This window comes from Urocitellus parryii, chromosome 8, assembly GCF_045843805.1.
Source record: "Urocitellus parryii isolate mUroPar1 chromosome 8, mUroPar1.hap1, whole genome shotgun sequence".
Taxonomy (NCBI): domain Eukaryota; kingdom Metazoa; phylum Chordata; class Mammalia; order Rodentia; family Sciuridae; genus Urocitellus; species Urocitellus parryii.
In genome coordinates this window covers 126,208,004-126,280,092 of record NC_135538.1, presented here as the reverse complement: position 1 = coordinate 126,280,092, position 72,089 = coordinate 126,208,004, and the positions used below count along the sequence as shown (strand labels likewise).

Here is a 72,089-nt window from a genome sequence, read left to right as displayed (position 1 = left end):
CTGGCCATCCTCCCTGTGTCCTTCCCTCTACAGTGAAGAATTCTGAGCACTGTCAAACAAAGGGGGCCAGTGCTGCAGAGAGTTATTTGCTCAGAGCCCCTCCCTGCCCTCTGGGTCCTCATACCAGCTGCCCAGGACTCTGCACCTAGCTCTTCTCTCCCTGGTATTCCCAGGGTCACTCTGAGCTAGTTCCTGGACAAGGGTCCAGCCAACTGCTTCTACTGTTCCCTCCCAGTGGTAGGTTCTTTTTTCTCCTCAGTCCACTGTCATCCCCAGCCAGTTCAACCCTTCATCCCCTGTGGGGAGTAGGCAAGACTTCCCAGGTCTTTCCTTGGGAGCTCACAAACTCTTAGTCATGCTTCAAAACCCAAGTCCCAATTCCTCCAGGCTGCCTTTGCTTTCCTTAACAGGTACTCATCATGCCAGCTCCACATTAGTTCCTCAACCCAAACATAGAGGCTGGTGAAACAACACAATAAATGCTCAACGCTTTCACGGCACACACAGTGTTTTTCTCCCTCTGTCTCACAAATTGGGCCACACACAAAGTTGTAGCAAATCCTAACCACATCCCTCTCCTGTGCGCACATACACACATGCACAAGAGACACCAAAACAAAACAAAACAAAACAAAACAAAAAAAAAACAAAAAAAAACCCCACAGGGATTTGCTCTCTTCTTGATTATAAAAGAGACACAAAGTCTCTTTCCACCACACCCTCGTGCATACACAACATAATGCAAATGTACAAATTACACATCATAAATACATACAGAGAGGCATGTTTTCTGTTTTATTTTTCCTGCTTCACCCGCACCTCCATAATATACATGTAGAGACAGTTTCTCTGCTGAATCTACCAATGCACACGCCTGGAGAGCCCGCGCTCCTCTCTGCTTCCCTCCCACACCCACTCGCCCCCCCCCCCTCTCTCTCTCTCTCACACACACACACACACACACACACACACACACACACGTGCAGTAACAATCCCCAAATATAGCCGTCTGACTTTCCTTCACACATAAACACACAGGCATGCAGAATCCATCCCTTCTCCCTTCTCTCTCTCTCTCTCTCTCTCTCTCTCTCTCTCTCTCACACACACACACACACACACACACACACACACACGCAGCGGCAGAGCCCCGGGTCATACTCCAGTGCAGGCGCCAGGCAGGGGACAAAGGTCGCCAAGACTCTCGCGCCCCGCACCGGACACCACACAGCCTCTCCCCGACTCCTCCTGCCCTCAAAGCCAGTCTCGGCGGGTTTGGACTCTGCACCCCGAAGCCCGAGGCTGGAGCCCGCGCCTGTGCCTCCGAGGTCCCCAGGCAGCCCTGGCCTCGAGCTCCCGGCACGCCAAGGGTTAAGGGGCTCGCGGGGGGGGGGGGCGGGAGGGGCAGTCCGGCCTCCGAGTGTGATTGGCTGCTCCGCCCGGGCCCGGGCTCCCGCGCCCCGCCATTGGCCCGCGGCGGGCCCCGCCTTCCCGGGAGTGGGCGCGGGAGCCGCGTGCTCGCCCCCGGGGAGCCAGGCGCCCGGCCTGGGCCAGCCAGCCGCGCCGTCTGAGCTGCGCAGCGCGGTGGGAGCCAGAGCCGGAGCCGGAGTCAGAGCCGGAGCCGCAAGCCGGAGCCTCCAGCTGGAAGCCGCGAGCCGGGAGCCCGAGCCAGGAGCCCGAGCCCGGCCGGAGCCGAGCACGCGCGCTATGGTGAGTGCGGTTCCAGCCTGCGCACTGTTCCGGTCCAGCCTCGACGGTCTCCCCCAGCCGCCGCGGATGGCACCCGGGCCCGCCCGACTCGCGGAGGCTGGGCGCCCCCTGCAGTGCAGCCCCCACTCGGCCCTCAGGAGCGTGGAGCCGGGTCCCCACGCCCCGCTTTGGCTTCATGGCCTGAGGCCGGTCTCGCGGAGCTTGGTCCTGGCAGCTGGCCCGGGCTGGGTGGGGAGGACTCGCGGTGGCCGGTTCGGCTTGGGGACCTTTGGTGCGGTCTGATTTGGGGCATCCGGAAGTCCTTTCACCCTGCTTGGCGTGCAGATTTCACCCTGCTTGGCGTGCAGACCCTTGGCAGCGCGCTGGGTCGGGTTTGAGGGTGGTGGTGATTCCGAGGCTCTGAATCCACCTGGACCTGAGTGTCCGGAAAGCTGGGGGCGTTCTGGGGCTCCATTGGGAAGTGGTGTGTGGCTGCACCGTGAGCATTCTCAGGGCTAGACTGGGACACTCCGAGACTGCTGATCCCGCTGTGGCATAAGGGTTGGTGATTGTGGAGGTTTTTGGATCCTCTAAGTATAGAATCATGTTATTGGCAAATAATGATAGTTTGAGTTCTTCTTTTCCCATTTGCATCCCTTTAATTTCCAATTAGATAGGAAAAAGAAATTCAAGGGATCTATTTACTTCTTTTCAACTCAGTTTTGTTTGAAGTCAAGACGGGAAATTCTTCACTGAGAGTCTGTGACTGTGGAGGGGCCTGAAAATTTAGAGATAGAAGAGATCGGCTCTGCTCTCAGAATGCTGAATAAGGAGTAGGGAATACCAGAAACCACTCTGATTTAGTGTGTGACAAGAAGAGGGCGCACATGGGGCTTGGGGAAGAGAGAGGAGAGTACCTGCTCTGAGGGATGTGAGGTGTGAAAGAGGGCAGAAGGGAATGGAACCAAGAAGACCTCTGGGAGGCGGAGAGCCAAGATGCAATAAGGAGTGATTTTGGCAGACCTGGGGGGCCCGGAGCACATGTGCAAAGCCAGAAATTTGAGACACCTTGGTACATTTTCAGAGCTGCCAGGTAATCCCATGTGGATCAAGGGTGGGGTTGGAGAAGGGAGCCTGGCAGGGAGAGGAGGAGAAACAGCTCTGAGTGCCAGGGGAGGTAAGCACCAGGCAGGTCTAGAAGGGCTGCTTGGGCCAGAGGGACTTGGACATGAAGGTGACAGGGGTTTGTCTATGAGTTTACAAAATTCCTTCCACCTGAGGGATTGGAAATTGGAAGAAAACCCAGATGCACAGAGAGTCTTCAACCTCAGTTGGTCAAAATTGTTTAGTTAGAGGAACCAAGGTCCCCTGTTTCCATAAGAAACATAGATACACTTGGCTGGATTCAAGAGGACATTAATGATGGACTGGGATTCCAAGTCACGCTTGCTGAGTATGCATGGTCGGAAGGTAGATGTTTCTCCACTCCTTCTTTGGGGTGGATTCTTGGAAGGGTTAACAAAATGGAAAAAGAAGCAGAGCTTTGGCTGTGTGGTATGTGAAAAGATCTTGTGAAAGAAAGCAGCCAGAAACTTGCAGGCAGAGAGCAGAGGGAGAAAAAAATATGCAGAGTAACAATGGATTATAGCAAAAATGAGAACCCAAGTTAGAGAGGATGTGTATGACTCACTCTTGAACCAGGAACGAAGCAGAGGGGAGCTTTGTGGCTGCCTACTGGCAAGAAAGGTGCAGGGTAATGTCAAAAATCTGCATTCCATTCATTTCAGAGCATTTATGGATCTATGCTAAATGTGGAGGTCAATGCAAATAATTTGACCACAGAAGAGAATAAACTTGGAAGTGTCAGTTCTTACCATTAATAGTGATTCAAGTGGAAGTATAGCTTATGGTACAAAGAGGAGGTTAAGAAGTTATATCTTTGATGGTGCTGTCTTGGGATACAAAAGGTGTCAGAATTTAGTCCTTAGGACTGACATTGGTTAAGTACTCAGAATATGATGTGCACACTTCTTCAGCTTTACCTGCCACACCTTTCACCCTCACAGTAGCCCCAAGAGGGAGGTCCTCTGAACATTTCCATTTCACAGATGAAAAAAGCCAAGACATAAGAGCTTATGTAACTTGCCTAAGGTTCATGGGGGAAGAGCAAGGATTCAAATCCAGGTGGGCTGGCTGCAGAGACCTTTCTTAACTATCATCCTCTGTCTTCTCTCCAAATGGTTTAATGAAGCAAGATCAACCAGTTAGATATCTGGAAATGGAGGTGCATGCTGGTCACGGTTGTTCATGGGTAGCATTTGAAAATTTTTTGTGCCTTCAGAACAACACAATAGTAAGAAAAAATGAGAAACCCCAAACAAGTAGTATCAGTGCAAAAACACAGCACAGTGCATGCAGCCTTGCTGGATGCAGGAAGACCGGGCATTTTGGTGAGGACATGTGGGAAGGAGAGGCTGGGGGAGAGGTCAACATGACCTGTAAGTGAGAAGAGAACCTTCCAGGGAGAGCATTACTGGCCTAGCAGGGAGTCACGTAATAAGGAATGCACAGGGCCCTTGCCATGGTGTCCCCAAAGCTCCATCTCCATGACTCTGGCAACCAGAGGCTCACTGGGGTCAGGACTGCCATGGTCCTGATCAGGGAGAGAATGGCAAGCATGGTCCCAGAGCCATCCCACTATCTCCATTTCTTTAAAGGCTTGAGCTTCAGGATGGTTCTCTTTGTTCATAGCCTCATCGACAGAACTGGAAAGAAATTTCGACCTCTGTTAGTGCATCTCCCACCCTTGACAGACTGTAGAAGGGCCTCAGATGAGGGGGGCTTGCCAGGGCCATCCAGTCCACGGGCAGCAGGGCTGGGAGTAGGTCTCAGTTGTCCTGAATACCGCCCAGCACCTTTTAATGAGCTCATTTTCCTGAAGGCCTCCATTTATAAAGTGCTCTATTCAGCTAACGAATTAAGTGGTTAGTTATTGATTCAGAATCAGTGACTTCCTGTATTAAAAAATTCTTTTTTTTTGCTTTGTTTTCTAGATTTTTTTTGCCCTCCTTCCCTCTCCCCAACCACCCCACTCTATGTCTGACTTCTCCCTTGTTGGGCCTGTTTGTTCTCAAATTCTTTATGGTCTCTCCTGGGTTATGGTTCTGTTTCTTTTTCTCCTTCTCGTGGTCCTCCTTCCTCTCTCTCTCCTTTGCCTGTTCCCCCTCCTCAGCCTCTCTTCCTCTTTCCCTCTTCCTCTCCCTAGTTCTCACACACACATAGGCAGACACCCTCTCACTCATGCTGGCTCACATTCTCTCTAGATTTAGAGAGAGACAGAGACAGACTGGCTCCATCCTCTCCCCCTCAGGAGTGCTAAAAACCAGTCCATCTGTTGTAGATCTGCTTATTATTTGATATTTTGCTTTATGGAGAAAGAGGGAAGCTAGGATTACTGTATTCTCTCACTCTTCTCTTTAAACACAGGGAAGTGACTACTTCTCACCTAATCAGTGCATTAATAAACACTTGGCAGGACCAAAAAAGCCATATTGACATTCTCCCTTTAGGGGAATTGGTATAGCTCTTTTTTTGCAGAAGGGCACTTCATGAATTTTTAATGACTGAAGTGGTGCAGGCTAGTTGGGGCTTCAGCATAGCTCACTCACTCTCCCTGGATATCTGGTTTCCTTCTTAGCACTGTTGGCCCATATTGGACATAGAAATTGTGTCAATAGGAAGTTTGAGGCTTTTGAGCAATCAATCTTTTTTTTATTGGTTGTTAAAAACATTACAAAGCTCTTGACATATCATACATTTGTTTCAAGTGGGTTATGAACTCCCATTTTTACCCCGTATACAGATTGCAGAATCACATCGGTTACACATCCACGTTTTTACATACTGCCATCCTAGTGTCTGTGGTATTCTGCTGAGCAATCAATCTTAACCGTAAGGCTGGTTTTGGTCTTAGGGAGGTTCGGGACTGGAGCCCCGTGTTGCTGAGGCTGGTGGTGCCCAGGAATATGGGAGGAGGAGCTTCCACCTTTGAGCTCCTCCCAAGGATTCATTCTTTCCTAGTGCTACTAGAATGGAACTCTGCCAGCAAGGCCTCCTTCTACCTTCCCACCTTCTCTTCCGCAATCATCAGGGATGACTGAATGCGATTCTTCCTCATGAAGAGCTGATGTTACCCAGGAGCCTCCACTTCTCCCCAGAAGCCCCCTCCACCAAACTCACTGAGCCTGGTCTTTGTCACCAGCAGGTACCTAGCTATCTCTCCTTCTCAAGTATGACTTTGCATGCAGAGCTACTCTTAAGGTAGCACTATATAAGGGATGGCCCTCAGCAATCCAGCTTTCTCCCTATCCCCTCTAGTCTGTCCCTGGGCAGACCATAAGTTTAGGGGAAATTCCATCTTTGATCAATGTGATTTACAAAGTCTCTCCACCTTGCCCTCCCATGTCCCTTGCTGCTCTTCTTCAGAATCATGATGAGCATGATACCAGGTCTCACAAGATGAAGTACCTGGTAGGACGCTTGACAAGTGCTATGTCATCTTTAAGAAGAAGCCAAGTCGAGCCCTTCTCCTTCACAACAAGGCTCCATTTTGGAAATGCAAATGAGATCATTTTAGAAGGGACAGAATGCTCCAGGAAGGAAGTAAATTTTTAGTCCCTGTCTTATAGGTCTTTGAGTTAGTCTTCCTTTTTGTACGGTTGGGTTGATGAGTAATGTGCCACATCCACCCACCTTGGGAGCCAAACCCTATATTTTGTTGACTGGTGTTAGCAATGTCATTCATTGGATGCTAGAGAGTCAAAGTCTTCTTTCCACATGGATTAAGTGCCAACTATAGACCTCATTACCCCACTTGCTCTAACTTCCTGAGATAACCTGCCTGCATTGGCATCTTAGTGTATTTGGGCCACTTTAATAAAGTATCAAAGACGAGCAGCTTATACCAAACAGGAATTCATATTCCACAGTTCTAGAGGCTGGAAGTTCAAGATCGGGGGCCAGCATGGCCAGGTCTTGGTACGTGTGCACTTCCTAGGTCACAGATGGCTATCTTCTCACTGTGTTCTCACATGGAGGAAGGGACAAGAGAGCTCTCTGGGGTCTCTTTTATAATGGCACTAATCCCATTTATGAGGACTCTGCTCTTATACCTAATAACCTCCAAAGCCCTTACCTCTGAACATCATCACCCTGGGGATTATATTTCAACCTATGAATTTGGGGGAACATGAATTCCATCTACAACAATTATTTGGGCAAAAAATTTCCCAGGAGCCCTGTAAAGGTACCCTTCCTTTTCATGAGGGAGGGGCCAGGGAGTTGTGGAGAAACGTGGCTCTCCCTCCCAAATGTCTCTGCCATTTCTGGATGAAAGCTTTACCCAGGGTAGACCTGCTCTCCAAGGGGCAACTGGAAATGGGCGGAAAGGTGTTCACTGTGACATCGATGCCAGCAGCCAGGAAGGCCAAACGCTCTGCCATGCTGCCTACAGCCTGCACTACCCAAAGCAGAAACACAGCTGGGAAGTCACTAAAACCCAGTGACACGGAGATGGAAGTCCCCTAGAGGCCAGGATTTGTTGTCCTCATTTTACAGAGGAGAAAATCTTGGCCAGAAAGGGAAAGTGGGTTGCTTAAGGTCACACAGCTAGCTAGTGGCAGAGCTGGAGTGGAGCCCAGCCTGGGGTTCACCTTCCAGCCAGGACACTTTCTGCAGTGCTGATGCCGCAGAGGACTGGGGAGGCGTTGGGCAGCAAGAGTGCCTTGCTGAGCGTGGACTGCAGGCTCAGGACAGGCAGGGCCACTGGGAAACTGCTGACTGTATCTGAAATTCTGGAGGTGAGCCAGCATGTGGTCCCCTGAGCCTGCAAGGTTGGGCCTGCTCTTTTCCTTTGGATTGACTTATTTTGCTCAGATCTTCCTTCTCTTTCCAAAAGACACCCCCAGATGCCCCCTTCATTCAGGAGTAACATTAGTTAGTTTAATGAAATGGAGTCATTTCCCTTGGGGTAGAAGTTGGTCTTTCTAAGGGAGGGCCCTATGTAGTGTACCTTCAATGAAGGATAGAGGAGAGGCTGTGGGTGGGTGGGTGGCAGGAGGCCAGAGGCCTATTCTTAGCTCTGTTGCTATGTGTTGTGGTGCAGGCCATTGAGGCTTCTTGTTCTTCTTGGCCCAATCAGCTCTCAGCATTCTGCATCCTGTGCTGGACCTTGGAGATCACCAGCCATGTGTCTCTTTCAAGCCTTGGCTGGGTGGGGATGGGGAGGGAATCCTGGAATAGCTACATGTTTCAGCCAGTGTCCAGCAGGAAATAAAGAGTGTATGCCAATGAGGCAACTCAGGTGAGTTTAATAGAAGAACTGTTTTCTGAGGCAGGATCAGGTGTGGGGTAGCTAATGGTCTCAGAGTCCCTCTATCTCCCCCTGTAGACTTTCTTATCCCTTATAGAGAGGACACTTGGTGGCTGGGTGTCTTCCTCTTTTTTTCCTCTAAATCCATTTTTCAGGCTTCTTTGCCTGCTCTGGAACCTCAAGTTCTGCTATCCCTTTCTTCTCTCATCTGTTTTGGACTAAGGATATGGGGAACAAACCCCCTTTCTCTCCTAAGCACTCAGTCTAGAGGGGGAATATATTGGTTGATTTTCTGTTACTCTAACAAAATACTTCAGGCAGGGAACTTTATAAAGGAAAGTTTATTTAGCTCACCGTTCTGTAGATTCAGGAGCATGGTGCCAGCATCTTGGTCTTGAAGTGAGCTTCACAGTTAGATCACAACATGACTGACAGCATCGTTGTAGGAACATGAGCAAGAGGGAGAAGTGTCAGGGGAGACAGGAAGCCAGAGCAATGCAGGGATCATTCTCTTTCTTTATGGTGACCTGATCACAATGAAATAATGGGGACATGAGAATTACAGTGCCAACCCCAATGACAAAACCACCTTCTACTAGGCTTCCCCTACAGTCTCCCACATGGCCACCTGAAGACCAAACTTCTAGCATATGAACCTTTACACTTAAACCAGATCAGGGAGGTATCTGTAACCACCAGGGATTACTGCACAGTGTGACCTCACAGTGCTTTGGGAATACCACATTGTGACCTCCTAGCTGTCTGTGGAGACAGCATGGACAGAAGGCTTCTCAGAGGCGAGGACACTTGACCTGAGCCCTGGCCAGATCTGGTGGACAAGGACCCAAACTATGGGCACCAGGAATAGCTCATGCAAAAGCACCACTGAAAATGGAAAAGACAAGTGCTTTCAAAAACCATTCATTTATTTTCATTACAAATAATAGAAAATAAACCCAAAATAGTTAAAGAGAAAGAAAAAAAAACATTTTAAATATGTTACTTATAGTCTCTAAAGTTCAGGGGTTACAAGCATGACTGGCTCCAGGTGGCCAGATACAATTACCAGGCATCTTTCTCTGTCTGTTTCAGACCTGCTGTCTTCTAGGTTAGCCCACTGAGGCAGGATTTCTCCACTGTGGGTCATGGGATGGGGAAACAGTTCTTAAAGTATTCTGTCCATGTGTTCCATTGACCTTGGGGATCTAGGTAAAGATCGACACCTCTCTTGCAGCCTCCAGATAGCAAGTATTGGGATGAGATACTTTCACCCAGGTCACCAGGCCTCCCAGTTGAGGGGAAGGGAAGGAGAGACTTTGGCAGGTCCTGATCCCTGGCCTCTCCTTGGGCAAATACAGACAAGGAACAGTGCTCCTGGGCCATAGAGGTTCCCACTAGGAAAGAGTAGTTGAATTACCGGAAGAAGAGATGTATTGTCAGTTCGTCATTACTATAACAAAATCCCTGACACAATTAACTGATAAAGAGAAGAACGCTTATTTTGGCCCAGGGTTTTGGAGGTTCCAATCCATAATTAATGACCAGAGCACATGGCCACGCAGACTGCTTATCTTATATGCCAGGAAAGCAAAGAGAGAGAAAGAGGAAGGAGAGGGGTGCAGGTCCTACAATCCCCTTCAAGGACACACCTCCAGTGACCTAAAGACCCTCCACAGGGCCCCACTTCACAAAGGTTCACAGCACCTTCCAACAGTGCCCCCCTGTGGACACTCACCTAAAGCACAGCAAGAGGGGGAAGGCAGAGCATTCTGGGAACTCCAAAAATATTGCTACTGTAGCCCATTTCACTGGGTATAGCTAGAGAGCAGGGTCCAGGTGGTGACAGCCTCCCCCATTGCAATGGAACACTCCTGAAGGATTGTAAACGAAGAAAAGACTTAGACTTGAAAACTTGAGATTTAATCTGAAAACTAAAGCAACTCTCCAAACAACAACAACAACAACAACAACAACAACAATAATAATAATGAAAAGCCATACAATACCTTCTAAGCCAAAAAACAACATGTTTGTAATTATCTGCTATTTAAATCTCCTTGTTCCATTCCTTTCCCCCAAATCTTCTCAGGAGACAGGCTGCATCACCTAAGGTCAGTGTGTATTTTCAGATTGCATTAGAATTTTTACTTGTGCAGGGACCAGAACCTTTTAGTTCAGGGCTGGAAAGACTGGGCTAATGTGCCTGATTGCTGGGCTGGGCTCAAGTTCAGCCATCTCAACGGAGCCAGAAGCATTTGCAGGCAGCGCCTGGCTGGGACATTGACAGGCAGCCTCCTGTGCTGCTGCTCTCAGTAACCCCCACCCCCCTGTGCGCCTGTGAGTCACACCAGGGCCCTGTCAAACTTAGAGCAGACACTAAGCCACACGCTCTCCCCACTCCCCCCACAGCAGCAATTGCTCCTGACAGTGTCTAATTGCACAATCCCTTTCCATTTGTCAAGACCCACCAGTCTCCGTGCAAAATAGAGACTGACAGTCTGGTGGGGGTGGACATGTACCACAGCGGAGGAAGCAGAGACATCTTGCTAAGAGTGTCGAGGGTGCATTGGGAAACAGAAGCTTCTAGTAGGTATGATAAGAAGCGTGTGGCTCAGGGCCTGGGCCTTGGAATTGAAAGGCCTGGGCTAGACTTCAGATGCTGCTCCTTCCTAACAGGGGATCTTGGGCAAGTTGCTTAATTTCCCCAGCCTTTAATTTTTCTCATCTATAAGATGTGAGATTAGAGCACACAGATGAAATGGGATGATTATAAATCACTGTGAGCAGTGCCTGGGTCAATAACTGTCAGCTCTCTCAGTGTTCCATGTCTCCTGCCTTTTGGTTACCATATCCATTTCTGATTAGATCTCTCCAGGTTGCTGGGTGTTATTTCATTCTGGTGCTGGGTTGTCAGTGGGTGGTGGGGTTGGGTGGGTAACACCGGGTGAGAGAAATCAAGAAGCTTTTATGGTGGCCTTGATCCCTAGGCCTTCTCAGATAGGACTTCCTTCTGTCTGACAATTTCCAGCCCGTCTGGAAGGAGTGAAGGTAATTACAGAGCTGGAAGAGATGTGGGATTGATTTCGTTTGCAGAAATTCCAAGTGTGCAAATATTTTCACAGGTTCCTTACTTATGAATTCGGGCTACAGGTTGAGAACTCCCATGTTATAACTCATCAGTAGTGTTGTAGCTTTCGGGGAACTTCTAAATGATCTTTCCTTTCCAGTTTGGAGTAATTGAGAAGTAGGAGCTCACAGCTGCAGGACTGGAGATTTGACCTGTGGTCCTGATGAGGCTGTCTGCTCCTCCCATTCTAGACTGACCTTTGCAGGTGGTCCCAGGTGGAGCTGGACAGCCCAGGCCCCTCCCCAGGGAAGGAAGAAGCAAGGTATCTGAGTCCTCAGTTGCCACCAAACACCTAGGGCCAAACCTGCCGCTTCCCAGGTCCTAAACCCCAGGGCCCCTAAGTGGCCTAACAGTGGCACCTATTCAGGCAGAGGCCCTTGAACACTCTCACCACCCGGTCTCTCTCACTTTCCTTCCAGCTGGACGTGAAGTTTCATTGAATACCTTCCAACAAATCCTAGCTCACTTCCAATCATACTCAAGCCCTCCACCACATTGGCGATTCCAGCCATCCTCATTTCCCTATGGATAACCTGAACACCTTCCCTTCTGCTTTCTTTGCTGCTTTCTCGCTACCAAAATTTCTCCACCCAGCAGCCAGAGTGATGTTTTAAAAGTATGAGATTCCTCATGGTTTCTTATTAGAAGAAATCTCCAAGCTTTCTATCTCTGCCTCGCAGGCTGTCCATGATGTTCCCGCCCAGTGCTCACCTCCTTCCACCCCCACCCACCCCCTCACCCTTGCTCACACAGCTATTGGGCCCTTCCTGGGGTTACTTGAGCATTGTGCTCGCTCTGGCCTCAGGACCGTTGTACATGCTGTCCCCTCTCTGGCACTATTCAGGTCACTGCTCAGCTGCTGTCTCCTTGGAGAGGCCTCCCCAGCCATTGTCTGAAGGAGCTGCTCTCTCTGTCACTGTCTTCTACTTTATCTCATTTTTTGAATGTTGCTTTTTACTATTTGACACGATAGTATGCCTTTCTAGAAGCTTATTTGTTTGGATCTGTGTCTGTTCTATTTGGTGCTGGTTCCCCAGAGCCTCACATGGGGCCTGACAAAGAGTAGGAGCTCATCAGTCCTATAGCTGGGCTGATCTGAAAGGGAAAACCAGGAAGGGACCAGCTCACACTGTGCAGGACCTTCTCCCAGGCTCACTGATTGGTTCAGCCATTCCACCCTTGTAGTTCGAAGTCAGAAGGAACCTCTTCTCCATCCAGAGAGGCTCATAAGCATAGTGAGTATTGCTATTGGGGAACTGAGGGCTCAGATACTTTTCTTCTTCCTTTCCTGGGGAGGGGCCCGGGCTGTCCAGCTCCACCTGGGACCACCTGCAAAGGTCAGTCTAGAATGGGAGGAGCACAGCCTCATCAGGACCACGGGTCAAATCTCCAGTCCTTACAGACACGAACACTGAGTCTTGATGAAACACCTTGCTGGAGGTCCTGTGGCTGGCACGTGGCACAGCCCCACTGCAGTGCACGTCTCTGGGCTCTTAGTCTCTGCTCTATCATGGTTCTGCTTGGGTGTTTCTCATAGCTTTCTCTTTTACACTTTATGAGGTGTTTCGTTATAGCTGGGAAAGCTCCTGTTTGGGGTCCTAGTGACTTCCTAGCATCACACAGCTAGAAGTGGCAGAGTTGAATTTGCATTCCAGACACGGACTCAAAGCCTTAGCTTTCCATCCCTGCTGCACCCTGTGGCCTTGCGCTTGACCAGACACTGTGATGAGGTGAAGGACACCTGGTGCCTCCATCCTGAGGATTGGTAGGGTGCAGAGCAGGGTGCTCTAGAAAGGTCATAAAGAGCCATGTAGAAGAAGAGAATGAATTACAGCAGCATTTGGTTTTATCTTGGCTTTGATAGTTTCTCTGGGTGAGGTCTGAGCAGGATGGGTTGTGTCTTTCAAGTTTGTTTTATTTAACTGTTCACTAGCAGGGTTATGTGGATGGACGAATGAATGATCACAAATCCCTTGGACATACATGTCTTAATCTTTAGTGTGACAGGCCACTGCCTCTTCCCCCTGATTGAATTGAACCACCTAAAAGATTGATTTTCTTTCTTTCTTCCTTCTTTCCTTACCTTGACCCTTTTTTTGGGGGGGGGTACCAGGGATTGAACCCAGGGGCACTCGGCCGCTGAGCCACATCCCCACCCTATTTTGTATTTTATTTAGAGACAGGGTCTCACTGAGTTGTTTAGCACCTTACTTTTGCTGAGGCTGTCTTTGAACTTGGGATCCTCCTATCTCAGCCTCCCAAGCTGCTGGGGTTACTGGTGTGTGCCACCATGCCTGGCAATCTTTCTTTTTTTACGGATATGCTATAAAATATAAAAATTTAGAGCAAAGCAATCCCCCAAACTTAGTTAATTTATTTACTTCCTCTACTGAGCAAGAGTGGACTTTTCTCCAAATGTTAGTCATAAAATGCCTACTGGGAAAGTATAGTGGGCCGTGGCTAATGCATGACCTCACAGGGGGGACTCCTTCTCCTTTTGCACTGCTGAAGGAAAAACTAAGATGTAAATATATTCAGTCATCCACAATATCCAAGAGAGACTGGTATCTGGGACCCTCATCAGATGCCCAAATCCTTGATGATCAAGTTGCTCATGTGACATGGCCTAGCAACTGTATACAATGCATGTACACCATCCATGCATGTTAAATCATCTCTAGATTACTTCTAATAGCTACTACAATGCAAATGTTATATAGATAGTAGCTGCACTATATTGTTTATGGACTAGTGATAAGAAAAAGTCTGGAGATGGGGATGTGGCTCAAGCGGTAGCATGCTCACCTGGCACGTACGGGGCACTGGGTTCGATCCTTAGCACCACATAAAAATGAAATAAAGATGTTGTGTCCACCGAAAACTAAAAAATAAATATTAAAAATTCTCTCTTTCTCTCTCTAAAAAAAGAAAAAGAAAAAGTACATGTTCAGTACAGAGGCAATTTTTTTTTTCAAATATTTCATCCATGGTTGGTTGAATTTGCAGAAAGGGAACCTGTGGATATGTAGGGGCTGACTGTATTGTTCCTTTCTTTTGAGAAGCAGGTCTCATACCCCAGTTCTGAGTTCTCTCAGTTTCACAGCACTCCTTGCACAAGAGGTAACATGTGTGTAGCAGATCTGAGTGTTAGTCCTGGTCCTTGATGAAGGCTCTGCGGCTACTTGATATCTCCAACTCTTGGTTAATCATCTATAATAAGGAAATTATAAGAGCATCCACCCCAAAGTGTTGTCAAGGAGGAATAAAATAATGTGCCCCAAATGCTTCTACCTGGTGCACAATAAAAGAAGTTCATTGGATTGGACAACTGGGAATGAAGGGAAGAGAGTGGGGACAGAAATAGGAAAGACAGTGGAATGAACTGGATATAACTTTCGTATGCTCACATATGAATACATGACCAGTGAAACTCCACTTCTTGTACAACCACCAGAATGGGAAGTTTTACTGCATGTAGGTCTGATATGTCAAAATACACTCTACTGTCATGTATAACTGAAAAGAACAAGTCTGAAAATGCTTGAAATACAACTTCATCATCATGAAAGTAATAGCGATGATAATATAATGAGGGCCTCAAAGCTTTGTTCTTCGAGGTGAAATCATGAGTGCCTAGATTTCTCGGAAACTCAAGACTTCTGGTGACAAGCCAGAGCTGACTGAGTGAGAAGCAGGACCCACACATCCTAAGCAGGAAAAGCACTCCTCTCGGCTCCTCTTGCACCTGCCCTCTTGTCCTGGGCCCACTCAGTTCTCCAGGGCATTGAGGAAAAGGCCGTGAACGTCGCCCTGGCCAGGAAAGGCAGAGCACTTGGCCAGTTTCTAAGCTGTAGCTGAGGTGTCCAATGAGACTCTACCAGAGGGTGTTTTCTCCTATTAGAAATATGGCTTCTGGAATCCGTACAGAACAAAACAAGGTGGTGAGTCCTCTCCCCACAAGTTCCAGAGTCCGTCCTGGGCTGAGTGGAGTTACAAGGCACTTTTTGAGGTTTTTTTGGTGCCACCGTGGCACTCAGGGCCTTGCCCATGCTCAGCACATGCTCTTCCACAGAGGCACCCCCAGTCCCCAGGGAATCATCACCAGTCCTTCTCCCTGGTGCCCTGATGTGATGGTCAGCTGAGGCACTTTGGCCATCCCTTCCTCCTGTCAGGGGTTACCCCTTCACTTGTGCCCTTCCAGTTGTCATGCCTTTTTTTTTTGTCTTTTTTTATGTGTTTCTTTTGTCTTTTGTATTTTTTTCTTTTGTTACTGGGGATGGAACCCAGGGCCGCTCAACCACTGAACAGCATCCTCAGCCCTTTTCTTTACATTTTTTACTTAGAGACTGGGTCCCGCTGAGTTGCTTATGGCCTAACTAAGTTGTTGAGGCTGGCTTTGAACTTGTGATCCTCCTGTCTGGCTTTCCTAAGCCACTGGGATTACAAGTGTAAAGCACCACGCTAAGCTGCCTTTCTGATTTTTAAGAATTAACAGGTAAATTGAACTAAACACATGGGTCAAATTCTAAAGGTTCCAAGGCATACACTGGATATCCCCACATTTTCTCAAAAAAATCACTTCACTCAATAAAAAGATGATTCAGGAAGCAATACTATCTTCATAAAACATGAATTCCATCTGAATTATTTCCACACAATTAAAAAAGGAACTCAGAAAATATAGCACCAATGAAATGCTTGTGGAATCATATTTATCACTAAATTTTAAAAGATTTTCTTAAACAATTTATGTATTACAAAGTACTTTCCTTTTGTTTTTGTGGTGCTGGGGATTGAACTCAGAGTCTTGTACATGCAAGGCAAGCACTCTGTCATCTGAGCTATTTCCCCAGCCCTGCAAGTACTTGGATGCAGGTTCTCCTACTGGGCTTTTCATAACAATTCTGGCATATGAGCAAGGTGGGTTTGACGGTGGGAGTGGCACAGATGTGGAGACTGGAGACCGGGTGCTAAGATGTTGGACTCCAGTGCTACCTTTGTAGCCATAAAAGCCAGGACCCAAATCACAGCCGTTGGACCCCACATCCAGCCCCTTTCCCTTGATGCCATGCTGCTGCGCTTTATGGAGACGCCGGCCAGGTCAAGACTGCCAAGCCCCTAGTTCATGCACACCTCTTAATTTCCGTAGTCACCTTTCTGACAGACATTTTTTTAAAATGTCAACAGCTGTTTACACTGGAGCCTAGTGTAAAGAAGGATTCTCTAAATCTCAGAGGGAAAAGGAACCTACAGAAGTGCATCACTTGTTCCTGCATTTTTGACCTCCTGGGACCTTCAGATGGAAGCTTCTGGATGGAAATCAGTTCTGTTTTCTGCACCTGACTCTTCCATTTAGTGCCTGTGGAACACTGACCACTCCATGAGTGGCACACACACTTCCACAGTCCCCTGCAGGGCCCCCACCACAGATGAGAACTAGGACTATCATAATCCTTATGAGGCTCTGGGGATTGGGATAATGTCAATGGAGACCTCCATAACCATTTCTTCTCCAGGCGCAATGACGCCTGTTCTTTCTCATCCTCTGGAAAGCACTGTGCCATCTCTTGCTCATTTTCCTTCTCCTCTCCAGACACTGGGTGAACAGCCCTCTTAGTTATGTGCTACAGCAGATGTGAGTTTAGAGCCACATGGCCACCGTAAGATCTCTGTCCTGGAGCATTACCTCTTAAATGTCAATCTACCTGAGACTCGTGAGGGGAGCTTGCTAAAACCCAGATCATAGGTATCAGTCTTTAAGGCATTGCTTTGGGAGTTATAGAGTTGAGACAGAAGCTGCCTTTCAGGTCAGCTTCTCTAGAAACTCTGATGTAGGTGTTCCTTGGAAACTAGCTCATGATCTGAGCAGTGACTGTAAGAGACTGCAGAGGTCAGCATGGATCCTGCTACATGGCATTCATCAAAAACAACTTGCCTTGACTGGAATGAGATGAAATCTTAGAGTAGTTTTGATTTGCATTTCTCTAATTGCTAGAGATGTTGAACATTTTTTCATATATTTGTTGATTGATTGTATATCACTTTCTGAGAGGTATCTGTTCAGTTCCTTGGCCCATTTATTGATTGTTTATTTGTTTTTGGAGGTTAGCTTTTTGTGTTCTTTAAGTACCTTTGGAATTAGTGCTCTATCTGATGTGCAAGTGGTAAAAATTTGCTCCTAAGCTGTAGGCTCTCTCTGTAGGCTGTGGGCTCTGAAGCTGTCGGCTCTCACTGATTGTTTCTTTTGCCGAGAAGAAGCTTTTTAGTTTGAATCCATCCCATTTATTAATTCTTGATTTTAATTCTTGTGCTACAGGAGTCTTGTTAAGGAAGTAGGGGCCTAATCCGATATGATGGAGATTTGGGCCTACTTTTTCTTCTATTAGACGCAGGGTCTCTGGTTTAATTCCTGGGTCCTTGATCCATTTTGAGTTGAGTTTTGTCTATATATGAAATATGAATTGTAATGTATTTTGCTGTCATATATGACAAATTAGAATAAAATATTTAAAATAACCCCAACAACTTGCCCACTAAATGAGTATATTGCTCATTTGAGAGTGGATTGATGCTGGTGTTTTGTTTGTTTGTTTGTTTGTTTTGTTTTATTTTTGTTTTTTAAGTGACTTTTCAATCACTACCAGGCACAAGTAAGATCTTTATTAATTTTTGGAGGGGATACCTTGGATCAAACTTAGAGGCACTTGACCACTGAGCCACATCCCCAGCCGTATACTTTGTATTTTATTTAGAGACAGGGTCTCTTTGAGTTGCTTAATGTTTTACTTTTGCTGAGACTGGCTTTAAACTGATGATTCTCCTGCCTCAGCCTCCTGAGCTGCTGGGATTGCAGGCATGTGCCACCATGCCTGGCAAGATTACTTTTTGGCATATTCCTAAAATATACTGGGCAATTCTACTGCTGGGAAAACTGAATTCTGATCATTTTCAGCTTGTTGTATAAAGTTGTAAAGAAGACATATGGCATAGACCAGGAAGTAATAGTCCTTCAGTGTTTTTTTTTTTCTTTTTTAAAATAAAGATGTACAAAAAAAAAATTGCAACCTTCAAGGAGTTTTGCCACACACATTGGGAAGATCCCTGGCAATGCTGTTGGACACTTCACCAAAAGGAATAGTCATATTCAGCTGGTAGATCTTGGAGGATGTTGTGGAAATGGAAGATGTGAGCTGAGAATTTTCGGATGGATCTAATTTGGATAAATGGGAAAGTGGAGGATTCCAGGTGCTGGTATATATTGGATCAAGCAATGATTGTGAGAAAATACCTGTCCTGAGGATATGAGGTGATTGACATGGCTAGTCTACAGGAAACTAAGGAGAAGGGGAAACAGCTACAAGGTTCAAGATCACACAGTTAGCCCAAGGCAGACCATGGGTTTGGACGCAGATCATGTGAAGGCCAAGTCTGAGTTCCAGGGTGTTCTTGCAGATGCTTACTTCCCTAATAAAACTGCTACAGAACCCTGAAAATGGCATTTAGGTTTTTGCTGCACCCTCTTTACAATGAGTGACTGGCAAAAAAGGGTCCATAGTCCAGGTTCCAACCCATAAGTCCATCTTTGTGCTCTCTGCATCCTCCCTCTTTATTCTGGAACAGCTATCCTGAAGAAAGCTATAGCCATACCATTTGGACCCGCCAAAACTTGTTGTGTGCAAACACAGTATCATGGAAAAGCAGGTGGAGAGTTTTACAGATTCATTCTTCAGCAGAAATTGTCTAATTAATATTGTCACCACATGGCCCAATTCTCCTGTCAGGGGCAGGCAAGTGTCAGCAGTGCATGTTTGTGTGTGTGTGTGTGTGTGTAAAGGTTGTTGGTAAATCAGCATCTTTTCCACATGAACAAGCCTGCCTCTCCAGCTGGCATCTTAATTCTAGGGCTCAGGAAATCCAGTGCAAGAACAATAGAACTTACTGCCTGTAAGTCGAAGACTGAGAAACTCCTGGGCTCCATGTGATAGGAATGGCCATGCTGACATCTCTGGTGATGGATATGCATTAGGAATTTCATGATTGCTGCCCTGCATAGGAAGCGATGGTGAAGGCACATTCTCTTCCAGTAATGGATTTCACTGGACAGTTCTCATTCAGGGCAAACTGGACAGAGGTGGTTTGAAGGTGACTCTCTGGACCCCCAATAATACGTGTTCCTTTATTGTGCAAATGACATGATGATTTAGAAAGGAAATTTCTTCAGTGCTTTCCAAAGTATTTTCTCATGTCAGTTAATCCTAGAGTCCTGAGAGGTCTCTATTGTCCTCTTCATGTAGAGATGAGGCAACTGGGGCTCAGGGACAGTCTTGCCCCAAAGCTAAATGTCTTGCCCAAAAGCTAGAGAAGCATTAATGGATATAGGCAGGATGACTAGAACCCACTTTATATGCTCTTCTGAATGTTCATCCGCTTGCTTGTTCATTCATCCTGGCATTTATTCATTCAACATTTATTGAACACTTACTGTTTTCCTAGCATTGAGTTAGGTTGCAGGGATCCAAAGATTAAAATGGAAAATACTTTGAGTTCTTTGAATAGAGGACTATTAACAGAGGAAGGTGGTCAATTATTAGCTCATCTTTTGAAATGCTGATTGGTATTACTTACATTTAAATCCAAATAAGCCATATTAGGAGCCCGTGAGTCTTCCTGACAATTCTCCAATCCCTAAAGAGATTGTATTCTCATGTATTCATCTACACACTTTTGGGTGTTCAATTACCTGCCATGAGTCAATATTTGCTTCAGTTCAGTAGTAATTGCTTCCTGGATGAATGCATTTTCTATCTCTTGGTTCCTGAAAAGAAACTCCTAAAATGCTTTTATGCATTGATATAGATAATCTTTCAGCCCAAGCCATCTTCACCAAGGTTGTCCCTCACTCCTTGTGTCCTAATCTTCTTGGAAAAAGATGATTTAATTCCCAAAGTCTATAAACTCAACTCGATTGAAGAAAATAATCAGTTCTTTTGGTCCCCTCTGCAATTAGTTTGTCTTTCATATCATACAGGGCCTTGGATTGCAGGTATGTCTACGTGTCCTATCACTTGGTGAGCTCTGTGTGATGAACCATGGGGTCTTCATCACCACACCCCAGCACATTCCATGATGTGATAAAGGTGCTCAATAAGTACTGATCAGTTGAGGTCCCAGATTGCCAGAGCTCATCTCTCCAAAAGACTCCTTCACAGGCACACTGTGGCTCATCCCTGCACCTCTACTCACCATCTCCCAACCTGAAGGGTCTTTTGTGCAACCCACACTCTGTTACAAAGCATTAACTTAACTCTCCCATTTCACTTAACCATTCTTGGGTTGTTCAGACCTTTTGGTGAATCAAAGATTCCTAGCACTAGTGAAGTTGGAGTATCTGTGACCAGCACATCACAATAACTCACCAGGATGCATCTGAGAGGTCTGTGTCTCCCAGAGGCTGGTTTGTGTGACCATTGGGTATTTCATCAAGACAACAGTCAGAAACAGGGAAGAACCCTGATTCCCTGAAGACTGTCAGAGAGCAAGCAGGATGTGGACTATTGTGTTCATGTCAGGCATGGTTGGGGTTAGGAATCCAGGACAGGTGCTACCTAGGAATGGAGGATGGAGAGGGATTTGATTTGGTTTTGCCAGATCAGGAATTTATGGGGATGCTCTGAAGGCAAAATTATAGTTATGTTGTACTCTCAATGGGGTTTACTTTGATATATGGACATACCAACTCAGCCTCTTACCCTCTATGAATATACAAATCTAGACACTGGGCGCTTATTTGGGGAAATTGTCATTTGTTCTGTAAGGACTTCTCTCTGGAAAAGGCTTCCACTGAAGTTCAGGGAGCTTACTAGGAAAGAATGTCCTTTTCCCTAAATTTACTAGAATCAATATGTATCTTAGGCTAAGAAGAAGCTGGTTTAAGAAATCCAAGTTTGTTACAATCTTTGGAAGGTGTATGCCTGTTCTTATTGCCTGGTCAATCAGAGCAGGCCTGCAGTGCTTAGGTAAGGGTTACCTGGACATGGTCTTCTCTTTTCCAAGAACTTTTGTTATGTTAGAATAAGTCACTTCACCCATCACCCTTCTGTTTCCTCATCTGTAAAGAGGAAGCAATGGTTTCTGAATAGTAATATACCTTCAGGGACTGGGTAGCTAACATTATTGGGATAAGCTGATAATTGAGTGTTAATAAGGTGTAAGCTGATAATGAGGAGGATTGGAGGACCCAGGACCTACATAAAAGCTTCTAAATGCAACACTTTTCAAGCCATTAATTTGCAACCACTGTTCTAAAGCGTTTGATCTTCTCCTTGGAAGAAAGGTAACATGCAAATCTAAATTATTATTATTGCCCATCAGTGACCCAGTTAATATCATCATTATTTTAAATGTTCCTTATGGATAGAATTCCATACTATTTGCTGAAGAATAAAAACAAAAAAAAGAATTTTTTAATATGATTCCAATTTTTGAAGATTTAGATACTTGGCCTAATTGCATAGACAGATGTCCATTCATCCATCCTTCCATCTATCCATCAAAAAAATATTTACCGAATACTCACTGTGTGCCTAATCTAGGACTATAAACCCCCACAGAGTTTACAGCAGTGAGCAAAACATAGGGTCCCTGCTGTCGCGAAGTGGCATTTATTAAATATAAGCCAAGCCCCGTGAAAGCTCCCAGGGAACACAGTGAAGGCTATGACCTGCCTGTTGGGTGTTGGTGGCAGTAGTAATGGAAGCCTATGGCAGGAAACAGAATGGATTATTCACCTAGGAAAGTTCAAGGTGGGCTTTCTAGATGAGGCAATGTTATTGTGGATCTCTGGATTTTGACAGGCAGGGTGGCTTGGACTGAGTAGTAGAGGTGGGCTTAGGGAAGAAGTGCTACGAGTCAACCAGAGGTGGAAAAGGTGGGGAAAGGCTCAGGGTAACTAAGGACACGAGGGCTGAGATCAACCGTTCATGGACCGTCATGCTGCCATGTTAAGGAGCTGGGGTTTTATTCCCTTTTCATCAAGGAGCCATGGAAGAGTTGGGGCAGGGGAATGACATGATCGGACTCCTGAAGCAGCTTCTCCCCACCTGAAGGCTCTCTCCATCCCCACCCTCACTTTTCCTTCTTGCCTTAATGGACAAGAGTCCCGACATCTTCACTTCTTGCCCACATATTCTGAGTTCAGCTGCTTTATGGGAACTATTGACCTTCCACTTTAGGATGCTTCTATTAGATTTTTTCATCAAATTATCTCTCTAATTTGAATTTCCTGAATTTTCCTCCTTGGATAAACCTCTTACCTATGAACAAACTTAGTTTCCTCTCTTAAATTTTAAATGGAAAAGTTTCTCCTAGCTAAATACATAATAAGTACTGAAATGAACAATCCTAATTATGACCATTGCTGTTCTTTTGAGCTATTGTCTTACATTGTTCTTTCTGATTCACTTCACAGCCATCTTCTACTCTCTCCCCATCACTGATTCTAAAGCTTTTGCAAATCTGCATCGGCCTTTCTTGGCTGTTGCCATTTATCCTAGCTGGGTACCTAATGCTGAGTTCACAAAATCTGACTATTCCAATAACACAAGAGAATGGTGAAGCAGGCAACCAAACACACAGAAGTACCTTTTCAAAATCCGGGAATGGCTCTGACCTTAGGGGTCCATGGAAAGAGAGAGAGAGCAAGCCACTGGAATTCTTTATTTTTATGTAGGGTACACACAAGGGGAGGGTCCATGGCACATTCTATCCCAAAAAGGGCAAAGGGGTAGGATTACAAAGAAACAGGTGAGTGTAACTCAACCCCATCTGGTGACGCCTACTCCTGGAGCCACACCTCATTATCCCAAGTTATTGTGGGGCACAGTAATTGTTCAGTAATCTCTTGCTCAGGACTTAAGGGCATGTATTTCCAGAGCGGCTCCCAACACCTGGTTAGCAGGATCTATTCTCTTCTGATTGCCATGGGCTATAGTCTGTTCTCGGCAATCCTTTCTTAGCCTTCTCTGATCTCTTTTTTTTTTGTGCATTATAATTGTACATAATAGTGGGATTCATTATGCTATATTCACATATACATATAATTTGATCCATCTCATTCCCCAGTTATTTTCCTTTCCCTTCCCGTCTTCTGATCTGCTTGCTCTCATTATCTGTCTTATAATTTATAACAATCATAATTATCATTGTTATTATTATATTGTCTAATCTTTTGAGTGCTTGATTTGGGAGATTTTCTGAGTCTCCAGGTTTGGCTAAACTAGGTGTGTCCTATGGTGCCCCTGGGCACCTTAATCTAGTTTTTCCTAATGTGTTTGATTGGAATGTGCCACAGGTTTCCCCTACTCCTCAAATCCGAGGTCTGCACCTCACTCATGTTAGAGTCTCAGTTTTCCTAGAATGGCCAATACCTGGGGCTACCACAATTGTAGTCATTAGCCAAAAAAGGCTGTTGGGCATTTGGCATGTGACTTTTCTGAACTGAGATGCACCATAAGTGTAAAGTATATATGAATTTCAAGGATTTAGTATAAAAATGTAAAACTTCTCATTAATAATTTTATATTAATTGCATGTTAAAAAATGCTTGGGTTTTGGATATACTGGGTTAACTAAAATATACTATCAAAATTAGCTTATTTGTATCTTTTTACCTTTATAAGGGGACCTTTAGAACATTTTAATGTTACATGTGTGGCTTCCATTATATTTCTCTGGGAGGTGCTGGTTGACCACTTTGCTGGGAAGAATAGGCTTGAAACCTCAGATATTGAAGTGAGTTGAGTTGAGTTGTTGATGCCCTTTTTTATGAGCCTCCATTCCTAATTTTGGTGACAAACCTGCTCTTGGTTCTCTTCCTGCCTCTTGACCTCTTTTTGTCTGGCCCTGTCTTCTCCCTCCTGCCGAGTGTTGATCACTGGGATTGTGCCTCTACTCAGCCCCTAGGTATGCAGCACAGTGAGACTGAGGCTGAATAAACTCACAAAGCCACATGGATTCTTTTTTTTCAAAAAAGCAAATGAATGAAATTAAAACAGCAAAAAGAAGGGGAAGGAAGAGGCACCTAGCCTGTGGCCAGTGTTAGGTGGCGAGGTGACCTTTCCAAGAAGGCTTTTGGAGGTGATACACATGGTACAGCAGGCACAGTCCTCCTCCGCCCCCTTCCAGAAAGGCTCCTGTGAAATGGAGAGCAGTATTTTAAGTGCATTGAAGGTCGTGAATTTAAAACTAAGAGACCTTGAAATCCAGAAGTGTTTGCTTTTGTAACCACCAGCACTGCCTCTCCAGATGGGGAAGGGCTGTGCCGCAGAGCTGGCAGGGAGGCCCGGGCCAGCAGGGCAGGCTCTGGAAGGAGCCCGTGCCAGGCTGCTGCTGCTTCAGCCCTGTCCCTAAGAAGCTGCTGCCAGGAGTCCTTTTAGCTCAGGGCTGGACCAACCCTTCTCAGCCTGTAGTGTAGTTCAGTGTCCTGGCTTGACATGGTCACATTCAGGAAACCTGGGTTCTCTTACCCTCCCTCAGCTGGTCCTGGGGCCTTGAGTAGGTCCCTGTTCTCTTTGTGCTGTGGCTTAGAAACCTTTCCTACTGGCTTCTCAGAGCTTGTGAGCATGGTACTGATGACATGAAAAAGAATCTTTCTCTAGAAAAATGCAGAGGCCCGGGGGGTGGGGTATTATCAGGAAGCTGGAAAATATTCAATCAAAATATTCAATCAACTCTCCCTGCCCCAATCAATGGTGGGCATTGTTGGAAAATAATGACAATAATTACTATTGTGTATGGGACACACCTATTTTGGTTAACTTGCTGTTTAGATATACCTGTGAGCTAGACTTTGATGTCAGCACCATACTAATAAGAAAGCTGATGCACAAATGGCCCCACAGGTAAGGAGAATTGATGGGATTTGAACCCTGTGCATCTCTGGCTCTTTTCACTGTTATACACAATAATCTGAAAACCCAGAGGCCCCCCGGCTACCCATTCAGTTTTCATTCACCAGTTTACCTTTTCCAGCCTGATTTGTTTGGCTAGGAACTATCATGATTTGGTAGACAGATGGGCAGATCAAGGTCCTCCAGTTCCAAGACACAGTTCCTGCCTTCAAAGAACTTACTGTTTATTTGAGAAGGAGATTTGGAGCCCATGTGAGAAAGCGCATGAACTATTCCCCAGTTAAGTTACCAGTGGTGTCAATCTGTTTATCCTCGGCAAGACAAGCTAACTCATCCGAGGCTGTTTATAGGCAGTGCACCTGAAATCAGATAAGGCAGGCTCCCACACACAGCAGCAACAACTCCTGTATCCAGGTCTTTACATTTGTTCCTTCCTTCTAGAATGTTCTCCTGCCCAGTCTTGGTGTGATTGACTCTGTCATGGAGCTCTCAGTTTAAATGTCACTTCCTCAGAGGGACATCCTAATGGTTCCTCTTCTCCCCTTTCACTCTCTAACACATCACACTGGTTGATTCTCTTATCTCTGACTAGAATCTTAGTTCTTTGTGCAATTGTTTTATTTTCTGTCTTTTCCCCCTGGAATAGGAATCCCATAAGAAAAAGGATCCCATCTCTTTATTCCCTAGTGTGTCCTGGCATCCAGAACAGTACCTGACACATATTCGGTGCTTCATAAATGTCTATTGAGTGAATAGTGAGGGAAGGGAGTTTGGGGGAATGGTGGCCTATAAGCTGGACCTTCAAGCATGGCTAAGACACCAAAGGAAAGAGAAAACAGGAGCAAATTGGTCCATGTGAAATAGACAGGATGCATGTGAACATGCTTGGGGAGGTGCGGGCCTGGGGAAGACACAGCTAGGAAGCTGGTTATGGAGCTGTGAACATCAGGCTGTGTGATCTCTCCCCTGTGGACAACGGGGCCCATGGGAGGCAGGTGAGGAGGAAAGGTGCGTGGTCATTTAGCAGCAGCATGCAGGCAATCAAGGATGGAAGAGAAATCAGGGATCCCTGCATCATGGGATGTCCTAAGAAAAGGAGGTCTTTGTGTCTGTGTGCTCCCAAGTGCCAGGTGGCCTGGATACCTAGCCAGAGCCCTCTGCTTGGAAGCTGTGTCTCCCTGCTATGGTGTCAGTTGTCATGCCCTAGAGGAGTGCCTGAGAGGGAGCAGAGGGAGGCCTTGTGGATGGGCTGGCACGACGCCTTCTGTGCCGTCAGAGAGTGACTCAGATCCCCTCCTGGCATTAGCCTGCTCAGGCAGTGCAAGCTGTTCCTTTGGCTCCTGGAGATTGAGCTGGTTCTTTCTTTTCCCCAGGACTGAGGCCAGGGAGGAAGGGTGCTGGTGTCTGTTTCCACCCCCTCCCCTTCTCCCAGCACATGGGTGGGAGAGGAGGAAGTGGAGCTGCAGTGCTGAGCTCTGGATTCAGTCTCTGCAATCCCTCCAGGCTGTACCCGGTCCTGCTCAGCATACACCCAGCTGGACAGCAGGCCGGCTGGACAAATGACCAGGTGATGCGGTACTTGAATGGAAGGCTTTCCTTAAAAGTTACCATCAAAAACTGGGTCAGGTGGACAAGTGCTGAGGGAATATTGGCAATGACCACCTGTGAGTAACGAATGTCATGACCTAAGATTGCTCCACACTGAGGGGACTTGAGACAGAATGTTTAGACACAATCCTGTTGCTCAAAACATTTGCATACCCTTAGTGTCAACCATTCCTTACAATGCCCTAGGAACAAAGTGGCATTATTTTTTTTTTTAATTTTTTTTTTATTTTGAAGCTTAAAGAGGTTAAGTCAATTGCTGAAGGACATGAACATATTGAATGGCAGAGTTGAAACCTAACTTGAGTCTTTGAGTTATAGGAGTTCTAATAAACCATACATTGTGCCAGTATTTCTGGGCTCTTAGACTTGGCATGTTTGAAGCCTTCTTTGGAGTGGTGCAGGCTCACAAGGAGAATCATGGAGCCCCAGCCACTGTCAACACCTTCAAGGGAGTAACATACAGGTGACTGAACATCGGGGAGCCCCCAAGGCTCACCAACTGATCAGAGTATTTCCCATTTATTCTGTCCCTCAGCTTTTGTGGACTGTACTTGACCTAGCATATTATTTTAAGTTGAGTCATATGAAATCATCATTTTTGTTGATCAAAATTGTCTCATGTTGACAATATTTTACAACTCACCCTAATATATCAAAGCTACTAAATAAATATGAGTTATCTGACTTGAGAGGATGGAGAAGGTTTGGGGGTTCGTATTTTCACAACAGACTTATGTTCCTCAGTCTACATTGGGACTATCATGCCATAGTGTCATTGGGGGATTAGTTAGGTATCCTGTGTGAAAGAGCTTAGTTAGTTCAGTCCCTGAGGTTGTCCCTGGACACACACCCTGCTTTCCCACAAGAGGCCTACAGCCCTGCGGACAGCACAGCCATACCAGTCTTGGCCCTGGAGTCTAAGGGCTGGACAAGCACAATAACTAAGAGCATGGCCACATAATCAAAGGGCCCTGGCTGGGACCTCAGTTCTGACATTTACCTGTTATGTGACCTTGGACAAGTAGGACAGGAATCATAACATACCTACCTAATGGAATTATGAAAATTAAGTAAGATAATGAAAGCAAAGGAATTAAAATGGTAGAAGGTGTTCAATTTTAGTTGAAACTATTACTGTTATGATTATCATCAATATTCTTACGTCTCAGATGAGAGGGAGCCCATGAGGACTCAGCACAAAATGGTGGCTTCTGCTGCTTACCACCTCAGGGTCAGGTCACAGCTTCTACAATGACATCATCTCTGATCATCGAGCTTAGGGACAATTGAAGACAGGCCCCAAGACAAGGCCTCAAACCCCCTACAATCACAAGGAAGATTCGGAAGCTTCTAGGGAAGCTATGCTCTGTGGCTAGGTCCCTCCTCTTGGGGAGGAACCCTTATAAGAATCTGGAGGTTGACAGAAAGCCAGAAGAATGATCCTCAACCACCCAGAGTACCTACTGTCCAACTCCTCTGGGTTAAGTGAGGCTTTCAAGGAGATTGCTCAGGAAAGGGAAAGTTCAGTGGACACAGCTTCATCATCTCTGATGAGATGAAAAGCTCTGTAACAATTTGAGGGAATTCAGTTTATACACTTCCACCCTCACTTCTGATGCCAAAATCAAGTTCAGGGGTCCCCAAGATCTCCATTAGGTTCAATCATTTGCTAAAATAATTCACAAGACAGCAGTTCTACTCCTGGCTAGAGTTTGTTGCAGGGAAAGGAAACATTGAAATCAGTCAGGGGCAGAGGAATATAGTGTGGAGTTCACGAAGAGTCCTGAATGTGGAGCTTCTGAGTGTTTTTCCCCTGGGGTTAGGTCAATGTTCCTTTCCTAACATCAGTGTGTGGCAGTAGTACCCATGGAATACTGGCAGAGAGGGAAACTTACTCCAACCTTGGTGTCCAGAATATTTATTGGAGCTCCATTATTTCAGCACAGGTGACTTTCATGTCACTCATATAAGTCCCCAGCCCCCCAGAGTGTGAGTTGATACCATGTGACTCCAAAGCCTTTACTTGACCTCACATTGATGAATGGCATCGTTACTCTCTGCCTGGCCCAGGGGCCCCAGGCAAATTCCCAGGGCTTATAGATTTCCAAGGACCTACAGGTAAAACCAGACCTCTTTGGGGAAAGATTAAATTCTACACTATACAGGCTCTGTGTTGGCTCTGGGGAGACTGAGATAATGAGATACTGCCCATCCTGGGAAGCCCAGTCTACGGGGACAGACAATCATGTAACCAGTACAAGTCTGTTGGTGTGCTATGTGAGTGTAGTGTTGCCCACAACCACCAGAGGGAGCTGCAGTGAGTTTCTTCCCTCAAGATCAGGCTTGGTCTGTGAGCTCAGCAGCCATCACCTGGAGTCATGGGAACCAGGCTGACCTGATTAGTAAAGTTTGTATGTGGGGGTGAGACCCTCAAAACATTTCTAGAAAGGAAATTCTTGACTGTTATTGACATGCTTATCAGTTCCATTGGCCCAGGAGATCTCTGCATACAGCCAACCTCACTCACTGACTTGGAGGGTTGAGTGAGTGGATGGGTGGATAGGACATCTGAGTCTCCTGGAAAAATCAGGAAGCTCAAATCTCAGTAATGATTGAGACTCTAGTAAGGCTGAGTAAAAGTAAATGTGTGAGTGACCAGGAAAAGAAGTGTGTGGACATGATTCTGTAAACCATCAGAGACCAGGCTTTGACCACCTGCCATTGCTGGCCCTCCCTGTCCTAATGATTATAGCTGAAGCACGGGATTCCCCTGCCATCAACAAGAGGACACCAAAGTTCTTCCTTTGCTTCCAGTTTTTCAGTTTCTTCCCTGGCTCCATCTGGTGTGGGGATGGAGAAATGTCCCTGGATGCTCTTTGGCCCCGATTCCCACCTCCTCCAGCCACACCTTATCACTTCAGTTACTGCTCAATTAATCCCTATTAGGGGATTAAATCACTAATTGGGTTAAGACTCTGATAACCCAGTCATTTCTCCTTTGAACCTTCCTGTACTGTCTTACACGTGAGTTTTAGGGGGGACACCACATCTAAACCATAACAGGGTGCTGGTAATTTAAAGTAACAAAGACAAGATCATGGTGTTTGATGAACTTACAATCCAGTGGTGGAGAGAAGCATGTAAATAAGTCACCAAACAGGGAAGGGACTGATGCTATCTAGGGGGAATGAACACTTGTATCTTCTACAAAGAGTGATGATTAGGGAAGGGTTCCCAGGGAACCCAGGGAAAGAGATGTTTCAAGCTGGCCTAAAAGCACACTGGAGTTCTGCAGATAGAGAAGAGAAGGAAGTTGTTCTAAGCAATGGCAGCCACACAGACAAAGACAAAGAGGTGTGAGAATGCAAGGTATGTTCATTGAGGACACAGATGAGCCAAGGCCACCTCCCACTGCTACACCAGCTGTGCACTGCCCAACTGCAGGGGAGGACAGTAAGGCAGGACTGGGATATGAATGATGCAGCCCAGAGTCAGGCAACATGGTGGCCTGAGAGAAGGGTGGGATAGGAGTGTAGTGACAAATCATCAGAAATTCCACATCCATTTCATTTGTTGCCATAATCATCAATATGCAATTGCTCAGCAAACACTGACTAAACGACTGTTGGGAATTTGAGGGTTTACCTTACTTCTGCCATTTTTGCCTTCTTCACACACAAGGAAGAAGGACCTATTGAGGACCGTCTAGCAGAAGGTCAGCACCCTTCAAACCTGAGAGACACCACTCACCCACATTTCAGTGCCAGGTGGATTAGTCAGTGGAACTGAGCCAGCCCCCTGGCTCATCTTCATGCATGGCCAGTTCAACACTCTTATCCTATAAGTTAGGAACTGAGGGTCCAAATAAGACTCCCTCAAAAATCAACAGCTGGTTAGTTCTAGAGCCTGAACTAGGAGCTAAGTCTCTCAACTTAGATCTCAGTACTCTTTGCACTAAAAGGATAAAGAGTAGTAAATGAGGACTATGTATTTATTCTTCCAAGAAGGGAGGGTTTTGCCTATACCAGCCAGCTAAGTAACCCCAGTTGCTATTGATAGGTAACTTTGAAATTGTTGAGTCAAGAAAAATTCAGGTCTGACCCTCATCACAACCCAATGTGAGGCTGGGGAGCATGGGGGTCTAGCAGTTATACAGGGGAGCGGGGGCCCTGTCTTGTGATAGGAAGGATGGAGAACAGACACCCACTCTTAGATGCTTCACCTGGCAGGACTCACATCATTGCTGCTCCCGTCTCAGTGGCGACAACAACCATAGAATGCACTTAGAAGCCAGGGGGCTGAGAAAAGCAGTTTAGCTTCGTACCAGGAAGTTGAGATGGGCTCAGTGAGCATCCAACCAACCCATGCCACAGTTAACATAGGGCAAGTCCACGTCATGGCTGTTATCCCAATGAGAGCAGCCTAACAGCAGTCAACTGAATGCCTACCTGGTGTCTACCCCAGAGCCATCGCTTCCTTCCCCTGGGCCTTCCCCATTGCACAGGTAGGAACTGAGACCCAGAGACCTGTCCAGGGTCTTAGCCAACCATGCAGCTCCAGAACATAGGAGGTCTAGACTCCAAGAAGCACCTGCGGGTAGCGGAAGGTGTTGACAGCAGCACGCCTCGGCACTAGTTGTTTGCAGTGGCAGAAGATGGCAGACAGGCCTCTGGGGAGGAGAAGGGACAGGAGAGGGGGAGAGTCCCAGCTGTCTTTTCTCTGTTGCTCCCCTGCCTTCCAGTCACGCTTTCCTCTGACTCCGTCATGGCATTGTTTATTTTTATTGTCACAAGCACCACCACTCAGAATATTTGTCTGCAAGGAGAGAGCAGCAGGGACGGATTCTGGAGCCCGGGGGTGAGTGGGCCTGTGTGTGTGCTGCCTCAGGTACGCATCTGCTTTTTGGTTTAAGCTTAGCTTTCTCCAAGGTGGAGAACACAAACCAGTGCTTCTTTCCACCTCCAGGCGCTGTGGATCTCCAGCTGGAGAGGCACGATTGGGAAAGAGATTCGAACATTCAGCTTCTCCCCCAGGTCCAAGCTCCTAAGGCCCCTGAAACAACCTGATGCCTTCAAGCCCTTCCCTGGTGTCAGGTTAGGCTCTCCTGGGGTTGCTCTGTCCCCACAGCAAATCTCCCAAAGCTCTTTCATGTCACCACCATATCCTCCAAACATTCCTATAGTACATCTGCCGCTTCATCAATCTACCTTTAGTGTTTTTTTTTTTTTTTTTTTTTGCGAGGGGGAGGGAACCGCTGAGCCACATCCCCAGCCCTATTTTGAATTTTATTTAGAAACAGTCTCTGAGTTGCTTAGTGCCTTGCTTTTGCTGAGGCTGGCTTTAAACTGGTGATCCTCCTGCCTCAGCCTCCCAAGCCACTGGGATTAACAGGCATGTGCCACCACGCTCAGCTACATTTAGTATTTCTGTAGGTGACATGAACTCCTAGCTATGGAGGATTTGATTCAAATCAGAAAACTATAGCTATATGGCTGGGATTGACTCAATCAATCAACCCACTGTTTATAAAGTTAATGCCTCTTTAGAAATCACATTAGTTCCTGGGATTCCCCAACCCCTAAACTTTAAGCATTTTTAAACTAGTATCCTTGATTTAGGTTGTTGAACTACAGTTCAATGGAGATAGGCAGGCAGGCAGGGAGGAAGACATATAGATTGATGGATGAGTTTTTGAGAAAAAAGAATAAATTTCATGAGCTCCTTGGTGAGAGCTAAATGGCACAGTAGGGGGAGCATCGTGCTAATTGCTTTCATTTATCTTATTATCTCATTTAATCTTCATAGTATGATGTGGTCACTTACTATAAGAAAGGCATCTCATTAGACACTGCAAGGGCCAAAGTGATTTAAAAATGTTTCTGTCCCTCCTGGAGCTCAGACTGGTGGCCCTCATGGTTTACCACCACTACAGTCACTACCATTAGTAGCAACATGCTGGGATGGTCCTCATGATTGGCTGAGCTCACGTTTATGCCAGTACACAAAGTACTTGGCAGACATTATCTCATTTATTTCTCTACCACATCTAAGGGACAGGCATTATTACTGTTAAACCCATTTTATGGTCAAATAACTCAAGTCTCAGAGAGATTATGTCACCTGCTGAGGCACCACACTTGTAAGGAATGAGCTCAGGAGTAATAATAACTGGCACAAAGAATGCAAACAGAGGCCATAATCCTGGAAAGGGCTACACCAGAGTCACGGATGAAGTTCCCAGGAAGGCAAAGTGTCATTCTTATGGAAGAGCCTGGGAGAGTTATCTGGATGAGTCTGAAGTTGAGCTGGTCCCTAAAACTATAGCAAGGCCCCCACAGTTAGATGCAGGAGGGAGGAACTCTGGAGAATGTGACTTTGTGAAGGTGAAGACTCTGCTTGAGATGGAACCATAAGCAGCCCACCTGGGATGTGGGAGGAACCCATTCATGTTTCCCCTCACTGATCTTGTCAGCTCTTTTAGGTAGGGTTTACCCAAAGATATTCATGTTATTATAAAGAGCAGAGTTATTTCTTCCCATTTTGCGGATGGGAATTATTAAGCCCTGCTCAGAATTGGTAAGGTCTAGAGAAAACTCCCAGGCATGGAGCCCAGGGCCCACAGGAGAACTTAGCCACATGTCCTCAGAGGGATTTGCCTGCAACAAACTAGAGAACCCTGGAGCAGCCTGGGTCTGCTTACTCCCTGGAGGGAGGGGAGAAGGGGGCATGTCCAGGAAAAGATTCCAGAGCTTTCTCCTGCCAGCTTAATTTCCACCCTCCATTTCTCCTTGAGCTGTTGGCTCCTCCATTTGACACAGAATCTTCATATTGTGATCTCAAGTGCACTTGAACCACTGTTCTAGATTCCCAAGTGTCTTCTCTGAAAGCAGGTATAGGACCAGATGTGGAGATGCAAGGTCCTGGCGTCCTGTCCCTCACCTTTTTTACAAACCGACTTTGATTCTCTGACGGCTCTGTGCCTGGTTGTGTGCCTAGAACCAGCCTCCTGCCATCTTATAGCAAAGCAGCTCAGGGCTCCTTTCTGAATATAACCAGAAATGAGCCATGAAACAGCCAGTGACTCACTGTCATTAAGCAGATGAAGTGTTATTGAAGTAGTGAGGCACTGAGGATGAAGCAAGCATAATTTAGCAGAAATTATTGGTAGGAGAGATGGAGGGCGGGCCACAGGGAGGCCTACCTGGCCAATGGGACTATGAGGCTGTTGGAACAGGCTGACGAGGTGGTAGAGTTATCTTCTCCAGTGACCATTTATGACCAGGACAGACAGACTTGTCACGTTACAGGAGGTGAGGGTGGTAAATCCAGAAGGCATATTCTTCATGGTCAGGTGTCTTGAGGACAGTATTCTGGGCTTCTAGGGACATACCCTCAGGTCTCACTGGGCACCCAGTCACTGGGGATCTTGTTCAAATGCAGACTGTAGTTCAGATACTCTGTGAGGCCTAAGGTTGCAGGATTGTGTTTAACCAACCCTCAGGAATGGTGGTGGCTGCTTCTGGGCTGAAGGCTATACATGGGGAATGAGGTGACAGGGAGGCCTCCTCAGGGTTCCCTCGGAAGCAGGAAGGTTTACTTCTCAGGTGTGACTTTTCAAATTTGTATTTCATACAAATATCCTGAGGTGTCTCTCTGGGAGTGGAAGAGGTGAGGACCAGGCCTGGAAGTGTAGATTATGCCTGTGTGAGGGGATTCCAGGGCTGCCTAAGGGCTTGGTTCAACAGATGAGCCCTGGTGACCAGCCATTCCACAGCAGGAACCCTCTGACTGCTGGTCAGTCATGGCTGTCCATCAGGAGTCAGGTTGGCCTCAACTCCAGAGGACCCAAGGCATGATCTCATGGAGTGGGGCCAGGGGCAAATAGTTCTTGTTTTACTTCTTGGGGACATGAATTTCCTGCTTCACTTACAAAGGTCAGTGGGGTCTGGGAAGAGCTGGTATTCGGAACTCATAAGAAATTAGATTACAGATCTTGTCGATAACTCTCCTTTGGAGACATCCAAGAGGTGTGTTCCTGATAGCCCACAAGACATCTGTTCTCATAGATATCATTCATCTGCAGCCAGCAGACAAGTGAGCCAAGGAAGTACATGTGTCAAGTGCTTGGTGACAGGGTGAAGATCACTCCTGGGGCCATCTTGTTTATTTCTAACACTAATCACAAAGCTAGCCCCCTTTAGCTGAGGAAAAGAGTAAATTTCACCCCAGCTGGGCCTGTTTGTCAACCAGTGCCAAATCATGAGGGTCCAAACAACAAAACACTCAGAAAATGGAAAGGGTCCACACCATTTGTTTCCAACCCATTTCTCAGGGTGGGGGGCTGGAAAGTTATTCTGGGAAGATGGCACTCAGGCTGAAGGGCTGGGAATCAGTCACTGACCTGGCTCCTTAAAATCCCCTTACAGTCCGTATGCTTCTCTGGGCCAAACCATGTACCCTGCAATAGTGATCTAGCAACCTCCACGGACCCTTGACAGCCTCTGCTTATGGACTCCCATGCTCTGTGGTGTTCCCCCATGCCCTGGACTGGTGCTTCTCAACCTGGTGGACTTCTCAAGGTCTACAGACATCTTTGGCTGTCACAGCTGGGGCAGGCGTGGTTGGCATCTAGCGGGCTTTGGCCAGAGATCCTGACCAATATGCTACACTGCACAGGACAGCCCCTACAAAGAAAGGAGGATTCAGCAAATGCTGGAGAAAGCCTGCTCCAGGCAAATACTCAGGGGTCTGGAGCTGTCCTGGGAGAGACAGGTAGGCAGGAATCCAGGATGAGACTTATCAGAGTCCTTGCCTTAGGGTGAGACACACCGGCTTCATTCTTCCCCTTAGATCCAGGATGCTCCACACCAGGCTCTCTCAGCCACCTGTCTCTGTTATTTGCCTTTAAAGTTATCATCAGGTCTTTCTTCCCACATCTACATGTTTTTATTTTTGGCGGGTACTGGTGATTGAAATCAGGGGCACTCAACCACTGAGCCACATCCCCAGCCCTATTTTGAATTTTATTTAGAGATAGGGTCTCACTGAGTTACTTAGTGTCTTGCTTTTCCTGAGGCTGGCTTTGAATCCGCCATCCTCCTGCCTTAGCCTTCCGAGCTGCTGGGATTACTGGCGTGCACCACCACACCAGGCTCAAGATGGTTTTAAAAAGTGGATGTGATACAGCAGGAGAAGCAGGGGAAAGCCAGGGTCTTCCTTGTGATACTTTCCATACTCACTGAAGATGGCAATAATCACTGGTAGAGAGAGAGTCAGGATTGAAACTAAACAGAACCAGTTAGATCTTGACTGCATGTAGGTAAATCATCTGCTCATCTATCTACATGCTGGGTCTTGGATTAAGGTCTGAGCTAGAGAACGTTGAGTGAGGATGAGGGTGGCAGTGCGGGTGAGTGGGCTCACAGTGAGTGTGCCTCACTGGATAGTATGGGCACCATGGTGGATGCACGTGTTCATGGCTGGGTGTGCAAGACCAATCAGTCAAATGAATTTGATTCCCAGAGCCTACACAAGTGCTTTGAAGATTAGTCTTGTTTTGTTTTTCATTCATCTTAGTCTGCATTAGAAATAAACATGCTGGCATTACATAAACACTCTGCTTTTATTCATTTATTTTTCTTATCTGAGACAGGCAAAACTAAGGTTTTACATGATGTAGATAAAGGTATAGGTCTAAGTAAGAGTAAATATATTTGTTTATTGGGACTGAAAGTTGTGTATTGCTGTAGGCCAATCTATTCACTATGATTGATCATCTTGTTTGTCACTGAGCTTCTTACCAGCCAAGATAAACAGGAAAGAGGGTAAAAGTTACATAACAAAAATGCTCATAGCTGTCTTTGAATAACAAAGTGGACAATTTTCTCAACCATAATTTTACAGCACATTCAGAACTAACTTTGTCACACAACAAATCTTGATTAAAGCTGAAGTCTAGCATTAAGACACAGTTTAGGGAGACAGTTCTGTGAAGCTCCTGAAGGGCCATTGGTTTTAACATTCACTTGGATATGGCATCATAACATCCAGAGGAGTACATATGTCCCTGTTCTTTATGTTCTCTTCCCTAAGTACAATTTCTTTGGCTAGGTTTTTTTAGCAGGAGTTCTTTAACAAATCATCTAAGATAATACTTCCATACAAGGGCCCAGATGCTGGTCTTCGATATCATAAGCAGATGGATAGCTTGAGAGAAGTGCTCATTCATGCTCCGTGTTTATATGCACATTTCTTTATTTACTCATTTATTTTTTCCCATTTGTTCTTCTTTCCATCCACCCATTTGTAAAACCCTCTCCTAATTTAGGGAAGCAGAATGAGAGGATGTAGTCATTGACAAATTACTTATTTAGAAGAGTTTAGTTGGCTGCCAGTTAGAGTCTTCCATCCTCCATCCCCATAAATGTCAGTGTGCAAACCTGGAGGTGAGTGCACGGGCCTCATTGTTCAGCAGGAAAGCTGTCAGTGACACAGGGGCAGGTGAGGTGTGGGAAAGAAATCAGAAAGGCCACCTAGGGTGTGCCCGAGTAGCTAAATGGGTTTACAAACTGAGAGCCATGCTGCAAAAAAAAAAAAAAAAAGGTGAATGGAGCCCCTTTCATAAAGGACCACAATCCACCCCATGTTTCATCCTCAGTTACTCATTCTTATTTGTGACCATGCCTGTTTGCACAACCAGTTCTATGGGCACAAGTCAATTTATTTTTGTTTTTGGCACCATGCTTTTCAGTTGCCAGGAAACACGTCAGTTGCTTAATGTCTCATCTAATCCACCCTGTTGATTCTTTGCAATATGATCTATATCTTTGTCCTTGGTTAAATCAGTCACATGATTAGATTAGGTCTGCAATTCTGCTCTTACTGTCTTTTGCACAAGTTCACACACATCCACACACACACACACATTCACTCACATGGATATAGCTTTGGGGGCCCCAAAACTTTAGAAGGACAGAAAACTGGTCTACAGAAATAAAAAAGATCCTATTTATCCTGTGGCGTTATTATGAGAGTTAGGGATAGTTTAGGTGAAGATCTTGAAGTTGAGTGTATCCTGCTTGAGGTGGTTTTTGTCATTCATAATTCCAGAGTATCAGAATAAGTTATAGTCATAAAATATGTGAGAAACAAAATCAAGTCAAATTTGGACTGTCCTCAAGACAATTTGTTTGAAAAACTGCATGTCCAAACTATGTTCTCTTTGCTATTTAAACTGGTGTATAGTGGAAAAATATCCCAAGTTTCCCCAGGAAGGCTGCTCATGTAAGTGGTCCATGCAGGTGTGTGGGGAAGGGGTTCTACCTGTTGTTCCTGGCTCTGCTGGACCAGGGAAGGTTGTTAAGAGCAGAAGGACTGGATCCTGTGGCCCCAGCCACACAGGAGAGGGACAGAGGAGGAAGATTCTGACTCCTTACCCCAGATCTGACTATCTGGTCCCCAAGCCTTGTGGGGGGATCCATTCTGCCTTCAGTGTGTTGGGGGTAGATTACATCTGTCAGAATTTCCTGTTGTTGAGTAGAGAAAAACTTGGAGAAGCAAACAAACAAAATTGCTCCTTGAGCATTGTAAGCCCCTAGAGTTTTTTAAGGCAGAGGACATTTTGATGAATTGTCAGATAACCACGGACATATAGATGGCAATGCTCGGCTGAGATTGTGACTCAATGGTAAAGCGCTTGCCTTGCATGTGTGAGGCACTGGGTTTGATCCTCAGCACCACATATAAATGAATTAAATAAAGGTATTATGTCCACCTACAATTAAAAATATTTTTTAATAGAAAAGATGCATAGACCTAAACTCAAGAAGGAAGGTGTTGGCAGCAGAATTGCAAGAAAACCACCTTCTCAACCCCAGGAATTTGAAAACTCAAGGGGGCAAATCCAGATGAGGGCAGGTGACAAAACTGCACCAGGAGGGAGAGTGGCTCCTGGAATCACAGCCCCACTACAGTCCTAAGACAGAACTGCCCTCCATCCGCTCCATGTTTGCCAAGTTGCAACGTGCAACCAAAACCTCAGAGTGATAGAAAAGAACTGAGGCGCTCAAATTCCTCCCATTCCTGCTCTTATTCAGAACATCACAAAACAGAAGACAGAGAACCAAGATATCTAGCACCCAGTCCCCTGGGCCCATTCTGCTTTTAAGGCTGGATTTTCAATGATTAATGACTCACAAATTAGAAATGACAAACAATAAAGGATAGGAAAATGTTACACTGTCTTCCAGTTCTTCTAGAACTGGATTAATTCGATCATACCCATTCTTTGTTTAAATTCCATGAGTACCTCTAGGATACAGTCCAATCTTGTTAGCCTTTGTGGCCTGTTCCCTGTTGGTGTGTGCAGTCCCACCTCTGGCCATTACTACTGAACAGCACAGTTCTTCAAATAATATGTGTGCTTTTAACACTCTGTGCATTCATCCAGCTGCCTGTGGTCTGGGCTTAAAATACACTGAAATCTCAGGGGCTGCAACTAAATACCGACAGACATCCATGATGCAAAGAGAGGTTTGGGTGGGGCCTGAGGTGACCAGGGAGAATGTGCTGTGAGCAATTCTAACAACTCTTGACTCTGATCAGAGGAGGTGTTATCCTCTGGGAAGGAGGTTTCAGTGACACAAATGTCTGCTTGTCAGAGACGCCAGAAATCTGGATTTAAAACAAGAATATTGGCAACTACTTTAAATAAAAGTAAGGATTGAGGCTTCCTTCCAGAATGGCAGAATGTTGAGTGCAGCATCTTTCCTCCCTAGTAAAACAACCATCCGACTGGAGAAAATTATAAAAAAGAATCCCTCAGTGTTTTTAGAATTTATCTTGAGGGCACAGAGCAAATGCAGAAACATTCTCATAGGAATGTATCATTAAGATCAGTGGGAATCTGTGGCATATGAATGACCCCCCCTCCCCCCACTTGCTCCCTCCATACCACCACCAGTTTTAGCTTTGAGAAACTCTACCTAAATTTCTCTGCTCTGAGTGGGTATGGTCAAGAGATAGAGGGCTGATTTTCCCTGCAGCTCCCAGCTCAGGGCAGTGGTTTCACGCTGGGAAGGGCAGGCCAACCATATTTCACATCTTCCCCATTCTTGGGATGCAAAAATTCTGTTCCTAGTGGAGTCTACTGTGACTCCTCCCCTCCACCTTGCCCTACTTCCTACTTCTAAGGTAGAATTTCAAATGTTGCTGAGTCTGGCCAAGAATGCTGGGTTCTGTTTTCTTCTTCCCCAACTTGTTTGCACAGTGGATTTTCCACACTAGAATGGAAAAGCTAAGAAATCCAGGGGCTGCTGCCTCCACTCCCAAACTCCCAAACTCCCCCTCCTCAGTGTCTTCCTGCAGAGCAGGGTGTCATTCCAAAAGTGAGATCCTGTTCCCACCCCCAGCTCTTGTGCACTGCTGCCAAAGTCCAGCATAGAAGGAAAGGCAGGGTGAAAACCTCCTAGCCCGGTTTAAGGGATTGACCTTATTCAGAACAGAGCATGAAGAAGTCCATGCCTAATGGTGTTGTCTGAACCAATGAAATTCTTGGTGGAGAACATTTAGGAGGACACTCATAGCCCCACAATATGAGTAGCAAGATGGGGGAACATGCAGAAATTTAACAGACAACACCATGGAAAGAGACAGCTAAGCATAGCTGTCCTGGGATCATATCCATCCCTGGGTGATCTACAAGGTTTTGTGCAAGCACTGGGCCAAACCCACCCAGGTACCAGAGTAAGAAAAAGGAAAGACTTTTAACCATTTATCAACCTGCACACAGATCCATTGACAAACAGCTGAAACTTCAATAACACTATGGACATAAGCCCAACCTCTGCACACTGTTTGAACCATAAGCTACTGTGACCCAGGGGCATCTCCGAGGATGCCAGGATTAAAAATAAAATAAGGTCATGTGCTGCATAATGATGCTTTGGTCATTATTTCTTCAAAATATGTTTTTAAAATCACCATACTTAACTGCTCCTCAACTTTCTCATTTTTCTTTTGGGACTTTGACTACAATATGCATCACTGAATGGTGGGTAAGTTCTGAGAAATGCCTGGTCAGGTGACCCCATCACTGTGTGAACATCATACAGTATACTTGCAGAAACAAAAACAGCTCTGATGTCACTTGGCAATTTAATCTTAATCTTATGGAAACACTGTGGTATATGTGGTCTGTCACCAATAGAAACATTGTCATCAGGCACACTGTCATGACTTTGTATCAGAAATGAAAACATGTACAAATACAAACACATGTTCAAGAATGTTTATAGAACATCATTATTCATAATAGCCCCAAAGTGGAAATATCTGAAATGTCCATTTATTGGTAAATGGATAAACAGTATGTGACATATTTATACAATGGAATATTATTTGACAACAACAGGAATGAAGTACCGATACCTATTACAACACTGATAAGCTGTGAAAATAAGCTAGACACAAAAGACCATATGTTAGGCAATTCTACTTACATGAAAGGTACAGAATAGGTAATTTTGTAGAAATAGAAGTGAGATTCATGGATGCCTATGGCTGAGGGGACAGAGGTGGAATGGGTTGGGGAGAAATGGAGAGTGATTGTTAATGTTACAGGGTTACTTTTTATGTAATGAAAATATTTTAAAATCAGGTAGTGCTGACAGTTATTCAACTTTGTGACTATTACAAAAAGCATTGGATGATTCACTTTTAAATATGTGAATTTTATTGTTTGTAAATCATATTTCAACAGTTGTGTTTAAAAACAAGGAATTGCTCAATGGGTACAAAATTACATTTATACAAGATGAGTAAATGCTAGACACCTGCTGTACAACATGGTGCCTATAGTTTATAATACAGCTTTATATACTTAAATATTTGTCAAGAGGGTAGATTTTATATTGTGTTCTTAGATATGCACACAAAGCAAAGGAATACAAGGAAATTTTTGTGGTGGAAATGTTTAGTCAGTATGGAGCTGGGGTCAGACTGTGTGACTGCAAAGCCATCTGTGCCCTTTCCATGCACCATGAAGGGGATTTGATGGTATCATAGGTTCATGCATCTTTCCAAACCCATCAAAATTGTATGCATTAAATGTGTGATGTTTTCAGTGTATCAATCACACTTCAATCTATAAAAATAAGTGTAAACTAGTGTCTAGCATATGGTAGGCATTCCATAAATGTGGTGTATAATTTAAAAAGAGATTAATCACAGTTCTCTGAAAAGTTTGCCTTCTGTCTATAGTGAAGAAGTAGAGGGTTGTGTTAAAGGTGATTAGAGGTCTGAGAACATGGGGAAAGGGTGGTGACAATGACAGAAAGAAGGCTGCTGACATGGAAGCTTACTTGGGCATGGGAGAGGAATGGGAATTCCTTTGGGGACATATTGAGTATTTGAGTAGAAATGTCAACTGAAGACTGATTAAAAAAGTATTGGACCATCTCAAAATAAAAAAAAATGAACGAGGGCTGGGGATATAGCTTAGCTGGTAGAGTGCTTGCCTCACATGCACAAGGCCATGGGTTCAATCCCTAGCACCACAAAAACAAAACAAAACAAAAATGAACAGGGCTGAAACACAGCTCAGGGCTAGAGGTTCAATCCCCAGTAACACACACACACACACACACAATGGATTTTATCCATGCTGCAGAATAATTTTGGATAAGTAAATATAAAATCTCCTTGCTAATGTGATAAACAATTGTTTCCCTCTCTAATGAGTTGGGGGTTTGATGGGTTGATATAAAAATCATAGGTAGTAAAAGGGAAAATTGAGTATCAATAACATGGTTATCAAAATGGTTTCTTATAGGTGTGTTCAGAAGTCATACCCTTCCCTACTCCCATCCCTTGGTGTCATCCTCATATTCATGGATGAATCTCTGTCCATTATACAATGGGCCATCACCAGTGTCATCAGCCGGACCCCACCTTGGTTGCTGAAAGAGATCATCTTGGTGGATGATTTCAGCTCAAATGGTGAGCAACTTGAGCAAGGAATAATCATAAGAATTACCATTTGTCATCTGTGCTTGGCTGGAAAGGGGTTGTAGCTAAAGGTTTGGGATACCTTGGGCTTCTCATGTAGGGAAAAGAAAAGGAAAATTTATTGAGGAGCTATTTGGGCTACCATGTTTAATTTTCATAAAGCCACAAGAAGATCATTTTCTCAGTTGCATAGATGAGACCACTAAGACACAGAAAGATCATGTAGTGTGCCAAAATTGCATGGAAAGTCAGTATGGAACTGGGGTCAGTCCTGGGACTGTGTGACTCCAAAGCCATCTGTGCCCTTTCTGTGCACCATGAAGGGGACTTGATGATGTGAGGAGGGTGGGGGTCTCAAAAATACCTCAGACACCAGGAAGGGATTCAGAGCTACCTTAAAAAGAAAAGATATCAATCTAATCTCTACTGGTGATGAAGTCTGGAGTAAAAGAGCATTGGGTGCTGAAACCTCTCTGTAGTGGCAACGATTCTTGTTCACAGGATGAATCTCCTGAGGTCTAGCTCAGTCAAGGAGGACGTGTGGGGAAGTGGCAGATAGTGAACCTTGCTGAATCCTTGCTTCTAAATTCATAGTCCCTGCTCCTTCCTTCTGAGCACTATGTCCTCAGGTAACTGAACTTCTCCATGCTCTGGTTTCCTTACATGGAAACATGGATGTTGATAAAAAATATCATGAATTAGAGTGATAATTAAATGAGATAATTAGAGCAGCTAACATTATTTGTTCCAAACACTTTATGTGTGTTAACAGTTTTAATCATGATAATAACAATACGAGGAAGGAACCACTTTTGTATTTTACCATTTACATGGATGTAAAAAATTATGGTGCAGACTAATCAAAGAGCTTGCTAAACATCGCATAGCTGGTGATAGAATTAAATTTTGACCATAAACTTGAGTTCAGAGCCCTGGTTCTAACCACTATTTTCACTGATATAATACATTGATTATGTCCAGTTAGCTCTAGTTTTATTAATTTTGGGCACCAAATAAAACAAATTAGAATTAAGTTGTAAAGTTGGGCTAGTGATAAGGATGGATTTTCTAACTGTGTAGGCTCTGTAGTAGTGGCCCTTCAGAGGAAGGATTTGGCTCTTTCCTGGGCATCTTTAAGTACAGGTGGGTTATTGTTGCTTCAAGATTTCCCTGAGGAGAGAGACACACACAAAATGACAACTTAAAACTTTCTCTTTTGGGTTTCCAGACACTGAAAAATATTTATTTTCTTCCATTATATGCCTCCTGCTCTTGTCATTCCAATGTAACTAAATAAGATATAAAAAGGTACATTTTCTAGAGCAAAATTCCACTGAAAACCAAAGAAAACAGCATGACTGGTTTCATTCATTTCCAGATGTGACGCCTGATACCAAGTTGTTCACCTGACTTTCTAAGGAAAAGTAGGATCTTCAGTTATTTGTCCATGATAGCTGAAGACAGCTGAAGTGTTTTGCAGCCTGAGATGATTTTAGCTAAGTCCTTTTACCTCTGGGACTCTGCTTTGTCATGGGGCAAATGCAAGCATTAAGCTAGAAGACCACTAAAACTTTTTTTTTTTTTTTGGTTACATAATCCCATGCTCCATAGGGAGTGGCTAAGACTTCATTCAAGACTTTTTCCTATGAAACAATAAAATGGATTATACACTATTATCAACATAGGGCAGACACATTTAACGACAAGTCAAACAAAGGTCCCAATGTTCTAAGATACATTACCGTAATAATCCATCCTTCTAGACTTGGGTTTGGAACCATTTTTGTTTTTCATAAAGATAATTTGTTTGAAATGGCACAGAAAGAGGAGCTGTTAGTCATTCCTTGACTGGTCAATGAAACAGGCGTTAACTTCTCATTAACCATGGAAATACCAGCTACACTGACATTCAGTGAGCATATTCTAGAAATCTGCTGAGAAAAATAATAGGAAGTCTCTACTGTGCATGATACAGGGAAATTTACTATCCATGTGAATTTGGAAACAAGTCACTCAAATACTTCACACCTCAGATTCCACATCTGTAACATTGGGGAAATAAATGGTGTCTACCTTCTAGGACCACGTGGGGGACTAAATAATATATGTAAAGTGCTCAGAACAGGCTCACAGTATTAGAAGTTCCTTCCTTCCTTCCTTCCTTCCTTCCTTCCTTCCTTCCTTCCTTCCTTCCTTCCTTCCTTCCTTCCTTTCTTCCTTCCTTCTTTTTTTTCTCTAGATGTGGAACTTTATTTGCATCAATTAAATGCCTTAAGTGTCATCAGAGCTAATCTAAGAGTTTTTGGAAATTATATCAATGTAGGCACAATCCTGAATTTTCTCCAAATTTTAGACAAATTCTCCAATCAACAGCTATTGTGTTTCTACCATGTGCTAAGCACTATGTATGGAAGAAGCTGTCAGAAATTTCAAGATGTTCCCATCTTAATTGGCCAGGAAAGGCACATCTGTGGAAGGGTACCTCAATGTATGAAGAATGCTGTCAAATTAAGTGAACTATCAGTCAGTTTGAGGAAGCCCAGAGAGGGAGGTGGGGTCATGTAGGGAGGCTTTCCTGAGGAGTGGAGCTTACACTGGGATTTGAAAACTTGTTAGGTTTTGAAAATGCAGAGAAAGTAAGAATGACTCAGGGGCTAGGATGAGGAGGGGATAGGTAGTCAGAGAAAAGAATGGTGTGAGCAAAGACACAGAAGCCAAAAGCACCCTGGAATAAATCTTCAATTCTCATGCTGGACTATATGCAATATATAAAGATTATTATATAGAGAATGTGGAGAATCACACAGGAAAAAGATACCATTTTGGAAACTGGAATACCCAAGAGATCACTTAAATTCTGGAAGAATCTAATCATCTTGGTTCACAATGGCCTGGGGGGGGGTGATACTTAGCTACTCATTTCAAATTTGCTCTTCTGAGAGGTTGACTCAGAATCTGTGGCTCATTAGAGTTTTGGAGTTGGAAAGGTCTTGATAGATTACCTGCTATTTCCAAGTTGAAGAAACCATCCCCAAATAGGAAGTGGCATGGAATCCGATAGTGATCCAACTAGAGTTTGACACCCACAGGAAGCTGTAAGAGATTGCAAGAAGTCCCATCTGAATTGGTAAGGCAAGTCACACCTGTGGAAGGATACCTCCAGGTGAGGACTTAGACTCATTGGCTCTTTTTTTTACACCTTCAATAATTCAATCAATTAATTTTGAGTGTAACTGAGAGAGTTCTAAAATGGGACAAATTCTAGTGTCATATTCAGGTATATATTGATCCCAGGTCCTGCTCATGCCAGGCCTCATAAGTATATTCATCTTTTGAGAAAACAACCAGCAATAATCTCATTCCTGGGCTGTGGGGGAGAGGAGATGGGGAGAGGACTTGATAAATCCACCAGGTGCTCACAGTCCTTGAGATGGTGTGACGTGGTGGTTAAAGAAAGCATGGGTTCATAGCCAAGGCATGCCACTTACTGAAGTGTGACCCTTTCTTTTTCTCATTTCCTTAATCTGTAATCTAGTGCCTATCTTATAGAATTCTTTGAGAATTAAGTGAGTTAACATCAGTGAATACCTCAGAGACATTTGGTTAGGTGTTTTCCACATGGCTTAGTGATTTGCATGCAAGTTGTTTTCATACATGTAAAGAAAGCAGCTGTTAGGCTGAGTCAAAGAATAAAGACACAGACAGGCTTTATAAAAAGGAAGGAGGGGAGGGAAGAAAAAACTTATAAACAGTCTGGGAATAGTGAATCTTGTTTGCATAATTTGGGGAGTAAACTCTTTAGCAAGAAGTTGGCAAAAGATTAGTCTACACATTCTGTCCCAGTTAGTCCTTCAGCAGGCCAACCAGGAATATGCAAAACAAATCAGTCTCAGTTGTTTATGGGTTTTTCAGAAAGTCCTGTGAGTTTAGCTGTGAAGAAGATGTTCCAGTCTATCTCTGCAAAATTGTCCATCACCATCTCCAATTTCATAAGGCCAGGTCTCTCCTACCATCCTCATAAGAATTTCTCAATGTATAAAATGCACTTCTAACAGTGGCTGGTGCCTACTAAGTAGGCTTGTCAATTAATTGTGAGGTAAAGGAAATTAAGAATAATAAGATTAAAATGGAAGAAAGAAAAGAATGATGTGCAGGAAAACATTACCTATGGTATAGGTCAAGGTTGAAGAATTGCTTATCCTACAATGGTAATCCAACCACTATTATAAAATAGTATCAAATTTCTGTACCACATTGATTATTGCACTCAGTGTTTCTGTGGGTGTATGTTTGGTTGGCAGAAGAATTAAAGGTATCCTTGAATGAGAAGATTAAGCTTTACAACCAGAAGAATCCTGGATTGTTGAAAATGATACGGCATAGTGAGAGAAGAAGTCTTGCTCAAGCACACAACACGGGCTGGGCAGCTGCCACTGCTGATGTGGGTGCCATCTTGGATGCTCATATTGAAGTGAACATTGGGTGGTAAGGTTCCAGGAGTGAGACATCACACATGTTCAGAATATAAGACAGGATATTGTAAAAATAGGAAAGTCAATACCAGTCTTTAAACAAAGGGATGCTCCATGGGAGGAATAGATGAACTCTAATGGGGCAGAGGGGTGGGAGGGGAAGGGAGGGGGCAGGGGGTTAGTAATGATGGTGGAATGTGATGGACATCATTATCCAAAGTACATGTATGAAGAGATGAATTGGTGTGAATATACTTTATATACAAACAGAGATATGAAAAATTATGCTCTATATGTGTAATAAGAGTTGTGATGCATTCTGCTGTCATGTAATTAAAAAATAAAAGCAATTAAAAAAAGAATTTGAAAAAAAAGGGATGCTCCAAAGACTCAGGAATTCTGGTTGGCTAAAAAATGTGATGCTCTGTTAAAGAAAAAAAAATGGACCAGAAGTATGGAAAGCTATGATGGAAATCAAATAACTTTTCCCAGCCCTTAAAGTATAAGATATAAAGATTATATAGAGCCCCGTGCAGTGGCTCATGCCTCTGGAGGCAGGAGGATCATGAGTTTAAAGCCAGCCATAACTTAGCAAGATCCTAAGCAACTTAGCAAGACCCCGTCTCAAAATAAAAAATAAAAAGGGCTGGGGATGTGCTCAGTGGTTATGCATTCTTGATTTCGATCCCTGGTTACCTCCCCCCCCCAAAAAAAAAGATTACATGGAGAATCACAGTCACACAGGAAATAGCATTTTGGACACAGTGAGACCTATGAAATCATGTAAATTCTGGCAGAATACTGATAGTCCGGGTTCACAATGACCTGGGGGTGATATTGAGGTACCAATTTCAAATCTTCTCTTGACATGGGTCAGCAGTTAGTAGGCCTGGATACCTTGAAATCTGCAGAAATTCTCAGGACTCAAGAGAGTCCTACTGTCAGCCAGCTCAGTCTAAATGAGAAGACAGTGTCAGGGCAATGTGTGAGCAGGTTTGTCAGCTCACTCTTGCTGCTTGCCCTCACATCCAGGCTGGCTGATTATAAATTCTTCTTCTAGGGCAGAGCCCATCTTGGCTAGGATTCAGGAAGACCGTGATTGTGTCTCTTGTGTTTGACAAAATTTGTTTTGATACTTTACAACTGGAAAAGTATGGACTGGCAGTGCATGGGTTTAACTGGGAACTATGGTGCCGGTATGATGCACTGCCACAAACCTGGATTGATCTGAATGATGTCACTGCTCCAGTGAAGTAAGTCTGAGTAGGCTCAGGGGATTTGATGAGAACATGGGAAGGCAGTAGTGAATGGTGTTTTTTTTGTTTTTTTTTTGTTTTGGTGCTAGTAATGGAAGTGGAATGGAAGAGTGGAGGGTCTGGGGTGAAGGATAAGGGATAAAAGAGAGAGGGAGAAAAACATGATGAGCTGACTCCAGGTGAGAATGCATAGACATTTTTGGCTATTTAGGGCTTTCACATAAGAATCAAGCCAATTATTTAATGTTTTAGAAAACAGTTGGTCCACTTCAAGCACTATCAACTATGAGGTAGGAATATCAAGATGAAAAAGCTGTAATTTTAATGTAATTTGAGAAGTGTTTTGATAGCACAGTGGCTGGGGGAAACTTCCATGCACTTAGTCTAGTCTGAGGATTTCAGGCAGGCTTCAGGATAAGGGGAGGCTTAGGTAGAGTTCTGAAGACAAAACCATCATTGGGCTTCCTACCTCTTACCTACATCCTGACCTATTCCTTGTAGAGCGATTAGTGATTCTCTTGCTGTGTGTTCTACAGGAGTCCTTCCATCATGGGCATCCTGGCTGCCAACAGACTGTTCTTGGGAGAGATTGGGGCTCTGGATAGTGGGATGCTGGTCTATGGAGGAGAGAACGTGGAACTTAGCCTGAGGGTGTGTACATTTCCCTTCTCTTTATGGCACAATGCCAAAGAGGAATGTGTTAGTCAGCTTTCCATTGCTGTGACAAAATAGTTGAGGTAAACAACTTGAAAAGAGGACGTGTTTATTTTGGCTTACAGTTTCAGTCCATGGTTGCTTGACCCTGTTGCCTTTGGGCCTAGGGCAAGGCAGTAGAACATCAGGTCATGGTATGGAGCACATGGTGGAGAAAACCTCTCACCTCATGGAACCCTGGAAGCAAAGACAGAGAAAGTGGCAGGGTCCCACCATCCCTTTCAAGGGCACACTCACAAAGACCTAATTTCCTCCTACTCAACTCCACCCTTTAACAGTTCTATCACCTCTCTGAAGAGCCACAACATGATTTTGGGGGGACACTTATGATTGGGGGAGGGCAGAGGAGAGGGAAAATGGGTAATGAAATAGAGCAAATTATGTTAGATGTATATATGAATATGTCACAATGAAACCCATTATTGTGTATAATTGTAATGAATTAATAAAAAATCCAAACCATAATATGGAAACAATAGGAAGGTAGCAAGATCTCTGGAATCCTAGGCAAGGCTGAATGTTATTGGCTTAAGAGGTAGACACATTCTTATGTTTCCAGGTCACCAGGCCATAGAGAGCCAGTCAAGAATCTAGGCGTAGTGCAGCTTTCTGGTATTGGCCTATATAATCTGGGAGGTATAGTTGGAAGGGGTAGAGCTAAGGTTAAGCACATGTTGTTCCTTTTTTTCCCTGAGGACTCTAGGTATTTACAGGCATCTCCTGGATAAAATAACTTTGAGGAGTCCAAAGACCGAGAAAACTGGAGTGGGTAGAGGGACTAGGGAAAGTGGTTGAGTGGACAGCCTGCTTGCTTCTGCATGGGCAAGTGGAACAGTGGACATTATGACCTGTGCCTGTGCTGAGGTGTTGTATAATCTAGGAGAAATATCCAGGAATGGGTACAGCATTGGCATCCTCAGTTCAGCACGAGTTCTTCCCAGTTTCTCTGTGTCTGCAGTGATCCTAGCTTCACCCCTCAGCAGTGTTTCCTCCTGCCAGCTCCTGAAAACTTTCCCTACTTATTTAGGTTAGATATACAACCTGAATTTGGGGATCTATAAAGGAATTCAAGGTGCAAACCAAAACAACCAGAGGAATTCCAAATGCAGGTTCATATTACATCAGTGTATCCGTTAGCTATTGCCAAAAATGCTGTATAACAAACTATCCCAAACTTGGTGATTTAAAGCAATAATTATTGATTCTCACAGATCTGCCTGTTCTGCTGGGCTTGGGTGGAACTGACTGTGTTCCACAGAAGTTTATTCTGTAGCTCAGCTGATGGAATAGCAGCTATGTGGGGAAAGAAAGCTGTCCTCATGGCACACTAGCGGGCAGGTGGAACCATGTGGCTCTTTCCAAGTAAGTCACAGGGCCAAGCTCGAAGTAGCACTAAGGGTTGAAGCCAATAAATTCAACACATCACAATTTATTTAGAGCAGGTTTTGTGCATAAGTATAGTCCCACCACAGTATCCTTTTTACCTCTTCTGTACAGTCTACAGGGCCTTGTTAGAAGGTCCTGACCTTGGATTTGTTGAACAACATGAAGGTCTCTATGTCACACCTGCTCTGTCAAATACCTAAAGTGGGGAGTGACACATACTATAAACTCAACAAATGGTTGGTGATAAAAATAATAATAAGAAGAATGTTGGGGTAGCATTGTAAAAAAAATGCTGGATTAGCTTCTAATCCTGGCTCTGTCATATCATTATGGACTGAACTTCTAGAAAATGACTTTTTTTTTCTCTCCTCCCCACTGAAATTCTGTACCTTAGACCAGATGGTCTCTGGTCCATTGCTGTATTTGGAGGAACAAGATAATTTCCTGTTTACAATTTATTCAGTTTCACCTGCTTTAATTTCTTTCTAATTGAAATGGATGACCACAGACAGATGTTAGGCCCAACTAGGACTGATTCAGGATCCCATATTTATGTTAGCAAATGAACTTTGAATCTAGTCTGGGTCTTACCTTAATCCACAATTGCTTTGGCATAAAAAGTTAATATTTTTGTTTGGGGGTCTTGATCAGTTTTCCCATTTATGAAATGAAGAGAAGCATTCTTGTAAAATATACCTCCTAAGAATGCTGGTGCAATTAAAATGTAATAATGAGTTTACAATGGTTTTGCAAAGATATTAACTAGAATGTCATTCAGCTTCTGTGATGGAGGCCAAAATGACAAAGACTTAAATAAGACAGAAATCAATTTTCTTTCTTGTAACTCTTTGAACATAAGCAATTTAGGACTGATGTGGCAGCTCCAGGGACAAGAGCCTTCTATTTTGACACACTCAACACCACCTCTGTATTCTGCACAATAGGGAAAGGACATAAAGAGAGAGAATGCTCTTTCTTTTGAGGGTGGTGTCTGAACATTGGATATATTGCTTCCTCTCATTCCATTGGCTGCTACCTAGTCATGTGTGCAAAGGACTCTGGGAAATGTGGACCAGCTAGTTGGTCACATGCCTAGTTATTCTCTCTATAGCTATAGATATAGGAATAGATCTCAACAATTAAAATGTAATGCAAAAAAATACAAATGAAAAATAATTTTTGCAAACATAATTAGCAAAGCCCTAAAGATGACCCCAATTCCATTGTGACCAGGTATTTCCTACCTACCAAAGCTTTGGATGGATGAATTTGGCTGGAGACTGGAAACATTCATTATTTCTGTTTGTAATACTGGCTCTGTTTCCATTCTCCCACCCCCACATGTAGAACTCTGACATTTCAGTTTCTATAAGAAATCCTATTTCTTTTAACACTTGGCTTTTAAAAATAAATTTTGATGAAAACATAGATATTATCAAGAGAAGGATCACTCTTTCCTTTTATTGGATAAAACAATTCCACTTATATCTGGGTTCCTTGGTTTCTATGTGTGTGACTATTTGTCTATGTACTTATTTATTTATTTAGGTACTGGGAATTGAACTTAAGGATGCTTTATCACTAGACTACATATCTAGTATTTTTTAATTTTTATGTTTGATAAGTGAAGCCAAGTTCTTGTCCCCAAGCCATGAAGTGGCTGCCTGGGCAGGCTGGAGAGTGGGCAGCAAGCAAAGGCTGCAACCACATGGAGTCCACAGGCCAGCTTGGGCCTGTGGTGTGGCCAGGGCTAAGGGGAGCCAGGATGAACCCACCTGTCACCACAGCCCTATGAAGATGCCAACTACTCACAACACCACAGCTGGGACCCCCCAGCATTCACCATCCAACAACTCAATCTCCTGGTGGGAAAATGGAAGTGGGGCAGACCTGAATGGGATTGCAGGGCTCACCAATAGTGTTGGTATTTTTCCAAATTCTGGTTAACATAAATCTTGACCAAACGTGTTGGTACTTTTCCAAACCCTAATTAGCTAAGTTTAGACCATCAGCATTGACCCAAGTACTAAGTGCTGTACAAACCCCTTGACTAGCACATTCAGGAGACACCCCCTATTGGGGTCTCTCTTGTCCCTGTGAGAGTTGTCTTCACACTTGAATAAATCCTACTCCTTTCACTCTTGCTTTCTGTTGTTCTGTAAATTTTATTCTTCTGATTTGTGAGATAAGAATCTGGGAAAGTGTGGGGATGAGCTTCTGAGTTCTGTTGCAACACTGGAGAGGATAATCCACCATGTAGAGCTGCGACACACCACTTGATAGTAGTGGAGAAGAATTCAGCTTTGTTGGCTGCAACACCAAGAGGGGGGCTACCATTAGGCTGCTAACACAAAACGGGCTTTCTAGGCTGCAGTTGGCCTGCAACTTACACTGGTCCCACCTCTCAACTGAAGCAGAGAATTGAGCTGTGTCTCAAACTCTGGTTTCAACAGGGTCTTGCTATATTATTGAGGCTGACTTCCAACTTGTGATCCTCCTGTCTCAGCCTCCAGAGTCACTAGGATTACAGGCATGCACCACTGCATCAAGCTTATTTGCCTATCGTGTGGTTAATTTTTGTTTTGTTTCCATGTTTAACTCATTTTTTGCCTTTATTTTTTACTTTGTTAATGAATACATAATAATTATACATATTCATGGAGTCCAATATGATGTTTTAATTCAGATATAAATTATGTAATGATCACATCAGGGTAGTTGGAATATCCATTATATTTTTTATTGTACATATTTTTATTTAAGATTTTTAAAATTTTTTTATTGATTCTTTTAAGTTATACATAGTGATAGGATTCATGTTGACACAATTATAAAAGCATGGAATATAATTTACTCTAATTCAATCCCTAGTTTCCCCCTTCCCTCCTATTCTCCCTCCCCATGTTCCCTTATCTCTACTGATTTTTCTGTTATTTACTTATAGAAATTTTTAAATTAGTGTCTTGTGGATGTACCTGATGGTGAGATTGATTCACTGTGGTGTACTATATATATATATATATATATATATATATATATATATATATATATATGAAAGTTAGTTCACACTCATTCCACTATCTTTATTCCATCCCTCTTCCCTTCATTCCCCTTTGTCTAATCCACTGATTTTTTTTTTTTACGCCTCCCCACCTCTCCCCATTTTGGATTGGCTTCTGCATGTCAGAGAAAACATCTGAACTTTGGCTTTTTGGCACTGGCTTAGTTCACTTAGCATGATAGTCTCCAGCTCCCTCTTTTTACTTGAAAATGCCATAAAGTCATTTCTTCTTTATGGATGAAAATACTCCATGGTCTATATACTATATTTTCTTTATCCATTTATCTGTAGAAGGGCACCTGTGTTGGCTCCATAGCTTGGCTATTGTGAATTGTATTGCTATAAACATTGATGTGGCTTCATCACTGTAGAATGCTGATTTTAAATCTTTTGGGTATGTACTAAGGAGTAGCATATCTGGGGCATATTGTGGTTCCATCTCTAGTTTTTTGAGGAATCTGCATACTGCTTTCCAGAGTGGTTGTACTAACTTGCAGTCCCATTATTATCCCACCAATAATGTATGATTGTACCTCTCTCCTCACACTTATTATTGCTTGTATTCTTAATAATTGCCATTCTGACTGGAGTTAGATGAAATCTCCGTGTAGTATTAATTTAAATTTCCCTACTTGCTAGAGATGTTGACTATTTTTTTCATACATTTGTTTATCATATGAATTTATCTTTTGGAGAAATATATGTTTATTTCCTTTGCCCATTTATTTATTGGGTTATTTATTTTTTGGTGTTAAAGTTTTTTGAGTTCTTTGTGTATCCTGGATATTAATACCCTATCTGAGGAGCAGGTGGCAAAGATTTTCTCCCATTCAGTTGGTTCTCTCTTCATGCTCTTGATTATTCCCTTTGCTGTGCAGAAGCTTTTTAATCTGATGCCATTCCACTTATTTTTTTTTTTAATTTTGCTTCTTGCACTTTAGGAATCTTGCTGAGAAATTTGGTTCCTGTGCTGATATGTTGGAGTGTTGGGCCTACATTTTCTCCTAGCAGTTGCAGGGTTTCTGGTCTAATTCCTAAGTCTAATTCTTTTGATCCGCTTTGAGTTGAGTTTTGTGTAGGGTGAGAGAGAGGGTTTAAATTTCATTCTGCTACATATGGATTTCTAGTTTTCACAGCACCCATTGGTTTAAAAAGGCTATCTTTTCTCCAACATAAGTTTTTGAAACCTTTGTATAGTATGAGATAACTGTGTGTGAGTTTGTTTCTGTGTCTTCCATTCTGTTCCATTGGTCTTCATGCTGGTTTTGGTGCCAGTACCATGTTGTTTTTGTTACTAATCTCTGTATGGTATGTTGATGCTTCCTGTTTCACTTTTCTGGCTGAGGATTGCTTTAGCTATTATGGGTCTCTTATTTTTCCAAATGAATTTCATAACTGCTTTTCCCTGGTTCTGTTATGAGTGTCATTGAAATTTTGAGGGGAATGGAACTGAGTCTGTATAGTGCTTTTGATAGTATGGCCATTTTGATAACATTAACTCTGCCTACCCAAGAACATGGGAGATGTTTCCGTCTTCTAAGTACTTCAATTTCCTTCTTCTTCTGTAGTTTTCATTGTACAGATCCTTCAACTCCTTTGTTAGCTTGATTCTCAAGTGTTTTAGTTTTTTAGGCTATTGTGAGTGAGATAGTTTTTCTAATTTCTTTTTCAGCAAATCCATTATTGGAGTATAAGAAAATGATTGATTTATGGTTGTTGACCTTATATCCTGCGACTTTGCTGAATTCATTTATGAGTTCTAGAAATCTCCTGGTGGAGTTTTTTGGATCTTCTAAATATAGGATCATGTCATCAGCAAAGAGATAATTTGAACTCTTCTTCTCCTATTCATATCCTTTAAATTTCCTTCTCTTGCCTGATTGTTCTGGCTAGAGTTTCAAGGACTATGTTGAATAGTATTGGTGAAAAGTGGAAATCCTTGTCTTGTTCCTATTTTTTAGAGGAAATACTTTAGTTTTTGTCCATTTAGGATAATGTTGGCCTTGAATTTGTAATATATAGCCTTTATAATGTTGAGGTAAGTTCCTTCAATCCCTAGTTTTTCTAGTATTTTTAAACATAAATGAGTGCTGTACTTTGTCAAATGCTTTGTATGCATCTATTGAGATAATCATATGATTCTTGTACTTAATTCTCTTTATGTGGTGAACTACATTTATTATTTCTATATGTTGAACCAACCTTGCATGCTTGGAATGAAACCCACTTGATCATGGTGCCCTATCATTTTAATGTGTTTTTGTATTTGGTTTGCCAAGTTGACATTAGAATTGTTTGTAGTATACCATGTCAAGGTGAAGAACATTCTTGTTGAATCTTGGTTTGTATTTCATTGGGGTTTGGAAGTTTAGCAGATGTTCATCAATCTTTGGCTGTGGATCTCTCCTAAGTTGCAGAGGTACAGGAGACAATTCACTAGTTGCTATGTACCTTCTGCCTGGAGCTTCTAGTTTGTCAGCTCAAGGGCCTCTAGCTGACCATTCAGGGGGTACAGTGTTGTGGCTTGTTTGTTTGTTTGTTTTTTTTTTTTTCTATTGTGTGCAGGACTCAAGGATGCAGGCTTTGGATTGTCCCTGTGATTTTATCTCAACAGGGATACTCTTAAAGTAGTGAAAATCATGGTGGCTGCCTGTGAGCACAGGAACTCTGGTTGTACATTTTTGGTGGTGTCCTATGGTACGATGTATTCCCTGGCTGAAGCCACTCTCTGAGGTACTGTAGTGAAGAGCCTCAGATGATTCACTTGTATTCTAGTTCCCACTGTCCCAGGTTGTGAATGATGTTTCTAAGCCTGATGCAAGGTCCCACAAGTATGGAGACAGCACCCTGTCACTTGCCAGTTGTGATAACAGGTCAGGCTGTGTACTGGGTAATGTTGGGATTCGCCCCTTTCTGCTGTGTAGACTCTGCTGATCGCAGTGTCACTGATATTCAGGCAGCTTCCCTCTGGTGGGGCCCTGCAATCCCAGAGGCTGTCTTTAGGCTTCCCAGGGTGCCTCCCCACAGTGTCAGTGGTTAGCGCTTGGTGAATTGGCTTTCCTCTGCTTAGGACCAAAGCTACTTTATAGCTGACTCTGTCTGAGTTGATGGAGTGGGTACTGGGCAGAGCTTTCCACCCTTGTCTGGGTCACAGGGGCTGCACAGGGTTAGGTGCACTTCCCTGGCACAGGGCTTCAGGAGCTCAATCCGGTCTGCTTGTTTACAGGGAGTGGAAGGAACAGAAGGCTTCAGAGTGCTACCTCCAGTAGTGATCCTTCTAGAAGTTCTTTCTAGCTGGATCTTCTAGAAGTTCTTTCTAAGTTGCCTGAGTTCAGAATCCAGGGGACTTCCTCCTGGTTTAATTTGCAGCTGTCTTGGCATGGGAAGATGCTGTGTGTATTTAAGAGAGTGACTCCACTGTGGTAGAGGACTCCACAAGATGGCTGTGGACCTCGGCTTGTTTGCTTTTCACAATTTGGTTTTATGCTCTTAATGCTATTTTAAGGATCCTTCTGTTATGGTGGCTCTTTAAATTTTATCTGTCTTTCAAAATGCTTTTAAGTGGCTGAGCTGAGGAATTTTTCTGCTCCCCCCCTTTCTCTCTGTTGACCACCCCCCAGCTTCGGGTTTGGGGTTAGGGCACTCTGTATTATACTCTGGTGACGGATCTTCCAGTCCCTCCAGGTTTCAGACTTTGTAAAACTGCATCTCAGAGCATTTATTTTGTCATACCTCTCAATTCTGCTTTTCCTTGGCTGCCTCCTTTCTGTGTTGTTGAGGACGTGTGGCCTCACTCTCTTCTGCCATCTCCCAGTCTCTGTCATCTTTAATTTTTATCATTTATGGTGAGGACATTCAAAATCCTCTTTCTAGTTGTTGGGTTATGTAATGCATTACTCTTAGCCACGTGCATCCTAATGTGCCACAGAACACCAGACCTCAGGCTTCTGTGCAGCAGTAATGTGGGCCCATTGACCAACATCTCCCTATTTCCTCCCCTACTCCACTCAGTTTCTGGTAACCGCCAAGATACTCTGAAGTTCTATGATAACGACTTTTTTTTAAAGATTGCACATGAGTAAGCTGTGTTTCCTCTGCGAACAATAAATCTCCCCTCCACCTCTACAAATTTCTATTGACCTTCTGTGCCTGGCTTGTTTTATTTAAAATCATGTCCTCCAGGTTCATTCATGTTACCACAATTAAAAGGATTTCGTCCTTCTTTATGTATGAATAGTATTTCATTGTGTATATGTACCCCATTTTCTTTCATCCACTCATCCAATGAGAGACACCTTGGTGAATTCCATTTCTTAGCTATTGTGAACAATGCTACAATAAACACAGAAGTACAGGTATCTCTCTGATATCATGATTTTATTTCCTGTGGATATACACCCAGTAGCGGGATTGTTGGATCACATGGTAGTTCTATTTTAACTTTTTGAGGAAACTTTAAGGACTTTATTAATTTACATCCTACCAAGTGTGTTAAAGTTTCCCTTCTTTCAATCCTTATCAGAGAAATCCTTTGTCTTTTTGATAATAAGTATTCTAAGTGAGGAGAGGTGATGTCTCCTTATGTTTTGATTTGCATTTCCCTGATGGTTATTGATGCTAAGCATTTTCTTCTAAGCACTTGTTAGGTTCTTTCTCTAATCACAGATATTACAAAACGTTAGAGCTCATGAAGTGCTTTTTCCTGACCTCTAGTGGCCATGGCCATGGTGGTGCTCGTGGGTGTGTGTAAACAGAGATGATGGGTAAAAAAGGACAGCTAGTATGGGTTGAAAACCTATATGTAGGCACTGTGCCAGAGATTAACATGGGAATTGCCTGAGTTCAGAATCCAGTTCTGTCATATTAACTGGCAAGTGTGGACAAGTTACTGACATGAGGCTAACAGTAATACCTGCATGGTGAGAGTTAAATTCACAAAAAGTACTAGGATGGTGTGAGACATGAGGCTGTCTATTATTATTATAAGCAGAAGCCTCAAGTCTGTGTGTGAGTGGGGGGTTGGATAGAGCGAGCGAGCAAGAGAGATATGAATGAAATTTGCCAAGTAAGAATAAATTGGACGGTAAAATTTGAAAACTGTTGGGTAAGGATAATCAATAACATTATTTCATAAATAGAAATCCTTAATTTGAATTTAAGATTTCCCCCTAAATTTCTGTGGGTTGGAAACCTCCATCAACTAGAAAATTGAAATACAGTTGTATTTATATTTTTAAATACTTGGCTGGAAGAAAAACAAGCTGGATGGAACCCCTACATGATTAGTTTGGGGACTGATGAAGAAGATAATAGAGGAAAGACGTGTTTCAGGGCAACTTGGAGGCTGCTGAGGTGAAGGAATTGTTATGTTGTTGATGACTCCTGACAACCCAAAGGGTGGGTGTGCCCTTTTTGCAGAAGAGTAAGTCAAGGCTCATGGAGGGAGGGTGTTTTGTGCCTAGCTGCTAGGCATGCAGTGACAGAATCAGGATTTGAGCACAAATCAGTGTGACATCAAAGCGTGCCTTTTTTTCACTTTACTATCCTGGGGTGTGGGGTGCTAGGAAGAGGATCTGTGCAGTAAGAAGTAAAGAAAGGAATTTTAAAAAATGAAGGTCTCACAGTGGAACTGACTCCTCAGGTGGACAGTCTTGAAATGTCAGTTAATCAAACCATCAGGGCCCAATGTGCCCAGCCTTGTCTCTGGGACTCCTTTGGCACAAGTGTGGTAGGTCATGGCATCCTGCATGGCCAAACTCACATCTCTGGGAGGGGCGTTGGGGGATTAGAAAATAAAAGACTCACACAGATTTTGAAGATAAAGCTGGGATCAGGTGCAGTGCTGCTCTCTGATGGAGAAGCAGATCTAAAGAGTTACACCAGCAATCTTTATTTATATATGTTTTATTATCAGGTTAAAGACTATGCAAGCATTATTCTTTGTACTCAGAAAAGTTATAGAACTAAAACATTTATGCAGCTTTTCCACAGTTGCAATGTGCAATGTTAGGAACTTTGGTAGCACTCAAGGAGGTCTATTGATTAAAGTTACTGTTAAGCAAGAAGTCTCAGGAGTAGCAGAGCTGGAGAAACATTATGATTGTCTAGCATGAGAGTTCCTCTATACCTGAGAGTTATGTGCCTTAGATCAAGGTTGAAGCTCATAAGACTCCTTCATGGAGCATCCTCAGGCAGGGCTTTACCATAGCAGCTAGGCATCCTATGTCCATGCACAGAAACTTTCCCAGGCACCAGACCCGCCACAACCATGAGGTCATGAGAGACCCCCGATCTCAGTCACTGTGCTCCCATTCTCATTAACCACTCTCCACAATAGGTTACTAACCACTACCAGATGGGCCAATTAGCTCTCAGAAACTGCAACTCACTTAGGCAACTACAAAGAGAAGATTCTGGAGACCTGATACCAATCCAATATGAATAGATATTTCTATTATCCATGGGAATGAAAATCATATTTTCTGAGTTAAATATTAGAATGCATGTTCTGATAAGCATGTTTGTACTCATCAGGGTAGTAAAGAAAAACATTTAGAACTGGAGCATACATCATGGTAGCTTTTGGTCAAGAAGTACCTGAATTGACCAAATCTAGGGTCTTAAGCAAGATGCATTCTTTTCCTCACAATTTCTAGGAATCAGGTTTGTAGGTACAGCTTAGCTGGGCCCTCTTCAAGAATGCATTCAAGGTGTGCACCAGGATTAGGTTCTCATATAAACTTGGCTAGAGAAGGATCTGCTTCCAAGCTCACATGATTGTGATTCCATCTGGTTCCCTAAAGTCTTACAGACTAAGGAAGCATTCAGAGTTCACACTGGCTACCAGTTGGAAGCCATCCTTAGTTTCTTGTTAACTGTATCTTCCCACATGATAGCTCAAAAAATGGCAGCTTGCTTCTTCAAAGTCAATGAAAAAGAGAGCATATCCTAACAAGATGGGTGCTACAGTCTTAAGTCATGTAATCAAATACACATAATCAATTACATCCTGTAACCCCTACCATGTTCTATCAGACAGGAAAAGGCTGGGTGTGTTGGTGCATGCTTATAATCCTAGCAGCTCAGGAGGCTGAGACAGGGGGATCTCAAGTTCAAAGCCAGCCTCAGCAAGTTAGTGAAGCCCTAAGCAACTTAGTGAGAACCTGTCTCAAAATTAAAAAAAAAAAAAAAAAAAGAGCTGGGGATGTGGCTCAGTGAATTCAATGTGGCTCCCTGAATTCAATTCCTGGTATAGTATATAAATAAATAAAAATTAAAAAGGAAGGAAGAAAGAAAAAGGAGGGAGGCCACACTCAAGGGGAGGGGATTAGGTAAAGGGTGAGCACCAAGAGGAAGAATCATAGAAGCCACCTCAGCTTCTGTCTGCCTATTGTCCTGTGTCTGGCTTCAGACAGAGAAGGGTCATGGGAAGTTAAGTCTAGTGAGAGGGCATGGTACCTCTCAGGACTTGGCCACTTTCCTTGGTGATAAGGGAGCAGAGGCAGCCTCTTTTGTCCTTTCAGGAGGACTTTGTGAAGGAAGTAGGAGTTCAGTTCCAGGACTGTTTGACAACAGAGGGGGAGCAGTTTGATAGACTCCTAAGGATGGACAATTTGAATAAGAAGTCTGGGGTAGGAAGACCAAACTTAGAGTTATTAAAAAATGGTCCCCAAATGGGGCCTTCTTGTGAGTCATCAAGCCATGCAATTCATTGACCGCAGGGCCCAGTCTATGCAGGAGATTGTTCCTTCTCTTGCAGGTGTGGCAGTGTGGAGGGAAGATTGAGATCTTACCCTGCTCCCGGGTGGCTCATCTAGAGAGATACCACAAGCCCTACGCGTGGGATATAAGCATTTTCTTGAAGCGCAATGCTCTGGGAGTGGCTGAAATCTGGATGGATGAATACAAACACATGGTCTACCTGGCCTGGAACATACCTCCCCAGGTTTGTCATGGACTGAACAGCATCAGGGGGAAAGCTAGCAGCAGGAAATGGTGGTGGCAGTGAAGAATGAGAAGGGACAGAAAAAATAGGCTGTTGTGTCATAAAGAATTAGAGTAAGTTCCCAAGGTATAATAATAGTGATACTTAACGTTTATATGACAATATCATGTTCTAGATAGTGTTTTATATACTGACCCATTAACCATCAGAACCACCTATGGGATATGTTTCACAGATGAGGAAGCCAAGGCACAGAGAATTAGAAGAAACTTCTTTAACACAGGAACATACAGTAATTAGACCACATAAGACTCAAAGCAAGAAAATCTGGCTTTTAGATTCTGTGTTCTACATCTGTCTTCTATACTGGGGCAGTCCTTGCAGAGTAAAATTGGATATCATATATTGGTTGAGAGGACATAAGCATAGTAAGTGATACATGGGGTGGTGAGAGGAGGTCTTTTTATCTTGTTAGATGCACATACATGAGGACAACCATGGCTGAGCCTGCATCTTTTGCCCTGGCCACCTGAGAAAGGCATTGGCAGGCTTCCCAACCCCTTCCTACTATCACTTTGCCATCCTGGGAGAGTTGCAGCCTCGCCTTCCCAGGTTTTCAAAGAGATATTCCCTGGGGGAATTGCATTGGAATACAATCTAATTTGGAAGGTTTCAAGACATTTCAAAAATACTTCCTTTTTCTTTTTCTTCCCCCCCCACCCCCGTCTTTCTTTCTTTCTTCTTCCTCTTCTTCCTCTTCTTCCTCCTCTTCCTCCTCCTCTTCCTCCTCTTCTTCCTCTTCTTTCTCTTCTTTCTTCCTCTTTCTTCCTCTTCTTTCTTCCTCTTCTTTCCTCCTCCTCCTCCTCCTCCTCCTCCTCCTCCTCCTCTTCTTCTTCTTCTTCTTCTTCTTCTTCTTCTTCTTCTTCTTCTTCTTCTTCTTCTTTTTCTTTTTCTTCTTCTTCTTCTTCCTCCTCTTCCTCCTCTTCTTCCTCTTCTTTCTTCCTCTTCTTCTTCCTCCTCCTCCTCTTCTTCCTCCTCCTCCTCCTCCTCCTCCTCCTCCTCCTCTTCCTCCTCTTCCTCCTCCTCCCCCTCCTCCTCCGTAGGATATTGGAGAAACCAGCATATGGGTCTTTGTAAATACAGAGAGACAACATAGGATTTAATTTTTTAAATTAGATGTCTGGATGACTGGAGGCACACTGCTCTGTATCAAGAAGTGGGAGGGGTGTGTTGAGGTGGAGGTGAGGTGTGATTTCTTATTGATCGAACACTGCGCAGGTCAACTCGGTAAAGCCATATGAGAAAAGCTGATTGCAGCAATTGAGGGGGTGTGGTACTAGGGTACTGGCTCCCGTTTAGGGGGACCATGAATGGTGATTGTGTGAAAGCGAGAGGCGCGCCAAGAGAGCGCTGGGAAGATTACTGGGGAGGCAAGTGTATGTGTATTTCCACAGAGCCCAGCCTCCCTGCAGCCCTTGGTTGGGTGAGGGGTGTGATGTGGGAGTAGGGTGGGAGGGGGCAGCAGGCGGGGCCTGCCACGTCACTTGGAGAGTGTGTTGGGAAGGAATGGCAGAGCGGAGAGCCGAGCCCCGGGCGGCGGCAGCGAAGGCTAGAGTAGTGGGGAGGTGGGGAGGTGGGTCCCCGCGCTCTGGCGCCGGAGCAGCCTCAGGGCCCTCTCCAAAGCTTTCGGAGCAGCTTCTGGGGAGGAGGTGGTGTCTGTGGCGGCTTTAACCACGACCTTGGCCAAACCAAACCCAGCGGTGGACCTAGGGCGGGGGCCAAGTCTGGGCAGGAGTTTGCTGAGCTGGAGGGAGGCGGCGCTTCTGTACCAGCGGTGGCTGGGGGCTTGAGCTGTCTGAGAAGCGCAGTGGGAGCTGGGAAGAGCCAGCTCGTCTGGAGGGCGGACCCCAGTGTCCAGGAGCCCAGCCTCAGGCACAGCAAAGGGCGAAGCCACGTGTCTTCCAATTTCAAGCGCCAGTTTGAGATTCCAGGCATCCCAGTAAGCACCAGCACCGAGGCGCGGGTATCAGAAGCGCGGAGCCAAATCCTCTGCACCCAGGTCACCTCCCAGACCTATCCTTGCAGGGATCAGGGCTTCAGGGCTCACCAACCCAAAAGCCAGGTCAGACTGCTAGCCTGCAGGAGCGCGAGCCCCACCCTAAGGAGGGAGCGCCACCGGGAACTGGGAAGCTGGTGCAGCTCGGGCGAGGTTGGGTCGTGGGCGCCGTCCTAGTGGCGGGGAGCGCACAGCCAAGAGGACATGAGATCAGAGAAATCCCTTATGCTGGCGGCGCCGGGGGAGGTCCGTGGGCGGGAGGAGGAGCAACAGGATGCAGGAGACTTCCCGGAGGCCGCTGGCGGTGGGGGCTGCTGTAGTAGCGAGCGGCTGGTGATCAGTATCTCCGGGCTGCGCTTTGAGACACAGCTGCGCACCCTGTCGCTGTTTCCTGACACACTGCTTGGGGACCCTGGCCGCCGAGTCCACTTCTTTGACCCACTGAGGAATGAATACTTCTTCGACCGCAACCGGCACAGCTTCGATGCCATCCTGTACTACTATCAGTCGAGGGGCTGCCTGCGGAGGCCGGTCAAGGTGCCCCTCTACATCTTCATGGAGGAGATTCGCTTCTATCAACTGGGGGATGAAGCCTTGGTGGCCTTCCGGGAGGATGAGGGCTGTCTCCCCGAAGGTAGAGAGGATGAGAAGCCGCTACCCTCCCAGCCCTTCCAGCGCCAGGTTTGGCTTCTTTTTGAGTATCCTGAGAGCTCCGGGCCGCCAGGGGCATCGCTATTGTCTCCGTGTTGGTCATTTTCATCTCCATCGTCATCTTTTGCCTGGAGACCTTGCCCCAGTTCCGTGCAGATGGTCGCAGTGGAAGCAATGATGGTGGTGTGAGCCGAGTCTCACCAGTTTCCAGGGGAAGTCAGGAGGAGGAGGAAGAGGAAGATGATTCCTATACAATTCACCCCGGCATCACCTCTGGGGGAATGGGGACAGGAGGTTCGTCCTCACTCATTACTCTTGGGGGCTCCTTCTTCACAGATCCCTTCTTTCTGGTGGAGACTCTCTGCATTGTTTGGTTCACTTTTGAGCTCCTGGTGCGCTTTTCTGCCTGCCCAAGCAAGCCGGCCTTCTTCCCAAACATCATGAACATCATTGACTTGGTGGCCATCTTCCCCTACTTCATCACCCTGGGCACTGAATTAGTGCAGCAGCAGGAGCAGCAGCCAGCCAGTGGAGGGGGTGGCCAGAATGGGCAGCAGGCCATGTCCCTGGCCATCCTCAGGGTGATTCGCTTGGTTCGGGTGTTCCGCATCTTCAAGCTCTCCCGCCATTCCAAAGGGCTGCAGATCCTGGGGAAGACCTTGCAGGCCTCCATGAGGGAGCTGGGCCTGCTCATCTTCTTCCTCTTCATTGGAGTCATCCTCTTTTCCAGTGCCGTCTACTTCGCAGAGGCTGATGATGATGATTCACTCTTCCCCAGCATCCCAGATGCCTTCTGGTGGGCAGTGGTTACAATGACCACAGTAGGTTATGGAGACATGTACCCCATGACTGAGGGGGGCAAGATCATGGGCTCTCTGTGTGCCATTGCTGGGGTCCTCACCATTGCCCTGCCTGTGCCGGTCATCGTTTCCAACTTCAACTACTTCTACCACCGGGAGACAGAGCAGGAGGAGCAAGGCCAGTATACCCATGTCACTTGTGGGCAGCCTACACCAGACCTGAAGGCAACTGACAATGGACTTGGCAAGCCGGACTTCTCTGAGGCCCCCCGGGAATGGAGGCCCAGCTTCCTTCCCACTCCACATCGGGCATTTGCAGAGAAAAGGATGCTCACAGAGGTTTCACCCAGGCGGGTAGAGCCTGCATGAGAAGGGGTGTACTAAGTGAACTAACTCTTAGGCTTCTTTCTCATCCTCACAACTCTCACCCTAGATCCAGCTGACCTCTTTACTCCCTCCCCCTACACCCAGTACATGGCAACCAGGACCAAATACCTGGACTGTCAACCTTGTTGCTTGACCTGTACAGCATTCAAGGTTTATCCATCTAAGTCACATTTTTGAGATTGCAACAGTGCCACCCAATTATGTCCATCTTCTGTCCCGTGGATGAGATATACTGTTCTGTCTGACCTTCCCTCAAGACTCTGATTTTTCCTGTCTGGAACTTGTCTTATCTTTAGGAGCAGAAACGTTAATAGGATGGAAATCAGCCATACTTGGGTCCTATTACTCTCCTTATTGTCCTTTACTTTGGGGGGCATGTACCTGTCTTAGCTTCTTGATAACTGGTGGAAGCTGGAAGATGGAAACAGTACTCAATGTGCTGTTTCATTCCATGAACTGTAACACCAGCTGGTCATCCTGCAGAGCACCCTCTATAGAGACTTAGTTGTACAGCCTCAAAATATGTTATCCATTTCTAATCTTGGATGGAATGAAAGAAAATGCAATTAAAGTGGATGATCTGGAGGACATGAGGGTCAGTCCTGGACCAAAGGGGACAATGGATTCTCCCAGCTGTGATCTGGTATAGGAGACACTGGTCTTTGGTCTGCATTTAGTCCTCCCCACTCTTATCCCTGACTCTCTTGAGCTTCCAGGAAGGTTCCTTCTCAGAGCCAAATACTCTTTTTGTGCAAGTGCCTTCCTGTGCAGAGGAACTGGAAACAGGTCCTACAGAGCCAGGAGAAATGGCTGAATATAGTCAAGCAACTGGCTTTATCACAAACCAGAAGCAAGGAACCACTAAGCAGAGATTGTCATCTTGGAGGGGCAGAGGAATCTTGTTGCAGATGTCAGTTTTTTTTTCTCCCTCATTTCACCAGAACTCTCTCTGACTTTCCACTCTTCTTCCTGGGAATTTGACTTAGGATTGCAGGTGAAGGCTTTCTAAAGCAACCCCAGCTCAAATCTGTAGACAGGTGAAAGCACATATTGATTGCCAGTTTCTTCTCATTTTATGGGTAATGACATGTGGCTTAGGTTAAGGAACAAGCATTATTCCTTTGCTGACACTGGTAGAGGTTTCTGCTGAGTCAAGCAAACATTCACCTGCTCTGCCCCCTGGAGCTGCATCTGGCCTGCTCTAACTGGTAAGGTAATCTGGCTGTTTCCCACCTGGACTCAGCCATCCTCTTCCATTGTGAAACTACTGCCATCCATCCCATCTGCCCACTTCCCTCTTTTCTCCCCAGTCACATTACCATTTGTTTCTTGCCTTTGATAAACTGTGATGTACTGTTTAAATCTCTTCTGAATGCAGTTCTGAAACTGAAAGGACTGTTACAATGCTTTTAATTTTATAACTATGCTTTAAGACTCTTAGATGAAAATTTTTTTTTTAAAATAAAACTTCCCGAAGAGCAACTTCTGAGGGATAGCCTTTGAGGGTTTGCTTGAGAGGCAGTGTAGCTTCTATGAGTGCCAGACTGAAATCTGGATTTTGCCACAGCTTTACAGGGTAGCTCTGGCTCCACAGTCCCTCTTTGTGCCTCAATTTCTCCCCATTAAATGGGAACATTAATGTCTTCCCCTCCCTACCTCATGGTGATTGTCAATGAGCTCATCTGGGAAGCTGGGGAAGACACTATGCACATGTGTGAATTATAGTCATTGATTTGATTTTTAGTTCATTATCCTGTCTCCCCACCTCCCAGAAGTAAGACCCCCCCCCAGATTTTCTGCCTCGGAACCAAAACCCAAGAATAGCCATTCATTATGTGCTCTTCACTTCCTAGATCCCTCCCTGAGCTCTTGGGCTGGGCCTCAGTCTTTTTCTTACCCTTCGGAATGGAGAATCTTCTTTAGACAGGCTGGGTAGATCCTTTTTAGGGCTGGAGGTCACCTTTCCTAGGAGATTGGCTTCCTTAAACCTGAAATCCAGTAGGAGACAAAGGTGTTTATGATTCAGAAACCTGTTCCAAGGTCAGGAAGTGCCATGTTTTCCAAATCTCTTCTGTTAATCCTGGATATTTGTGAAAGAAGGGCCCATGTCAGTGGCTAAAGGGATGCCCCCTGTTGGGCCATGTGTGCATGTATCTGTAGATATGTGTATGTGATCATGCTCATCATCATCCCTGAGCAAACATTGCCTTTTCAAATCAGAGCATGCCTGAAAGTAAAAGGTTTGTGGAGAGCTGGGATCTCTAGGGACTCTGGTTGCCGTAGCAACCTTCCAGACTGTTCTCTCAGTCTTCTGATTCGGGTATCAAGGGAGAACAGACTACATATCCCCAGCTTCTCAAATGGGAGTACCTTCTACTATTGGTTTAGGGGTAGGTAGAGCCAGGACAGGGACACAGGACCTTGGAAAATGTGGAGGAAACTAAACTTCTTGAACTTCCTCCTTGGATTCTTCCTGGTTTCCCCTACCCAGTCCTTGAAGCTGCCTAATCTTACCCCTGAGTCTTCAGAAACTTGAATGCTTAGTAGCTGCCCAGTTAAACCAACATCAATGTTATGCTTTTAAAAATTACCAGGGGAGCCCTCAGAAAGGACAATGTGTTCCTCCAGAAGCAGCCAGGCTGGGCTTTGCTGAGAACAGTCCTAGCCTTAGGTGTCATGGAATTCTCATCTCCTGAGACAGAGGATCTTCCCAGCTCTAAGAGAGACTGAGGGAAATGAAGCCCCTTCTTCTTGGGGAGCAGTTGAGCTCCTGGGAGGGATCTCACAGTTCTTCTTGAGACATGGAAGAAAAACTGAAAGACTGTGGCCCCACCTAGTTTCTGTGAAGGATTTTGACCAATGGCCCCTCTCTGACTCTGAGCCTCTTTATGTGGATGTCGTGACCTGAGCATCAGGAGAATACGCACTGTGTGTGGCTGGCCCAGCTGGGATGGGGACTCCCAGCTGCCAGGAAAGGTGGACTCTTTATACCAAGCCATCTTTATACCTGATTGGAGCCGGCAGGGGCTCCCAGAGGACTTCCTGGGACTGTCAGCCTCAGCCTGGACCGAGGGATGCTCCTTCTGCCAGAGAGTGTCCCTGAGGAGTGAGGAGGGACAGCTGGCTGTCTTTGTACCTGAGGTAGGTCCTACTGTGGAGGAATTTTGCTCCTGGATCAGCCTCCATGCCAAATTAGAAATCTGGACGGCAGGGAGAGAAAGTAGGAGAAGATTCAGTTGGGTGGGGGAGCAGGGTTTCATTTGCCTTTTCTCTGTGACCACCTTGCTCCATCTCGGTCTATTTTCTGTGCCTCCATTCATTTCCTTTTCCTCTGTCTCTGTCCTCTCAGTGCCACTTCTCCCAAACCTTTCTTACCATCTCTTTCCCTCCTCTCCTTCCTCTCCCTTTTCTCCTTTTTTTTATTCACTTTCTATGCCTTTTTTCCTTTCCTTCTCTGTTTCATTTCTCCTGCCCCCACCCCATTGTTTTCAACCTCTTCTTCTTTCTCTGTGTATTTTTCTTCCTCTTTCTCCCTCTCTGTACCTTTTGGGTGGCTGGCAGCACCTACGATGTTTCTGTTGAATTCTAGGACAGCTGTGATCCTGGGTGTTTTTTAAAAGGTCGGCCTCCAGCCAGAGGATTCCCTGTTTCCTGACATCTCAGTTCCCCATCCTTTCTTGCCACACTCCCCTACTGGGGGATGTCCTGCACTAACCAAGGAACTTGGGATGCTCTGGGTTTAGAAAAACATCTCCCAGTGATTTCCTGAACATATAAAGATGAATGAGGGAGGGGGAGAGGGGTGGGAGCAGGGGAGAGAGAATGAGCTTGATGCCTTATATTAACATTCTGCCATATAGTACTAGAGTATGTCATCTTAGGGTTCCTGGGCCTTAAGAGCCTTGCAGAGATGTTGAAGACAAAGGAACAGTAGGAATAGTAAAATAAACAGAAAAAAAGGACTTGGGAGGAAGGTATAAGATTGAAGTTAGAATGGAAAAGTCTTTCCCTCGGGGTCGCCTGACTTGGAGGTTTGCTTAGCCTGTGGCTGGCTCCCTTGTGCACTAAGGGCAGAATGATGAGGGACACCATTCCCAGTGGTATAAGGTGCAGGAGATGCTCCTTGGGGATGTAGGTTAAGATTCCCCACCAGTCCATAAGGAGACTGTATGGTTGTCCTACTGGAGGCCGTGGCACTTAGGGTTAATTCCCATCTGCATCAGGACATCAGAACATTGGGACAACCCCCAGGCTTTTAAATATTTTTAATCAGCTCATTCTATAAACTACTTCTCAGACATGGTGACTTGAGTTTTCATAAACATCCAAAGTGTGAAAAAGCACCATTCTGGTCTCTGAAGCGGTGTGTGTGTGCATGTGAATGCAGCGTGTATGTATATATGTGACACTATGGCAGTTGTCTTGCACTCTGTCTCCTCATAAATTGTTTTGTTTTTAATTATTTTGTTCAACACATCTCTAAGACCTTTCCATGTACATATAACAGATTGGTCAAAGGGGGAATAAAATGAGCATTAGAAAAAAATCCTGGTTCCTAGCTTTTGCTTTCCAGATTCTGCCTATGGGGCATGGGTGGCTTGGTGGTTTCCCATGAAGTCATTCTATGTACCTTGTGCTGAAGTTCTCAGATCATTGTCATTTACCTAGAGCAATAGACCTGAAGGACGAATATCGCCTGGGCAGACGGTGGAGGGCAAAAGTCCTCCCTTTTGTTTTTCCGTTGTCTTCATGATGGCCACCAAGCTTCTTAAGGATACAGCTTTTCAATAAAATCTTAACACTTTCTCAAAACAAAAAAGAATGGCTGGTGGGTAACAGATTAAAAGCCCTTCGACTGCAGCACGTATTTCTTGCTGAGAGGACAGGGAGTGCAACACGACTCTTCATGGCCACCTTGTGATCTGTTTTTAATGGTGCTCTGTGGCTCCTCAGTGTCTTTGCAATCTGACCATTTTATGCAACTTTATAATCCTTGGGTTTTTGAAGCATTGCTCCCTGTACTTCTAGAGCAGTAAAAGGAAATTGTACACCCAGTGGTGCCATTACCCTGTACTAGTTCTGAGTACAAGCCATCCGGTGGCAGTAAACCAGGAAGAGTCACACTGGGGTGTAACCTAGGGTTGGGGGAGGAGCTTGTTTAGATTACCATCCTGCAACAGGAGGCTTCACGATGTCTGCATCCATCTTGTTATATGGAGCATCTAAAAAACCCTCATATGAAGACACAAAGTTTATATAAAATTTTTGGAATACTTTAGCAAAAATGTTAAAACCAAGAAAACAGATGCACAAATATTTGGTGGTTTGTTGTTGTTGTTCTTCTTACATGAATGCAGTAGTTGTCCATTGCTGCTGTGATAAATGACTACAATATTAATGATTTAGAACAATGCAAGTTCATTACCTCAGAGTTCTGCACACCAGATGTCCATGGGGGCTTGGCTGGATTCTGTGTTGAAATAAAGATGTTGGTCATCAAGTTCTGTTTGGGAAAATCCTACTTTCAGTCTCATTCAGGTTATTGGCCAAATTGAGTTCCATACAGTTGTAGAGTCAGGGCCCCATTTCCTTGGGGGCTGTTGGAGGGAGTTGTTCTAGGTTCCAGAGGCCACCATGTTCCCTGGTCATGACCCCCTTCCTTCATCTGCAAAGTCTGAGTGATGTCCTTCCTTTCATTGTTCCTCCTCCTCAGACTGAATATTCTGCCATCCACTTTTTCTTATAAAGGTTGAGTGATTACATTTAGTGGGTTAATCCAAGATTATTTCCCTATCTTAAGATTAATTCCACCTGTAAATCTACTTTCCAGCAGTTCCTAGGTTCATATTTGATTCCACCAGGTGACCAGAATTTTGGAGGGACAGCTTTAGAGTTCTCCCCACCACAATGAAGAACAAAAGTGCAGACAAACCATGTAGGTGTTATAGCAGCCTTGATTTTTAGATGAAGGAACTCTGCGCTGTGGAGTTTCCTTTTCAACATTATTCCTAAGTAGCAACTTGGTCCATGAAGTTGAAAGTCCTTATTAGCGCTCCTCTTTACAGAGGCCAGCTCCAGCTTGCTTTTAATAAGGCTTTCAGAAATTTCTTTCCAAAATTTAAACATATATCTCAATAACCAAGATTAAATATATATTCTTCTCCCTTTATGAGTAAAAAAAAAGACCAAGTAATCGTAGTTTTACTGAGTTTTTTGTGTATTTTTCTCTTGCATAAAGTAGAAATATAATCTTATCATTTTTCTTACTTTCTTCCATCCCCTACCAACTCCACACTAGATATTTTTTTCTCCTCAAAGAGTGGACCACAGACGTTAGCCATGGTTTTTTTTTTAACTAAACTTATCTAACTAATCATTTTTTTCACTAATCACTAGCCCAAACTTCCATTTGTTCCTAGTGTCATATTCGCCTAGCTAGAACCACACCATCATCTCTAGCCAAGCTATTTAAGTCAGCATTTTCGAGCTTTCCATGTTCTGTAGATCAAGTAAAAGACCACCAAGTGAGTTTTCAGAACTTCTGAGTTTATGAGGTAGCAAGTCACAGAGATTGGTAATTTTCTTAGCGATTAAAAGAAAACTGGTTTTATTTTTAATCACTGTCTCTCAATTTTGACACAGGACTTAAGCTGTT

General features: G+C 44.5%; 1 protein-coding gene and 1 pseudogene across 1 annotated transcript; both read left to right on the top strand.

The window, feature by feature from the left end:
- Positions 1-42,516: 42,516 nt before the first annotated feature.
- On the top strand, positions 42,517-61,603 carry LOC144256489 (putative polypeptide N-acetylgalactosaminyltransferase 8; annotated as a pseudogene).
- A 2,197-nt stretch (positions 61,604-63,800) lies between these two features.
- On the top strand, positions 63,801-65,416 carry LOC144256488 (potassium voltage-gated channel subfamily A member 6-like). Its single transcript, XM_077801533.1, is given in 2 exon segments — positions 63,801-64,314; positions 64,317-65,416. Coding segments are annotated over 2 exon segments (1,614 nt in total).
- The last annotated feature ends 6,673 nt before the right edge of the window (positions 65,417-72,089 follow it).